The 71,422-nt window shown below is 53.3% G+C and overlaps 2 protein-coding genes and 1 long non-coding RNA gene across 3 annotated transcripts; 1 reads left to right on the plus strand and 2 right to left on the minus strand.

Moving 5' to 3' along the window:
* Positions 1-421: 421 nt before the first annotated feature.
* On the plus strand, positions 422-15,587 carry LOC119110472 (methionine-R-sulfoxide reductase B1). The gene is made up of 4 exons (XM_037234308.1): positions 422-610; positions 11,824-11,969; positions 14,289-14,461; positions 14,956-15,587. Exons 2-4 carry the CDS (start codon positions 11,827-11,829, stop codon positions 15,375-15,377), a joined length of 738 nt encoding a protein of 245 aa, XP_037090203.1. The 5' UTR covers positions 422-610; positions 11,824-11,826; the 3' UTR covers positions 15,378-15,587.
* A 14,406-nt stretch (positions 15,588-29,993) lies between these two features.
* LOC119110473 (uncharacterized) lies at positions 29,994-39,210 on the minus strand. The gene is made up of 4 exons (XR_005095496.1): positions 39,173-39,210; positions 31,462-31,582; positions 30,933-31,013; positions 29,994-30,088 (listed from the first exon to the last, which is right to left on the minus strand). It is a non-coding gene; the product is annotated as an uncharacterized LOC119110473 (long non-coding RNA).
* Positions 30,921-43,374, minus strand: LOC119109762 (polycomb complex protein BMI-1-A-like). Its single transcript, XM_037233513.1, has 6 exons — positions 43,263-43,374; positions 42,984-43,080; positions 39,977-40,080; positions 39,173-39,269; positions 31,462-31,582; positions 30,921-31,013 (listed from the first exon to the last, which is right to left on the minus strand). Exons 1-6 carry the CDS (start codon positions 43,372-43,374, stop codon positions 30,921-30,923), a joined length of 624 nt encoding a protein of 207 aa, XP_037089408.1.
* Positions 43,375-71,422: the final 28,048 nt, after the last annotated feature.

Here is a 71,422-nt window from a genome sequence, read left to right on the forward strand (position 1 = left end):
AATTGCTTTCACGCGACAGCCCCTCACATCACCCACCCATAACACTTCAACCCAGCAAACAGGACTGAGTGCTATCGGCCCAGACATATAACAAGCCGAACGCGCTCCTAGGTATGGCGAGAATTAACATTCTAGATATTGACCACGCCCAGAAAATTATCTCTGATTCTTCTTTGGCACGTAGAAGTATGTCTTGGTAGAGTGGCAAGGCACTCCGAAAAAGCCCCAGCATTCCGCATAAGTTTCCGAGGTTAGCTGCCGGCCGAACGCGCCCAGTATCGTTATGTGGGCTCGACTGTACATGGCGTCGGCAGTCTCCCACTGTAATGACGTCATGGTCGGCGGCGGCGCTAGCTTTCAGCCAGCTGATTCACGGCAGGACGGCGCCGCTCGAGAGGCGGCGCCCGGACGCGCTGCCGGCGTCGCCAGTCGCGGGGCCGTTCGCTCTGGGGTTGGCGGGGGTGGGTGCGCCGTGCCCGCGACTGCTCCAAGGCGTCCTAACGAGGTGGAAATCCTTGCTCGACACCGCGAGACATTCCCGCGGACTGACCAGCTTCTTGCCAGCGTCGGGACGGTGCACGCTGGCACGTGACGTTCCCACCCGGCCCCGGTGAGTGCAGTTCATGGAGGCGGATCGATCCGATCGGTCTGCACCGAGCCGAGCGCACAGCGGGATAGGCCAGACGCTCTGCTCCGGCCCAGTCCGGCAGGCGCCGCTCTGCTATCGGATCAACCGACGCGACTGGATTAGCTCTTATCTTTCGCAAACCCTATTCTCCGTCATCGTAATCAGCATGTTGGTCAGCCTGGGGTGCAGCAACACAAGGGGAAGGACAACGGCCCCACTTTCCGTGCAAGTTAAGCATGTCTGTCGTGATGGATGGAAAGCGCTGACTTGTAAATGGTTGGCCAAGGGGTGTAGTTTTGCAAAATAACTTAGGCGGTGAGAAGAAGGTGAGCCAGCAGAAATTGCTGAACCCACCCTCGGAATCTGGAATGATGTGTTTTTCCCCAGATTTGACACACTTTTTCTCAGAGTTGGAGTCTGACCAGGGGCGCAACTATGTACCTTCGGGTGGCCTGAGCTCGCCAATGCTGATTTGAGCCCCCCCCCCCCCCCCCCAATATCTTTTAAACCCCTTCAATGCATACGGGCGAGGAGGAAATACCGGGCCAAATGAATAGACCAGTTATCTTTACAATAGGTGTACTAGGTGGTAGGTACCTAAAAACATCGTTTAACCACGCTAGCTACTCCATATGTTAAGCCAGTCTGGAAACGTTTGACACGTTTTTTCAAATGATACCGCCTGGAATGGAACGCAGAACAATTTAATGCAATAAGCAGCAGCTTGTAACAGTACAGAGGGCTCAAATAAAATCAAAAACGCATGCTTTCTTATCAGTGGCAAGGGTATTTGATGAATAGTCGTGACTGTGGTGGTCATACAACACGATCCCCGACAGCGGTAGTCGCCAGTAATCCCTTAGTAAGCCATGCTCAGGTGCTGTTTTTTATTTACATCTTATTCTAAGCTTTTCACAAAAAGGCGGCTCACATTAACTTGAAATTGGAAGTCATTCCTCCACACGAAAACAGGTTTGAATCTACAAAATATTAAACTTTTTTACTTTGAAATCGAGGACGCAAATTCAAGTGGCCCAAATCTAGGAGAAATCAGGTTTTGGGGTAGACTTGCTCTTTCTTTTTGGATGAGGCTCCCAACAGGTTTTAAAAAGTGGTACCTCTGAGTCTGACCCCTCGCTCCAACAGAAAAGGAACCTACACCTTCCGGTGGCCTTTTTTAGACGTTCCGGCGCCTGCTGCGCCGCGCTCGCAGCTCAATCTCAGGGAGGCGGCATGTTACGCTTGTAGCCCAGTCTCAGGGAGACGGCATGTTACGCTCGCAGCTCAGTCTCAGGGAGGCGGCCTGTTACGCTCGCAGCTCAGTTTCAGGGAGGCGGCCTGTTACGCTCGCAGCTCAGTCTCAGGGAGGCGGCATGTTACGCCTTGTAGCCCAGTCTTCAGGAGACGGCATGGTTACGCTCGCAGCTTCAGTCCTCAGGGAGGCGGCAATGTTATCGCTTGTAGCCCAAGTCCTCATGGAGACGGCATGTTACGCTCGCAGCTCAGTCTCAGGGAGGCGGCATGTTACGCTTGTAGCCCAGTCTCAGGGAGGCGGCCTGTTACGCTCGCAGCTCAGTCTCAGGGAGGCGACCTATTACGCTTGTAGCTTAGTCTCAGGAGGTGCCTGCTTCGCTCGTAGCCCAGTCACAGGAGGCGGCCTGCTACGCTCGTAGCCCAGTCACAGAAGGCGGCCTGTTACGCTCGTGGTCCAGTCACAGGAGGCAGCCTGTTACGCTCGCAGCCCAGTAACAGGAGGCGGCCTGTTACGCTGGTGGCCCATTCTCCGGTCCAGCGTATGCGCTTGCTTGGTTGCGCGCACTTAATGGCTACGTTTAGATGGGTTGTGATGGCTTTCTAACATAATGGGACATATAGTTGTACTGGTCACCGTCGGCAGATCGCCAGCAGAACGCTATCTCCCCGTCAACGTCTGGGCCCTGTTGACAGCCGGGGCCCGGTTGTAGGCTGTCAGCGATAGTCAGGTGGTTACGGCTGCTCCCTGGCAACGCACAAGGCCCCCTTGGTGGGCCGGACCCGATGGTACGCGGTCAGCTTGGGTTAGGTGGTCACGGCTGCTCCCTGTCCACGCATGAGGCCCCCTTGGTGGGCCGGACCCGGCTGTACGCGGTCGCTCAGCGGCTGTGCGAGCGATGGTTAGGTGGTCTCGGCTGCATGGTCAGACGGCTCTATGTAGGTTGCAGGTTGCTGAACAGCTGTATGCAGCTGTTCGGTAGATCAGCCCTCCCAGCAGCAGAGCCCATCTCCCGGAGACCGTTGGCCGACATGTGCGCGTCCCGACCACCACGTGCGGGCATTTGTGCTGTTCCCAAACAAGGGTCTCCCTAGCTCGGCATCGTGACTGTTCATGCTCTATGCCCATCTCCCCTGCCTTCTCTTCTCCTTTCCTCCCTCCCTCCCCTCCCTCCTCCCTCCCTCCTGTACAGAGAGCGGATCTCTCCGCCGTAAGTAGCTGCCTGGCACTTGCCAGACGGTGCGCGCAATAGCCAACGCCGGTTCCGCGCGCAGCGACGCCGACATAATTACGAGCATCATTACGTCGAGCCATGCGGAAACAAGGCGCTGTGTGTCATCTGGCTCCAGGCAGCGGCAGGCCGACTTCAACACGGTGTGTTTGCACGTTCCTGGCTTCCCAAAACATTAATGAAGGGGTATTCCACTTTCCACTTTCACTGGATGATTTCCCATTTCATCCGAAACATTGACCGCATGTTACACATATTGACGTGGTTGGTTGTGCTACCTTCAGCTTGCGTGCCTGCCGTTCGCGATACCAAGAGAATGGGCTGTGGAGTGTCGAGGCTCGGCCCGTGCGCTTTCACAGCTGAGATGGTGCCAAAGAACGACCACGTGGCTTCGTTGAACGGTTACAGGTCGCGACATGATACACAATCCTTCTCCCCTGCTGTCTTGGTGACTTCAGTTTAAAAATACGACTTGGGCTTTGTCCCCCGCCCCTGCCCCTCTCCTTTCATCTCCTGTCTTCCATCCTCCCTTTTTGAAACATTCGTTATGGTGTGATTCACTGGCCTGTGCAGACCGGTCTGTGGGTGTGCAGCTGTCAGGTCTGTTGTGGCCTGACCCGCTCCCCGTCCGGTACAGCCAGCTCCCGTGAACCCAGCCGACGCCGCGCCTGGCCACGGCCCGGCTGCCGGGTGGTGAAAGCGGCAAGCGGGCGTCCGACGGGCTGGACCGCCTGCGCGCTGGCCGGCCCGGCTTTCAGGTCTTCGGTCTCAGTCGGGCCCACACGCCCTGAACGGCGCCGGCGGTGACGCCATTGCCGCTCACTAGCTCCCACAGGGTGAAAATTTACCCGCGTCACATCACGGGCTGGTCCTGCGTCGGTGATGCTGCTTCAACCGTGCTGATTGTACGGTATAGGGACGGAGGATACCCTTGGGCTCACTCGGAAATAGCATTTGGTAAAGGTTTTGCTGTCGTTTTGCGGCTGCATCGAGAAATTGCGAGAACCCGTAAAGCTCGGATTTCACCGCACCCCTTTTCGTTTAGCGATTTTTCGTTTTTTTTTTACATCACCGCGTCACGTTTGCTTGTGCGTTTGCTCTTTGAACTGTTGAGTCAAGATTGTGTTACTGTTTTTTATCGTCCCGTTGTTTATATGTCCTCGACGGCTTACAACAACACTAATCAATTCAGGGGCGGATACAGGATTTCATCAAGGCGGGGCCACGAAACACTATGGAGCCCCCTAGAGTTTGGGGCCCCGAACGACAGTGTGCACAGGCAGGTTAACAGATGGGCCTCTGACAAGAGCGTAGGGCCCTAAACGAGTGGCATGGAATTGGAAACACCCTAGACCGATGCAGAGGGCCCATGAGCACATCGCGAGTGTGTCGGTAGTTGAACGGAGACCAACGTAAAGGGTCCCGACCAACCGAGAATATCCCGACAGGCTAACATATGGGGCCCCGGTTGGGTCCCTTGGGTACTATGGGTCCCTTCGGAGCCTATAATCCCCTTCGTAGCCTAAGCGGGGGAGGGCATTGTCTCGTGCCCACCCACTTTGGATCCTCCCCTGAATCAATTGGCCATCGCAGCAATACCCAGCCTACCTGCAGATGCACACCATATGCATGCCACCGCCATGCATTTTAGCAGTGCCTCGTCTTGGATTCCTGCTCGCATGCTATTGATCTATTGTTGAAAATAAGGGAGAGTTCAGTAAAATTAGGGGGATAAGGAATTATTCCCTACAACATGGCCTGCGTTGCCCTTTCGCTGCGCGCGGCAGCATTTGCAACAACCGTGTCTGCGCTAAGAAACTAGATGTGTGACGTCAAACTCACCAATATTCAACTAGCTAAATTAGATACTAACTCACCTGCAAGTGCGCCCGCTTTTTACGCAAATGATGATAGGTAGCATACATACAATTGGGAGATGCGAGAGTCCCTGAATACCTGCACGTGTCTACCATAATTGCGCTGCGTGTCAAGCTTGCCTTAAACCTGGTCCTCTCTGAAGGCACACTCTTCGCCAGGCACTAGTTAATTACCCTCCATCTCGACTGAGCTGGCCCTCCGCTCTCCCTCAAAATCCACTCAAAAGCAGTGACAAGCCGCTCCATGTTCAAAGTGACGTCATTTACGCTATTGTGATGGAAAATTTAAATGCAGTTTATATGCGTAAATTGTATTGCAATTTACTGTTGTTTTACTTGTATTTTGTACTTCCACACTCCTGCCTTTTTATTTCGTGTTTACGATTTTTCCCAAATTTTGCGTTTTTTGATCACAGTGTTTTGCAGTGGGGCCAGGCCCGTGTTTGTATGGACCTTACATTACTCCAGTGACGGAAAAGTGCAAAACCGCGATAAAAATGGTAATCGCAACGAATAATTGGAATCACGTATAGTGGAGCTTGGGTGTAACGCCACCCGCAAACGCATGCAGCTCAAGCCTGGGGATACGACCTTTACTGTGTGCTCCGCATGTGCGGACACTGCTGCAGCGTACAAACCACGTCCAGCGCTGCGACGATCGTGATTTGCAAACCGTGCGCACCTCTACGCCATGTTTGGCTGCGTCGGGGACCCGCGGGACTGGTTTAGAGGCGGGTGTGGGCTGCGTAGTCCCTCCCCCCCCCCCCCCTCCCCTCGTTTCCGTGCAGCGGCTCGACTGATCAGATTCTGCCCGCCGAGACGCGTCTGGCGGGACTGGCCTCGTCTGCATATATCTGACGTGTCGGAGACTCGTGGTGCAGTTTCTCAAAATGAGTTGCGCTGCTGAACAATGTAAAAGCACGAAACCCGCTCTCAAATAACGCCAACAAACGGGTTTCTCACTGAATTTAGCCCACTCTCTTCCTCAAAGTTGGAGGGCTGTATGCCCTCACCCGCCTCCCCTCCCACGACCCCCCCCCCCCCCGCCCCCACACCTGACAAGAAATTTTAGATCTCGGCGGTTTCCTCTCCTCCCCGACCTCGGCTGTCTTTCTCTACTTAAGCTGGTTCCCGGGAGAAAAGTCGAATGGAAAAAGTCCAAAGGGAAAAAAGTTAATCGGAAGCAAGCAGGGTCGACAAGGACAAGAATCGGTTTGGAATACAATGAAATGGACACAAATTCGGCATGAATAAACGTCAGTGGCACTGAGCATGATCGTTGTAGAGGTAAACGCGAGAATGTTTTCTCGCAAAAGTGGTAAACGTCTTATATACATAACTCTGTTCTCCTTTTACCTTTGCACATGGCTGAGGTGAGACAGGCGACCGCCAAATGCTGGCCTGTTGTAGTTAAGTGCCAATTTAAAGATATGTCAAACGCTACGCGAAACGAAAACGCCACCAAATGATGCCGGAACGCAAACCTCAGCATAACTTTCCTGCAATGAAAAAGTACGAATAATTTTGGGGGGCTTTCAGTTGTAGACATAACATTTTTTAAACATTTCAACTTTTATCTGATTCCACGTTAATCCTTGTCGGATTTTTGTCCTTTTGACTTTTTCCCAGCTTGGCATTCATCTCTGTCAAGTTTTATCCCTTTTTACTTTTCGCGTTCCAACATTTTCCCGTTTTGCATTTTTCTCTGCCGACTTCTTCCTGTTTGACTTCTTGCCCTTTGACTGTTTTCCATTCGAATTTTAACCCTATCGATTTTTTGCCGCCCGACTTTTCGTCTGAACTTGTATGCTCGCCGTCTTCCACTCGACTTTTGTCTGGACGCCCATAAGCACTTTTATGAAAATAATGAATCGTGCCCAGAACAGGAAGAAGCTTTGTGGTTTACCCCGAACAAAGTCGGATTCGATTCTGGAATCGGTCAAATTTGCATTTAATCGTCGAGGCGAAATTGTCCCTTTCCAAAGCGTTGCTGAGATTGACTGTAGGATGGATTTACTGTATCGGCTGAAATCCGTGATGTGTGGCCACCAATATAGATGTAGGAAGCAAACAATATTCATCTTCTGACAGGCTTTCTAGGTGGAGGATACGGACCACAATCTTATGTGTAGTGTAGGCCTCATGTGTGGTCCTTCAAACCCGAGGCTAATGTTCACAAGTAAGTCCGGATTGTCCGAAATAATAAAGTGTAACTGCAATCATCGCTTTAAGGTAGTCGCATACCTTGATACCGGGGAGCCTTTTCGCCAATTTCGGGTCGTTTACTAAGCTCACGATACTTTTTGTTATTGATTTCAAAGATTTAGGATTGCAGTTGTGAACTTGCAGTAGGTCGTTGCTTCTCCTGCCATTCGGATTATTTCGTGTCAGTTCGGAGTCATAACATTTTGATAGAAGACAAAGGAAGTTGGAAAGCAGGAGAAGCAATGACCTCTCTGCCGAAGATGCGGAGCACCGTTGTGTGTGGTGCATATGTTCGTTGAGTGTCGGAGCCATGAGATTGAGCGAAGCTGTATCTTAAAGTGATTACAAGCCTCAGCCTGTCTGCCAGGCGACCCGCCGTGGATCGAGCCTCGAGCAGCATTACCTTTATAAGGGACATCGACTTGAGATTGCTATTATCGCCGACCAGCTCTGGAGGCGCATCCGACATTTCCTGATTATCGGTTTGGTTTTACTCACGCCGTAGGTACCGTTCTGGTATGTAGACGAAATATGTTCAAGAGAGAAAGAATGTGCTGCTTATTTGCCAATACTCTGAGTATTTGGCATGGTATTTTAAAATCTAGACACTGGTTCAAATAACCATTGCCGTTAATGCGCCCTGAAAATCTAATAACTAACTCTCGCCCAAATAAGAGGCGGTCGTATCCAACCCCCTGAGGCTTTTTGAGGATACCTTCCGGCATGTCGTGTGAACGCGCCCCAATTTTCACTGGCCAATCGGACGTTTATTGCGCGTGTTTTGGCACATACAGCGTGTCCCTACCATTCTAGTTTCGGAGCATTGGCGGTTTTTGAGGTGGCGGTCACTGCACGACGATCCACGGCCGGCATGACCGGTGGACAACGACCGAAGATGTCATGGAACGTGCGGTGGGATTATATTGCCATATTAGCGGACTCATGCACCATCAGTATATGGTCAATCACAAAACCATACGTTGTTGTAATCAGAATCAAAAGAGAAACACATCTGTTTTGGTTTAGTGTCACTACAAACCTCGGTGTCGTGTGTGTGAGGCTGTAAAGCTGAAAAGTTGTTATTTTCAGGAAACTTTTTCTTTTGACAGGGTATATTGGGATCGTTTTTGAATCTTCTAACATAAAACTCATTACTAATCGCAGGATCGTGTGGAGCCGATCCGCTGGTGTCTTCCACTAAGACTTGCGTTTCTTAGTTTGGAAACGGCAGGGGTCATATCTCACCCCCCCCCCCCCCCCTATCAGTCCACGCTATGAAAAACGGCGAGTCAGGGCGAGGGGTAACAGAAGAAACAAAACGTGTATGCTAGATTTAGCGTGTGATATTAGTTTAGAAATGCGTTTTTGACGAATTGTAGGAATGTGCATGCCTTTATCTTGGAAAGAATACAGGAAATGGTAATTTCGTTACATACGTCATGTTCAGAGCGTGATAGACACTCCTTGCCGAACCTATCCTTTTCACAACAATTTGCGAATCGAATTGCTCCGACTCCATTGCACTAAATACCAATGCCCGTCCGGCATGACCGCTGGAAATTCGATGAGCTAAATTCAAAGATAAGCATATATGAGAGGATCCGTATCAACTATTACTAGTTTACAGCGGTTTGAAGTTGCCATGGCACAGTTACGAACTATTTTACATCGGCAAATCAATGGCCGCTGCAAAACAAATTTTTGCCACAATGATTCGATTAGGGATGAAAGCGGCTTGAACCTGGGACGAGACACTCCGGAAATGATTGAACACAGTGTGAACAAGCTTTTTGCACACTCAAAGTTCGCAGTTTTGCAGTGACAACACTGTGACAACTCGCCCGTGTTGCAACTATATCCGGCCCACCCTGTACGACAATAAGGTTCCACTATGTTAGTCCGCTTTCTAGCATTTAGTATTTGTTATTGGCCTGAAACAGACTGCCCCGTGCCCAGTAGGACTCCATCGCCTACCACTGTTAAGCCAAACGATGATTTGGCCCCGCTGCATTAAGCCACCTCAAGGCACCGCGCCAGTCGAGCAGGATACTAAACCAGCTTTAACGGAGAACAAAAATCGTCCAGGCTCTCGGATCAAACGCACCCCAGTGGATATGTGTCATTGCGCGCTCCACGGCGATGGACAGTGATCTCACTTTGTGCCCTTGTGCGTGCCAAGGCGATGGACAATGATCTCACTTTGGAGATGACCACCTGTGGAGGTCATCACAAAAATTTCCTGCTGGAAACACGTTCTGACAGTTTTAATTCTACATTCATGGCAGTAGAAAGTGTACCTTGGTCTCGCAATGACAAGTCATAATCTCGCTAGCATCTCGTTTTTTAATCGATTTCAGGCACTCAAGCAATCGCAAGATTGAAAACAAGCATTTCAAGGTTGACAACAGCTGAAATGAGCGTTATTTGCCTTCAACTTTAGCGGCGCTCGGAAGTGTGCTGCCGATTAACCTGTCACTTCGAGTGATTCAACAAATTCGCTGTCAGCGTAGCGACGACACTTTGGCGCTATTTATGCACCGAGGCTTAAGATGCCAAGTTTCCGCTGGATTCAAAAAGTTTTAAACAGCACTTCTTATCAAAATGGAGTATGAACAGGCATAGAAGTATAAAATGAAGTTTAGCTCCCATTCGACCTATGAATACATTTGAGTAAGGATGTGTACTGACTGTGTACTGACATTTGAGTAAGGATGTGTAATGACGATGGTGAATGCATTTGAGTAAGGACGTGTACTGACCATGCGTTTAGACCGCAGTTGACTAAAACTGAAGTAAATCTTGAGGAACGTGTTTTTGACTGTTATGGCTGGTATAGCTTGTTGAAGAGAACATATTTTCACGGAAGTTAACACAGGGACCACTGGAAGAGCTCTCGTTCTAGGCAGGAATTATGTGCTACCTGAGGTAGAACTTGAAAAAACTGTCTTTGCAGTCCGAATCGGACACGCTGCATCTTTTTACACAGATGATGGTCCGTGTGTCACCTGTTTATTTTAAGTGATGTCCGGCCTCTCAAATTTGGCAAGTTGTTAAATCCGCGGGCTTCGTAATTGTGCTAGGCACGTCCCGCTAACTCTGATTTGGTATCGTGTGTGCACCAGGTGACAACTCCCACCGCTTACGTAGTTCTGCCGACGCATATCTCAGTATGATATTCCAGACGTATGTATATGCGTATGGAAAAATAGCCCAGCCCTCCAAGCCCATGTAAACAGCAGCGAAGTTGTGTTTACACGGCCTTGTGTGAGAGTATATGTCTTTGCGAAGTGGCAGCCGGTGTGCGCCGTGACCCTCCTCCCTTCGGATGGCCACCGCCGCAGTGAACGGAGACCTGTTGAGCTTAAGCCCAGCGGCACGACGAGGATCCGTGGCACAGCATGCCCCTGCACCGCAGAATTGTCTACGGTACGTTGTCTGTAAGGCCTTTGATTTCATTTGTCGGCGGCAAAACACGACGAAGAGCGTGGCAAAAATTGTTTGAATCACGCGTATGTGTTGTCCATTTCAACCTTTATCGCGCTGCATATTTGTGGAAAGTAGGCTTCTCTATTTAGAATGTCTGCTAGTTCCGTCCGGTCATGTACCGGTGTGTGTCTTTGTCACCGTAATGATGTCACCGACGACGTCATGTGCAGACGCCACGTCCTGCCGCCGCCTTTCCGCTGATAGACGCTGTTTTCCCTTTTCGTAACGGAAGTGAGCCTATGGACTGATTTAGAACTTATTGGGATCTACTGTCTGCTGTCTGCCTCGTGTTTAGCGTCGTATGGCCGAATCGTATGTTTTACGACCTTGCATTCTACGGTGAAAGGGATTAAAAGCTCAGGACAATCGCCACCGAGGCTGCTTTCGATCTGTAGTGGTGGTCGTCCGAAAAGCCGGGGCTGTCACGACGTGATGAAGGCCACACATGTGTAGGTTACTGAGGCTCAAACTAGCACTCGAGGGCGTAGGGTATTACCTCGTCCAGGTATACGTGGATTGAACACCAACGGCCTGGCGAACTCGACAATTTTATCTGAAATAATCACCAATATGACGTTATTGCGCCGTATGACGATACCGCGACTGGCAGTGTTTTGCACATGCGCCGTACTCCGCAGTGGCTGGGGCACGGGGCCAATGAGTAATGGCTCTATCCACGAATGAAACTATTGTTATGTTTTGCAAAGGAAATACAGCATGTTGCTTGTAATGAAAAGATGAGGCAGAGGCGTGGGGCTATGACACGGGAGGCTGGATAGCTGGTGGTGGTGGTTGTGGTGGTGGTGACGCGGAACAGGGCGTGGCACGGTGAGGTGTTGGACTAGCGGCACAACGGCACCGCAGCGATAGCTAGGCAGGGACAGTTTGTTGTCCCTCAAAGCGGACGCTCACCCGCATTGTGTGTGTGTTTTTTTTGTGTGCTTTGGATGCAACACCAAGCTGTTTCCGCCTCATGATCTGCGTCCTTTCCTGGAGTCATTCGACAACGCGGGGGCTGTGCCGACCCGTGTGGGCGCGGTGTGGGCGCCCCGTCCCGTCTGTTCTCGCGGTCGCCGCCGCCGCACGCACTGTCAGCGTCTCGTCGGCGTCTCGCAGCCCGGTAACGCTGACGTCCGCTCTCCAGGCGATGAAACGGACGCCGGGCAGGGCGGCCGGGGCAGGGCCCGAGCAGACGCCCATCCAGGGCACGGTCTGCTTCGACCAGGCTACGCTGAAGAAGAGGCTGACGCCCCTGCAGCACCAGATCACGCAGGATAAGGGGACCGAACGGTGAGACGGGGGACTGGGCGGCTTCAGATCACGCGGGATAAGGGGACCGAACGGTGAGACGGGGGACTGGACGGCTTCAGATCACGCGGGATAAGGGGACCGAACGGTGAGACAGGGGACGCGCGGCTTCAGATCACGCGGGATCAGGGCACGGCACTGTGAGACAGGAGAATGGACGCCTTGGAATCACGCAGATCAAATGGACGTTATGAGACAGGGGACTGGGCAGCCTTAGATCACGTGGGGCAGTGGCGCGGGGCTGTGAGACAGAAGACAGAAATCATCAGGTGGTGGTCACAGAAGACGCACTCGCCACCTGGAGGTGGTGATCGCGCGCCATGACCCGCGTGATCACCACCACCACAGCCGGTGGTGGTGATCACGCGGGACATGGCGCGTGACAGTCGGAGTTTGACTGGCGGTACAGATCGATGACTGTTGGAGGGGGCTTGGTCATGCCCAACGGTTCGGTGAGGGTGACAAGGCAGGTGCTGACGGTATGGTGGGGGATCAGGGTGGCAAAGGAGCTATCGAGATATCAAAACGAAACTTCGCACAAGCTTAGCAACCGAACCTTACCAACTAAACGAAGGCAGCTTGGTCGTGTACCCAGGCTGCCTCAGGCTTTTTACTGCCGTCGGCCGAAAATGTGCTGACGAGCTGAGAGTCTGTGGAGCGTGTGTTCCACAAGGTTGGCTGTGGTCGGCTGTTGGGGCTTGGCATCGGTACTGGGCCGACGTACGCAACAGCTGAGACAGGCTATATCGCGCCGCCTGCGTCTCACCTTGGTGAGGGCGGCACTGTGGGCATGGAATGTGGTGCTTAAACACGTAGTGAGACTACGGAGCTACTGGTACACTCATGCTGGCGTTGCATGCGGCTGAAAGCTTTATTTGCAGGTGACTATCGTAGTGGTGTGTCAATCTCTTCCACCCCCGCTGTAGCCAATCTGCCCCGCACGATATGGTATCGCTGTTCTAAATCCGGTATTTGCCACCTTTACAACGGCCAGGAAAGAATTTGGACAAGATGAATGGAAGACTGGGATCGTCTGCGTATGCTTTCGGTGCAGCGATAACTTGTGTTAAGGGCTCAGAACTGGTCTGCTCACTCGCCCACTATGCTCGCGTCCCGCCGCCTCGCTCTCACCAAAGCCACACTGGACCTGAGTGGTCTCAATGCTCCCTTCCCTCCCAGCTCATCTGGTAGATGCCTCGCACCCTACCTATTCGTAGCCTTCTTTAATTTGTCCTTTCAACCCAAAAACGAGGGCTGTATGATTGGTCAATGGAAGCCAGTCGCAAGAATGAACCCAAGGCGACAGTGCAATGGCGTTCAATGGCACATTAGAATAACCGGTCAAAAATTGTCATATCAGATGGAATTACTCCACATGGTTGGTAGCGTAAGGGTCTTCTCAGTAAGCCGTGTTGAGCAAAAACCCTGAACCAAAAAGCCATCCGCGCAGACAAATTGGTCAAATTGTTGACGCTAATGTCACTCAACCTGTGCTTCCGCGGTGGCCTTGGATCGTCACTCGACCTGTGCTTCCGCGGTGGCCTTGGATCGTCACTCGGCTGTGTTAGAGCCCGTTCCGCGGTGGCCTTGGATCGTCACTCGGCTGTGTTAGAGCCCGTTCCGCGGTGGCCTTGGATCGTCACTCGGCCGTGTTAGAGCCCGGCTCACAGTCACTATGTGTGCGGCTCATGATCAGTCACTCTTGTCACAGTCGGCCACCACCGGCTGCCGACACAGCACGTTGGCGGCTCATCATCAGTCACTCATGTCAGAGTCGGCCACCACCGGCTGCCGACACAGCACGTTGGCGGCTCATCATCAGTCACTTTTGTCACAGTCGGCCACCACCGGCTGCCGACACAGCACGTTGGCGGTTCATCATCAGTCACTATTGTCAGAGTCGGCCACCACCGGCTGCCGGCACAGCATGCCGACTTCCGTTAACGGACGACCTACTTGTTACGAAATGCTCTGGGCCTGACCTTACCCGTCAGCTGACCCCTTGGGATCAGCTCATCCGGCGTCGAGAACGATGGGTGTACCGCTGCGTGTTCTAGCTCAATCAGCGTCGAGAACGATGGGTGTACCGCTGCGTGTTCTAGGTCAATCAGCGTCGAGAAAGACGGCTGTATCGCTGCATGTTTCAGCTCAAGAAACGCCAAGAACAATGGGCATGCCGCTGCGTGTTTTAGCTCGACCAGTGCAGAGAGCGATGGGTGTACCGCTGCGTGTTCTAGCTCAACCAGCGCCGAGAACGATGGGTGTACCGCTGCGTGTTCTGAGTTCGTTCTGACCCCTCAGGGCGTTCTCGGGTCGGTTCAACAAGCACCGCGAGCCGGGCGTGTACCGCTGCATAGTCTGCAGGCAGGACCTCTTCTCCTCCACCACCAAGTACGACTCTGGCTCCGGCTGGCCCAGCTTTTATGACGTGCTGGACCGGCGCCGGATCACCCTGAAGGCCGACTTGTCTCATGGTCAGTGGGAGGTGTCGCCACCATGATGTTTACTGATTTGGCTGCCACAGTCTGTAGATTACGCACGTTTTTTTCAGGATGGCTCCATATTGTGCGTCACTAAAATCAGCAATGAATGGAAGTGAATGGGACGGTGAAATGCACATGAGATTCATGAAGATAGAGTGATTTAGCTATCTTGCTCGTTGTTTGTCGCGATATGTACCATCTTGTCGGTACCTGGTCTGATCGCTTTTCGCGTTGGTGTTAGGTCCGCAGTTCTTCATCCCGGGGACCTGCCTGGCGTCCTGACGTTCCACTGCCGACTTAATGATAACGATTTTCGCCATCCGTCTTCATTACCGATGTGGGTAGCGGTGATCACAGGCCCCGTGCGGCGTGCTCGGCCATGTCCGCTCCCGACCTCAGTGCTGTATCGTTCTGATCGCCTCTGAGGCCTGATCGCCATGTGACACGGCACCGCCGCCCATCTCACGTGCTCTGGCTGGCTCCAGTCGGCGGCAATCTCCTGCTGCTGGTGGCCAACCCGGACATGGAGCGGATGGAGGTGGGCTGCGCCCGCTGCGGCGCCCACCTGGGCCATCTCTTCAAGGACGGCCCCAAGCCCACCGGCAAGCGCTTCTGCGTCAACTCAGAGTCGCTCGACTTCCGACGCGACGACTCGATTGATGTCGTCGACGGCAAGGTGGAGTTCGCGCGGGGCGTGTGCGAACTGAGCGGGTCGTGCGGGGCAGCGCCACGGCCGGCCGGGGCGAGTGCTGCCATCTCGCGGGTAGTTGAGAAGTATAATTCGATGGACCGTGGCGCTAGTGTATCGGGGGATCCTCGGACCTCACAAGCTGAGAATGGTCACGTTGCTAGTGGAGATGAACCGTGCCGAGACGCATCGGGCTCAGTTGTCAATGGACGGTCATGAGAAGACCGTCAGTCATAAGTGTCACGCTATGCAGATGCAGCTGTAATTGAATCGATAAGCGATCCACTGGCGCTCCCTGTAAGGCGCAGCGGGATCCAGCTATGTTGTTATGCTCTTGTCCTCCGCGCTAGTTAGCTGTTGTGGAAATGTGTTGACAGTGGTCGAATCATTTCCGTGAATGATATGTCGAAAATATATGCTTGTGGGATATGTCCGTGATGAAATGCACATATTCAAGGATTGATTACGATCCCCTGAGGGATTAATTAGGTAGGTTTCATTGTGATGGATGAAGCAGATTGCACACCAGCGTGGACGTTGCCATCCATGCCTGCAGCTGCAGCCAAAATTTGGGAACTGCTCACAAGGCGTCAGGGGTGGACGCAGGATTTTCCAATGGGGAGGCACAACTCAAATTTTTACTGAAAACTGGGCCTAGCGCTCCACAGCTACGCGCAACTTCTGGAGTGTCGTAAAATGACATGTTTTCATTTTTTATTCACGTGTCTACCTGAGATGTTGGCTGTCAACACATGCTCATGTGCATATCGCTACGTGCCATAGATTTGGTAAGGAAAGGCCAGGTGCCTCCGAAGCTACTACGTGCGTACGCTCATGCCTGTCCACGGATGCAAGGAAAATGAGAGTAAAATTAAATGTTATCAGCGGAACATGCGTCCCCTTCTGAGTGCTATGGCTCCACGATGTCTGGCTGCTCCCCCCCCCCTCTCCCGCCCACCGATCCAGAGGTTAAATTTTAAAAAGGGGCGTAATTCTTAAGGCGGAGCCAGTCTTCACCTCCCCAGATTCTGCGCTGTTTGATGCTCGTGTGCTACTAAGAGGGGTCTGCGGTGTTTGATGCTCCTGTTCTACTAAGAGGGGTCTGCGCTGTTTGATGCTCCTGTCCTACTAAGAGGGGTCTGCGCTGTTTGATGCTCCTGTTCTACTAAGAGGGGTCTGCGCTGTTTGATGTTCCTGTTCCACTAAGAGCGGTCTGTCGCAATCAGGCTCCCGCCTAACTCTGAGCGGAGTCGGTATGAACTCAGAAATCATGATGCCGCAGGGAACCCGCGCCGGGCCTGCGCGGGTGCTCAGGTGGGGCCCCCAACCGGGTCGGCCATGAGGCCGGATCATGGCACTCCGGCTGCACCACGTTGCTTTGTTTTGGTTTGGATCAGACCCCGTACAACCAACAATGGCTATTTCAAGGTCATGGAATTACGGGGCGTGGCGGGCACTGCTGCGGCCGGCGGGAGGTCTGCACTACTGAGTCTGACCTCAAGCACACAGGGACCCCTCCTGGGTACGTGCGGAAGTCCAGGCGGGGCTCCCGCCAAAGCGGTCCTTAATCTGCCTGCGGCTGAAAGCCACAGGCAGACGGTCCAGTCCAGGGAGACAGGGCAAGCTGGATAACGTTGCCAGGATATAAGATGAAGCGGTGAGCGAGAAAAGTAGTGCGCTACTTTCCTTTGGATCGGACCTCTACACCTCCCCTCCCCCCCCCCCTCGCCGCCACTGCAGTGACGACGGAGGGACACGGAAGGGAAGATTGGTCGGGGGGAAAGATTGCGTACGAGAGGCTCATCATCATGGTCAAGGTTCTATGTCCGGCCTGCTGCCATATGTCTAAACGCTGACGACAAACGGCAGTAAGTCAAGCGTCAGAACACCGGCTTTGAAAACATGAGCTGTCGTGGTAAATGAGGCAACGAATATGTACGCGCCACACGTTTCAACTGAGATCACTCGGGCGAGAGAAAAGCACGCATCTACAAATATAAAGCAAATACGCGAACCAACACGGGTACGAAAAAATCACACCGGTCAGGGCCACAATGACGGCGTATGAAACTGAGCGTACTTTTTTAGAGGAGGACCCCTTTTCTTCTTGCTTCTCGCTTCTCTTTGGCCACTGGCTGTCGTCTCCTGTTGAGGTAACCCAGGCGGATAAATGTGCGAAGGCCCACAAACCGGCGGACCACTCTTGTGTCCAATGTGCGCTGCTTCTCGCACAGGGCGGCCACCAGTGGAGTCCAGCTATCTCGCTTCTGTAGACGTATTTATCATAATTAGCTCGGAGCATGCCTCAGTTTTTTTTTAATTTGGGATTTTTCATTAAGAACAGGTTTTAACCGAAGCATTGGCTTATTAACCAGTCACCATTATTGTGCCCAACAGGGGCGGAGCTACAGCTTTGGCAAGGGTAAGCGCATAATTGCCAAACGGCCTCCTGATAACGGAATCCCCCCCCCCCAAAGGACAAAAATTCGCCAGATTTTGCTCATTTGTTAATGAGGATATATTGTCTTTGCTATTTTGTTTTCACTTTCAGCTTGTATAACCGGAACAGAAGCCAGAAGCTACCACGAGAACAATTCTGTCTTAATTTCATCGTCAGTAAACTAAATAGATCGTGCATTGCGAGCTTTTATACGCCGATGGAGCTCAGAAGCTTTGCCAGAATTCTGAGCTGGGTTTTACAGAGATATTAACGACGCTGCGAATGTAGATTGTGGGTCGAAATGAGCTTGCAAATTGGTTTTAACATGGCCAAGCCATGCTTCTCGGGAAATGCTGAGCATTCACTCAGAATCGATAAGAAATGAAAGGCGCCCTCGCAAATCTAAGCAACAAAAGAACACGACGCCAGGTGTTGTAGTCTCCATAGGCCGTGCAGCGTCGGCCCACACGGCTAGCACCAAGTCGTGGTCGACGGGTAGACGAAAATGATGACGCGTTTGAAAAGTACCTTTGAACGCTAAGGACATCAAATGGCACATTAAAAAGGCAGTTCAGGTATTCATTTCACCCGTGCGATTCTTAAATTGATGATAACAGCGGATTGACCTTAACGGCATTGCAAACTGGTGCTGAGATCTGGTCGTAAAACTGGAAGACCGCGTGTAGAATCTAATTTTTGTGCTCCTAGGAGTGTTAACCTGTGCAGAGCACAGCCCCAAAGTTGCGAAAAAGATACGCCCAGTCTAACTTTTGCGGGGAACGAATTAATTTTGTAAGACTTTCGTAAGCATTATCTCGCGACAGGTCATTCCCGCGCGCTCGCCGCCTAGTGTTGCTTGCGGCGGTCAACGCCGTCTGGTTTTACGGAAACTGTAACCCCGGCCATCGCTGTCCTTGCCTCCAGAGACTGGGAGCGCGCAGGCTCAAATATTCTGATGTAATTTGTTTCACTAGTCGATTCTGAAAAAAACGGTTTGGGTAAACATGAGATGGTCACGATGAGATCAAAATCATTTTTGAAATAGTTTCTACTGCCTTTTTTCGGCATTAGTGAGACCCCTTAAAATCACCCGGCGAATGCCGTATGATTGCCGTCGGGCCTGTTTCCACAGTACCTGTCTGATCGTCATGGCGCCTCTTTCTGTGGCACCTGTCTGGTATCGGGTTGCTCAACCTACGGTACCTGCGTGATCGTCACCTTCATTCTGTCTACAGTACCTGTCTAATCATCATCGGGCCTCTTCCCATGTTCACTGCCGCGAGCACCAACTGTGTTTATTGTTGGTAGTAAAACTTGCTTTTCCGTCGCTCGAGGCTCTTGCATGCCCGGGGCTCTGAAACGATACTCGGATCACACGTCCGCGGGAGGTGGCCCGCGTAATTCGTAAGCCCTCCAGTGTGGCACCGCCTCTCCGTGGTTGAAGATTGCGTGCTCTAATGATCCTGCGGGCGCTTGGGAAAACTTGTAAAGCGCCCCCTCCGGCCAAACGGAGGGAGTCAAACTAAACGTGCCTTCCGTAAGGACCTGCCAGCACATGGCTTTTGGCCGAACTTGCGCGCCCGCGGGTGCCTCGTGAGCACTCTCAACACGAGTGCTCACATCCCACATCCCGCAAAGGCAACGACTCATGTGCCCCCAAGTGAGCTAGAGGTGCGTAACAAGGACCGGCGCACTGGCTGTCATGGGAGGAAGTCGTCGGTATCGGGCTGTGAAGTTTTAGAGTGTTGAAAAAGACCCACGCATGATTCTCTACCCCACCTGGGTGCAACGTTACGCTGCCCCCCCCCCCCTCCCTCTCCCCTGTTACATTTCCGTTGCGGTCCATCAAACCCCCTCTCCCTTCAGATATGGGCACTTAACCATTCGTTTATCGGTTTCACTCAACGCACTCCTCCACATAAGCCAGCCTGAGCGCGCCACCATTGTGAGCCGCTGGCTGGTGGTCGTCCGGTGCTGCCACCTGGTGGACGGTGAGGTAGGCTGGGGATGACTCAGCGCCGCTGCAGTGGGCAGCGGATGTGACGTGGACCGGACGGACCACGTGCCCCAGACGATGCGGACGGGCACGGACTGCCAGTGACGTCGGTCGCTTGACTGCGGCGTGCGAGCAGCAGAAATCTTGCTGCCACTTGAAAGCGATGCGGAGCATGCGGAAACAAAAAGCATCGGGGTCTTTTTCCTCTCGCAAGCATCTGCTCATGTTAAAGAGCAATAATTTCAGTCGCCTTATTCTGTTCGTCTCTTCTATGCGCTTTATCCTGCCTATATCATGCATTTGATCTTTGCTGAAAGGAAGCATTCCACATTTGTATGCTTTTTTACTGAAAAAGCCATCTTAAAGATCATTCCGTGCTGTTCACAGCCATGTCCTTAATACCTAAACCCCTCTAGTTTCTGAACTATACGCCGGCGAAGATAAACAGACAATCTCGTACAGCTTATTTCAAGGTCAAACAGGCAGCATGACGGTACAATAGCGTCATTCAAATATTTCCATGTTATTGGTCATGCGGTGATCAAGGCCAAGAAAAATATAATTGTCGAATCGTACATATCTGGCGTTTGCGAGAACTATTTCCAGATATAACGACCGTCAGTTGGTTCTCAATCAATTACGGGTGTCGATTTTTATTCTTTTGTGAGGGCCCTGCCCCTCCCAAATGTTGAGTTGGTTCCCCCAATGTTGACTTGCCCCCCCCCCCAATGTTTTTAGCTGGAATACTAAAAAAAACGTGAGTAAAAGGTGATCATAACACAAAGACTATCTTCTTTGATCTTTCTGCGTAGTGGCGTCTCGTACCACGATCATAACCAAAGTCACGGTTGCTCTCACCGCAGGATTACAATTGTAGCAACTGAGCGGATAAACGATGCGATGAGCTTGATATGCCTAGCGCCATCAGACAATGGTTTGTGAGGTTAAAGTAAAAAGCTCTGGAATATGTGGATGACCTTAGTCCTTCATGGCTTCCCGTTCCCGTCCCTTATAAACAAAATGTTTGCCGCATTCCATGGCTGTCATGGAAGAGTGTTATCGGAGCACTACGGTGGCCTCTAAACGGTGGCCTTCACGTGCCGATCAGAGGAGGCGCGTGCGTCCAGTGCCCATTCCCTGGATCCAACCCCGCATGACGTCTTTGCTGCTCAAATTATACTTTTATAAATTATACAAAGATCAAAAACATGATTGCGTTTAATCAAAATAAAGTGCGCTATATCCGATAAGAAAAAGTAGGGGGCCTAGGTTGTCGGGCCTTCGGTTTGACCCCCCCGCATAATTTACAAAAATTGACACCCCTGCAGTCAGTGCTGTGCAACGCACAATGACGCAAGCAAGTAGTGAGGTACTCAAGAGCATGTTTACTAAAAAGAGACATTGTGTTGTCTACAGCAGTCTTTTCAACTTAAGGCATACCGACGTTATCAGCAAGTTATCTGGCGTTTGCTTCATTGTCGTCAAATGTGGAACATGCCCTTCAATATGAGCAGTGCGGATCTGATAGTGTCCAGCGTTGGTACGCATGTACGTCAGACAGAGATGTGAAACATGAGAACAGCACGCATAAAGAGGTTCAACGAACTGTCGGTTTCGGAACCAATGATTGTACATGACAGAAAACCCCTAAAGAATTCGCTGAGGGGAAGATTTCCTAAGGGACTGGAGAACGTGTCTGTGCCGGGCTTTGAGCCGGCGGATGAATTTGCATTCGATTTCCGAGCGAAGGGGAATATGTAATGCACTCCAAGAGTTACGTCGATGCGCCTCGTAATGCATTCCAACGAGGGGGAACGCACACGGACGTATCGATGGCTGGGCACATACCGGCATCCAGATGAAGTCTGACACGGTGACACATGGATGTGATGCGCTTGCCGACGAGCCTTAGTCTTCAGAAAGGGGATCGAACAAAATGACGGACTCGTTGTTTTATTGGGGTTAGCAATCCCATGACTTTGGAAGTTGTGAAAAACACACAGGGTGTAGTATAAGGAACTTATATTACGCCCTGTATCAAAATGCATGCATATGCAAATAAGTCTAAAAACGTCTGCATGGTAACAGCCAAGAAAACATAGATGTACACTTCCATAGGTGTAAGCCAAGTTAGGTTGCCGTTGATCTGCATGTAGCGAGCCGAAGATGTAAACAAACGCAGTGCACTTAAGTCGCTCCGTTAAATTGGTCCGGAAAAGAGGTTGTTGTGTGGAGCAGAGCATTGTGTTTTACACTCTCATTTCCAACAGAAGAGAATCTTAATGACTAATCTATTTAAAGATTTAGTTGGCGATAGACCACTTAAGCCACCATTTCTGGATGCATTTAACATTGTGCATGAAAAAAAATGGGTATCCCAGACACAAATATGGCACTCGCTCTGAAGACATGTGCTTTATCTATTGATTTAAAACCATCAGATTTCACGCAGCAAGGAGAATACTCGGTATGTTTAGCCTAGCAAACTTCATGGCGACGAGACACCTTTCGTTGACTTCGGACTGTTTTACTATCAGCTCAAAATCTTCACCCAGACGGCTTGAACAACATGAATGCATGTGGACGCATCGTTCACGACGTCCGTGCACTGAGTGACAGGGACGTTAGGATATTCACCTTACTGCTGTTTTGACCTTAGCTGTGACCACAGGCATGGCCCGACCGGTGACCCCACTGATAGACTTCGAGGGACTGCAGGCTGGGGACATGGGCCGCCCGCTTCACGTCCAATCGGTGCCTGGTCCCGCGATCACCGAAGTGATTCTGGAGTCACTTCGATGACGCTTAGGAGCAATGATATGCGGTCTCGTCCTGTTAAAGTCCTGTTAAAGACGTTTCCGCAAGTTCCCCGAGACTGCTACGACTCGTTGGGTATTCATTGCTTCCACGCGGTTGTCATCTCCATCGTATCGGAATGGTTCGATAAAACCCTGCATGGAAATGGCCAACCGCGGAGAAGAGTTATTTGAGTGTAGGGGCCAAGCTGAAGTACGATATCGGGCAGGGACGCCGTATGTATGTATGTATGTATCATTTGTTTTGTGTAGTGGATAGTGGCAGTGCAGTGGAAAAGCTGCACGTCCGGTACACCAAAGGTATTGACTTCGTCTCCCCGCGCTGCCCGCCCTCGTTGCCTGGGTGAGGGACAGGAGACGCCTGAGCAGCTGTGTGCGCTGTAAAGCCCCAGCGATCGCGACACACCTGTGTGGTGTAGGTGTAGTTTCGATTTTTTTCGGAATGTTGACGATCCACTCCCGAACATCTCGAGCTCTTGGCAGCGACGGCAGTTGCCTGGTTCCACGCGACTCGTGCCACGCCGGCGGCAATTTTGGCGGGCAGCGACGCGGCGCGGTGTCTTCAATTCCCTCTGCAGCTGACACCCATGTTACCTCTGCATTGGTAAGGTTAATGCATACCATAAATTGGGTATGAAGCGCACGTACTCACACGGGCGATTTTGTGCGCATCCTCCTGGAGGTCAAAAATGTGTGCAGACAGTACAGTCTCTTTAAGCCTGAGAAAGGCCACTCACGAGAGCTGCGACAGCTCCAGCCGGTGTTGGTGCCGCGCGCGGGGGCGCGCCGGCAACTCCGCAAGAGTTCCAACAGACAGTTTTGCTCATGACGGAAAACCACCTATAAATTAAGCGCGTGCCCCACAATCACCCACGAGGCGTGGTGCATCGTGGTTTAGTGCTGCTTGGCAACTGGCTAGCTTGCTCAGGGAACGGAAAAATACAGCTCCACTATCTCGGCTCCCGCTGGTTACTGCACGCTTATGTGATACAGAAATGATGTCCACAACATGGAGATTACACTGATGGCACAGATGTTTTGCTATGTCTGGTGGTTAGCGAGCTAGAATTACCCCATCCCATGCGAACCGCGGCGCGTCGGCGCTCACGCACAGGGGGCGGAGCTTCCGTTATCCGGGACATCGCAGTGGGCGGAGACTATTCGGCGCAGGCAGGTGGCGCCGCGATGCGTCGGGCTAAGGAAACACAGCGAAGGTCAGTCGCGTGAACGGCCGGCTGGCCGGCGGGGGGGACGACCGACAACTGCTAATACGCGGGCCGCTGCTTTCAGGCATCCAGCTGTCTGCTTCTACAGCTACCTTCCCAGTCACACTGCGGAATGGCACGTTTGCGGTTTATCAAATACGGACACCCATGGGCCTTCTGCTTACGTGGGGAATACTGAGAGCACGTCTTTGGCAGTGTGTGAATCGTCAAGTGTTCACGTATTTTACGTCTTTTGCAACTTAAGTATTTTGTTGCGAAATTAACGCCACGCCTACCGCATTGCGCGGAAAGAAATACCTTGCAATGTGTCTTTTGTTTCGTCAATGTTTCACCAAAAACACACATACGTAACGTTACATCCGAAACACACGTGCAATGTTTCAACAAAAACACATATATGGAATGTTCCACCTGAAACACACACATGCAATGTCCCGCCTGAAATACCCTTGGTGAGCCCTTAACCTTTGAACCGTGGCTATGTCACTGCACAACGAATAAGCGTTTGGTGCAAACAGGATGAGTTTGGGTTATCCATTCCAGTACAATACAGCGACTTCCGCTTGCGCTACGCGATAGTGATGGTTGGTGCTCTCGGGTGCTTCCACTGCGCGGTCATATACCACCCAAGTTCGTTACGCAGGTGAATTGTAACTCACCGTTTGGACTAGACCGTTTAACGCTGCAACTTTAACGTTCCTCGTTACATTTGCAGCTGCAAGCTATGATGATGGGCTTGCGCCTAAGGGCTCACCGACACTGTGCTGGTCACATGGCGCCCGTATCTGCAAGCTAAGCTTCTTAGGGCTCGCCGACACTGTCCTGGCCACATGGTGCCCGCATCTGCAAGCTAAGCTACTCAGCTCACCGGCGCGTCTTACCTTCTCATTAGTCGTGGCCAATGAAAAAAGCATTCCAGGTCTGGTGGGCAGATGAAATGATATGCCAAAAGACTGATGGACTCCCTGCTCACTGCCTTCGTAAAGCGCAGTCGCTGGGACGGCAGATATCCCAATTCACTGAGTCCGGTTACAAACCAGGCGTTAGTTCATGCATGCTGTGGAGTGCTTTCTGTCGCACGCTCAGTCTGGCCGGCGGTGGTTTTCTGTCGCACGCTCAGTCTGGCCGGCGGTGGTTTTCTGCCGCACGCTCAGTCTGGCCGGCGGTGATTTTCTGTCGCACGCTCAGTCTGGCCGGCGGTGATTTTCTGTCGCACACTCAGTCTGGCCGGCGGTGGTTTTCTGTCGCACGCGCAGTCTGGCCGGCGGTGGTTTTCTGTCGCGCGGTGATTTTCTGTCGCACGCTCAGTCTGGCCGGCGGTGGTTTTCTGTCGCACGCTTGGTCTGGCCGGCGGTGGTTTTCTGTCGCACGCTCAGTCTGGCCGGCGATGGTCTTCTGTCGCACACTCAGTCTGGCCGGCGATGGTTTTATGTCGCACGCCTAGTCTGGCCGGCGGTGGTTTTCTGTCGCACGCCCAGTCTGGCCGGCGGTGGTTTTCTGTCGCACGCCCAGTCTGGCCGGCGGTGATTTTCTGTCGCGCGCTCAGTCTGGCCGGCGGTGGTTTTCTGTCGCACACTCAGTCTGGCCGGCGGTGGTTTTCTGTCGCGCGCTCAGTCTGGCCGGCGGTGGTTTTCTGTCGCACACTCAATCTATCCGGCGGTGGTTTTCTGTCGCACGCTCAGCCTGGCCGGCGGTGGTTTTTTGTCGCACGCTCAGTTTGACCGGCAGTGTTTCGCATTGCGAATGCACAGTCACTACCAGGATCATCCAACCGTCAACGACGACACGATCAGGATCATCCGACCGTCAGTGACATCGGGGCCAATTCGCCGTCAATGACGCCGCATCAGGATCATCCGATCGTCAATGACGTCACATCTGTCAACAAAGAGCCAGTCTCTCTTCGCCGCCCGTGTATTACAGCCACAAACACACAGCATATGCAACGCTCGCAATGTAACGTTACCGACCTGCTGTCCCTGCCGCCGTTCGTCGGGGACCGTTGGGCGGGGCAGGCCCGTACACGCGGCCAGCCACCGCGTCCAAACAGCTTACTATGGCTCCGGGTCACGCGCGGCGTAGTTCTGTGTGCACGAACACACCCTCCGAGCACGTGGACACACACGCTCCAGCGCTCAGAGCTGCCAGAGCTGCAGCCCAAGACAACAAATGTATTCAGCACGGAGGCACGCCGCCGGACTCCATTGGCTGAGCAGCCCGGCCAGTCAGCACGCCCAACACAGGTCTACGGTGATGATGAATAAATATGCGCACACAGATGTGGCGCAACTGTGCGCCAAGATAGTGTTCGGATGATTGTAATGGAAGCAGTTGATGTCATACAGAATCGCGTTCACACAAGGAAGCAAAAGCTTCTTCGCGGTGAAATGCATGGTTGGAAAAGGCGATGGTTGTGGGAGAATTGAGCTTAGTATGGTGCAATGATACATGTACACCATGGGAGTTTGGGCGAAGGCAGACGCCGTACGGTGGCAGATCACGAAAGAGCTGACGAGGGATCCCTACCAGCCCCTCACCGGGCAGCTGTCAACCCAGCTGCCATTGGTCAGGCAGCTTCCCGCCAGCTGTCAGGGGTCAGCTGCTCAGCTGCCGTCTACAGTACATGGAGCCAGATGGACAGGGCCTGTAATCCACACTGCAGTTGTGAGACGTCACGCACGCTGTTCCAGCTACCCCTCCAGTTACTCTGTATGCAACACTAGTCATCAACTGTCGGATACTTATGCTTCCAGCCGGCCGCAGCCGCGGCTACCTGCCCAGTGAGTTGGTGAGCCGCTCCATGCGAGCCAGCGAGGCGGAGGTGGCGGTGCCGGTGGTGCCAGCCGCGCCGCCCGCCGCCTGCGGCACACTCAGCACCGTCAGCCGACCCTGCGACTGGTGGTGCAGCAGCGCCGGGTTCGGGATCTTGCGCACGCTGGCACTGGCGGCCGGCCGGCCCCGCGGCGAGTCCGCCGCCACCTGCTGCTGCTGCTGCTGCTTGTGGAACTGCTGCGTCTGCGCCAGCGAGATGAGGTTGCCGAGCGCCGACGGCTGGACTGGCGAGGGTGACTTCTGGCCGCCGCCGGCGGTGGGTGCCGCCGCCTCGCCCTGCCGCTGACTCTGGATCTTGCGGAGGGCCAGGCTCTCGGCGATGGCCAGCAGCTTGGGAGAGTTGGGCGGCCGGGCGCCGGGCGGGCCGGCCGGTGGGGGCCGCTGCCGCGGCGCCGTCGGTGAGCGCACCTTCTCGATGGTGACGCTGCTGCCGGCGCGGTCGCCGCACACCGGCGGACTGTGAAGTGCAACGCGGGGCGCCGGGCTGCCGAGCAGCGACGCCGCAGCAGTGGCCGGAGCCGCTGGCTGGGAGGCGGGCGGCGCCGGCTCGGCCCGGGGCGAGGCCACCGACCGGCCGCCGGCCGAGCCGGGGCCCGCGCCAGCCGCCGCCCCCGGCGCACGCCACGACGATCGCGACGTGTTCGGGATCTTGGTAATGGTGATCTCGTTGGTGACCAGGTTCTGGATGACCCTGCGCGCTGTTCAGGCGGTGTTTTGACCGCCTTAGCCGGCGCCGGCTTCAGAGAGACCGGCTTGAGCCGCTTGGCCGCAGTGACCTGGGCCGGGCCCGGGGCCGACACGCGGGTCAGCAGAGACGACGTGTCGGCCGGCAGTCGCCACGAGCCGTTGGGCTGCGACACGGCTGACTGTGTGACCATCTGCAGGAAGCGGTCCAGCTGGCCCATCATCAGCGGGATGGCGCCGGCGCCGGCGCCGATCGGACGCAGGCCTGGCAGCGGCGCCAGGCTGCGGCGCGGTGCTGGCACGGCCGAGGACGCGCCGCTCGCCGCCGACGGCCGCGGCGCCGGGACCGAGCGCGGATTGCCAGCCGGCGGCCGCGGCCGCGGTGGCGCCCCGGCCATACCAGCCGGGCTTGACCGGGCGACGCTCGGGCTCGACGCGGACCACGGGTCGTCCGATGACGGCAGTGGCTTCGCTGACGCCTGAAGCCGTCCGGAGATCCCCCTCTTGGTCGCGCTGTCGTCACTGGCTGCTGGAGCGTTGCTTTGCAGCAACGGGCACAGCCTGGCTTTCTTCAGATCCGTCTTGCCCACCTTCTGCTGCGGCTTGAAAGGCGTGATCTTCAGGCGCACGGCCGTCTCCTCTTCGGCTTCAGCGTCGAAAGTATAGATATCCATCGCGCAGTCTGCACCATCTCTCCTGGCTTCGCCGTGTCCCAACATCTCACTGCGGGTGTGTTTGACGTCCTGCCCCAGTTTTCCCACCTCCTGCTTCACCTTCCTCCCAGGAGCAGACCCCGTAGTTGAGCCGGAGCTGGTAACAACCCCACTCCTCGCCTTGGACGTGCTTGGTGTGGACCCATCTGTCGCAGTCCGTGGACTGGGAACGATGGAATTGACAGGTGATGGAGCGCTTGAAACACCACCGTTGGACACAACGACGTCTCCATTGGTACCGGCCAAGACGTGGGGACTTCCTTCGCTCAACGAAACCGGTGGGTTCGAGGCGGCTGCCGCGAGCACTAAAGGAGAGCAGGCCGCCGCTCCACAGGAAGAGGCAGGTGCGCTTGGAGTACCTCCGTTCGAGGTCGCCAGAGGCCCCGAAGCACACTGGTTCGACGCAGCACTGGAGCTTACCGCGCATGTGGTGCTCAGCGTCCCATCCTGTCCCGCGCTTGGCTCCTTCGGCATTGGACTGCACTGCCCCGGCTCACCACTGCTGAACACGTGTCTGAATCTCTCGGCGAGACCGTCGGACGACGTTGTGGTCCGACTGCCATTGAGGACATCGCCAGACTTTGTGCCTTTTTGATTCACCGAAACACGGGATTGCTCGCCGGCGCCGTTTTTCCTCCTCCTGTTCTTCGCACCACCTAATTTGGTACCACCTCTTTTCATCAACGCATGGGCATTTTGGCCGCTGTTGTTCGTGCCGATCTCGGGTCTTCTTCCACCCTGCCTCACTCCACTCGTCTTCAGCAAAGCCCGGCGGTCCCAACCATTTGCTGCTCTCCCGCTGCCGGCCATGGCATCCCCCTGTGTAGTGACCTCTCCGTTAAACGGAATGTGGGGCTTCTCGCCATTGGCTGTCGCCTCGATCTCAGACTTTGCACCGCGCATCTTCATCACGTCATCGGCCTCCACGGGTGCCGCCTCAGACCTGCCTCTGGAGTCGGACGGACAGACTGGTGCCGCATCAGACCTGCCTCTGGAGTCGGACGGACAGACCGGTGCCGCCTCAGACCTGCCTCTGGAGTCGGACGGACAGACCGGTGCCGCCTCAGACCTGCCTCCGGAGTCGGACGGACAGACCGGTGCCGCCTCAGACCTGCCTCTGGAGTCGGACGGACAGACCGGTGCCGCCTCAGACCTGCCTCTGGAGTCGGACGGACAAACTGGTGCCGCCTCAGACCTGCCTCTGGAGTCGGACGGACAGATCGGTGCCGCCTCAGACCTGCCTCTGGAGTCGGATGGACAAACTGGTGCCGCCTCAGACCTGCCTCTGGAGTCGGACGGACAAACTGGTGCCGCCTCAGACCTGCCTCTGGAGTCGGACGGACAGACCGGTGCCGCCTCAGACCTGCCTCTGGGGTCGGACGGACAGATCGGTGCCGCCTCAGACCTGCCTCTGGAGTCGGACGGACTGACCGGTGACGCATCACCCCCCTCCAACACGTCACAGGACGTGGCCGCACCAGACGTCACACTAGGCAAGCGCAATGCGCGCTTCGTTACAGACACGGTATCATGCAAGTGCACGTCTGCACTGTTCCGGGAGCCTGCCGCCTGTTCATCGGAGGCGTCACAGTTAACAGCGTGCTTGCCAGTACCGCTCAGCGACACAGCCGGGGTCCTCGAAGCGCTGTCCCTCGGGCCCACACTGCGCCTGGCGATGAAGCTAAGCGACAGTCCTGTGATGTGGGGGATGCGGATGCCGGTGTCCGCGCAGCGCTCGTCGCCGCCCACATCTGGTCTAACGGAGAGGCTGATGCCGCCGTCTTCTGAGGCAGAGCCGCTCGCACCGTCACCATTCTGTCCAACAGCTGAACCTTTGCCGGCCCGTTCCAAGCTGTCTGCTGGCGTTGCAGCGGTCTCTGTGACTTCCGAGTCGCCAGCCTGCAGCGACAGAGGCGCCATGGCCGCCGCCGGGGCCGCAGACAGCCCCGTCAGACGGTCCGCCGCCGCTCTCGGCACCCGGCCGCCGCCGTCCGGCGCGGGCGCGTGCTCCGTGTCCCGCCGCGCCTCCGCCGGACCGGTCTGCGGCGCCCGCCCGCCGCCGCAGTCAGTGGGCCCCACCGCAGCCAACGAGGCCTGCTCCTCTGCCGCACGCCGCGCCGACGCTTCCGGCCGCCCGTTTTTCCGGCGCTTGGGCGGCGGCGGCGCAGCGGCCGGCGCGGCCCGCTTCCTCGTCCAGCGGTAGAAAAACGTCATCGGGCCCGTCTGAAAGTCAAACAAACAAGTCGGCATTCCAGGCCCGGCGGCCGGCGCGATCGGCCCAGCCGTGCCACTTATCAGCACCGGCTGCTGCATACCTCGGCCGCTCTCCGGCCAGCGAAGCGATGGGGAGCAGACGACACGGTCGAGGATGGGGAGCAGATTACACCGTCACGGAAGGGGAGGAAATAGCACGGCAAGGGATGGGGACGAGACGACAGGGCGGATGGATCGGAGGAGAGAAGACAGCGGAAAGATGGGTTGGAAGGACGCGAAGGGGACAGGATGGGCGCGCAAAGAAAGGAGACAACACAGTGGATGGAAGGAAGGAGAGAGACGGAGAAAAACATGGAGAGAGGATGGAGGGAGGGAGGGAGGGGGAAAAGGAGAGGGGAGGAAGAGAAAAAGGGAGGGAGGGAGGGAGGGAGATGGTGGGGAGCGATGACAGGGAAGGGAAAGAGGGAGGGAGGGGGACGAAGAGAGGGGGAGAGAAAGATGGAGAAAGGAGGGAGAGAGGGAGAGCGGGGATGAGGGAGAGAGGGCGTCAGAGAGAGACCCGAAAGTGGGAAATGCATAAACTAACCCAATTTAAATGTAGATCATGCTTAGAGGACAGAGAAAAATGCAACAGGGGAATAGGACAAACGGTAAGAGTCATTCTATCTCGTTCTGTGTCTCGAATTTGCGGTGTTTTACAAAGGCTCAGTCACTGTTGATCTGGCAGCTTGCCAGGCAAGACCTGACTGAGTTCTGATCTGGTGGGATTCTGAGCTGTTACGATTCCGACGGATTAGAATTCTGATCTGCGAGGATTCTGATCTGTACGCGGTATTCTGCGTCAGTGACTTACCCGTTCCCAGCTGTACATGCAGGCCACGTCCAGGATCATGAGTTCATCCCGTAGAACATCCCCGCCGTATAAGATGTCCAGCTGACGAAGCGTCGGTCAGTTGGTAAGGCGTCAAACGCACGGGACACATTGGTGAATCACGGACATCCTGTACGCTTTAAATGGGTATTCAAATGCAGCCGCACCACTTTTTGAGACACATTGTTAATCAGCCTATTTGCTGCACTAATCAAAATAATTGCAGTTGGAAAAGAGGTCAAGCGCGTAAACGCCCGTCTGGACCAGCACGATCTGACGAGGCCAAGACAGCCTTTCGGTCGGTGCGGTCGAGAGGACAGCGACGCCCTCTGGTCTGGTGTGGCCAGGGCGCGCCCAGTGACACCCCTCTGGGCTGGTGTGGCCAGCCCGTGCCCCGCACCAGGTCTCGGTGACACTCACCTGGGCTGGTGTGGCCAGGCCGCGTCCAGTGACACCCTTCTGGGCTGATGTGGCCAGGCCGTGCCCCGCACCAAGCCCCGGTGACACCCACCTGGGCTGATGTGGCCAGGCCGTGCTTCATGGTCAGCAGCTTCCGCAGGTGACCCACGCTGAGGCTGGCCGGCGCTTGGAAGAACCGTTTTGGAGGCAGTGCGGTCTCCTCGCCACCATGGCTGAAGTGGAGATAGAACGGTGGTTGGGTTGTTCCCAAAGACGTAGAGCATGTATCACAAATGGTCCAGGTCACGTGAGTTGATAGCACAACAGAAATTCGGATCGCGGACTTGCACATCCACATGCATGAATGAAAGTGTTTCACATTGGTGTAGTTTGTGATTTCGTTGCGGTTCCATAGCTTGTATGAGCGCTGTATGACCCAGAATCCGGTACGTTTTAAAGCCCAAGTTGCAAAAGGCATTATCACCACAGGCTGTAAAAGTGATACTGAACCTGACAGGTGAACTACTGTATGCCGAACGCCACCCTTATTATTCAAGCAAGCAAACCGGTTGCGGAAAGCCGCGCGCATGGACGAAAGACGGCACTGCTGATCCTGAGATCCCTGGCGAGTACGGTTATACCGCTGCGGTTACCAGCACCTCGGCATCACCACTTCGGAAATTCCCACTTTGGCTTCCGGGTTCCGAGGTGATGCCTGTGGCCGTAACCATGCAATCTCCACCACTGTACTTATCCAAACGTCATTATGATTACGCTCGCCGTTCTCCCCTGCAAGACTGCAATTATCTGATCAATAAAGGCACGACAACTGATCAATCACCGCGCCCAATTACGTTTGCAACGCTACCCGCCCGTGATGAGCGGCGCCTCCCCGCAACGGGAGGTGACGCCAGCCGACTGGCACGTGCCGTAAGCAGCCGCGGCCACCTTCGCTGCAGGAGAAACTGTGCCAGACCGCTCGCCTGCATGTTGATAATGGAGTCGGCACGACATCACGCGGCTCCGGGGCGCCGCCGTCAGCTGTCGGCGGCACTGCCGGCTGCCGCAGCCGCGCCGCCGCGCGGGCGCTGACGCCGGCGCGCCGCACGACCTGCAGCGCCACTGACTCGGCAAAATAATCCGTATTAATATGGGCATGCATTTGCCGGGCATTGATTTACGGCTGGTCGGCGACGGCGCCTGCAAAAACATCTCTGTTGTGGCGCTGGCCAGACGACGCCTCTTTGTTGCAAAGCCGCCTTGTTCGCCGCCGCCCCACCGTTTACGAGCGAGGCGCCCCCGACCGGACAGCGCGGCCGGCGCCGCCGACGTCTCGCCCCAGGCCCGGCCGTTATCGACGCCGGTCAGCGGGACTGATGGCCTCGACGGGCTCCCCGGAGGCGGACGAGCCCCGGCGTATGGCGCAGCGCTCCACTGGGCAACAGACGGACCATTGGGCAGGCCAAAGGTGGATGGGCGGACACGAGCTTTGGCTGGAGCTGACCTTTTCCATCGATTGGGCGTCAAAGCCACGAAACTTAATTGATGAGGGTTGATTAATGGTGGGCAGGGTTCCGGCAAGCTGCATGGGTGCAGTTTCAGGTGGGGGTCCATTTTTCTCTCAACTAGGAGAAAAATAGGCCACATTGGGGAAGAAGCCTACCCTTTGGCGTACTTTGGGGCTGGGTTTCGCTATTCCTCCCTGTTCTCCTCCCCCCACGCATCTTCCTGACTCCGTTCTGGCGTGTCATGGCCGGGACAGTTCTCAGCCGCGGTGCCTCGCAGTCGCGTGATGCCAGGGACGGGTCGCCAGGAGCGGGCCAGGGCACGCTCCCCTCAGTAACCAGCTATACTTAACTCCGATAACTTAAGCGGAATCGTCCCTCAGCCTGCCACACGGAGGTGTACTTCAGCGCACGCGACGAACAAGAGGTGGGATCCAGAAAAAACTGCATAGGTAACTAGTTTTGTTGGTTGGGCACTGACCTACCCGGGCTTCACATATGCGAACGAATGCGGAAAGGAGTGCGCGCTTTGAGCTCGACGTTCGTTTCTTCTTAAAGTATCATCATCTGATCACAACAGGGTTACAGTTGATGACTAATTTCACCTCAAAATGGCCGCTCCCACAAGCTGGATATGCAATCATCCGTCCGAAGGTCCGGAGCAAATGGTCGATGCTCATTTAACGTGTAGCTGCTGTTGTTCAGGCCTCGGCTAATCCTGGCCTAGACAGCCGCATATGTGCATCTTGCATATGTGAATCCTGCATATGTGCAACACACAGGCGAAGTGGGCCGGCGCAAAGCACACTTCATGCAAAATGGATGACGCTCGAGCTCGATTCATGAACAGTCCCGACGATCGCAACCAGCACATTTGAAGAATGTGTACAGTCCAGGACTTACGTTCCGGACTAACGGGCGGAACGAATCGGGATCAGGGAACAATCTAATCAACATCGTGCTCTTGAACCGAATGTTTCACATTTGAAAGTATAGAAGAACGCAGCAGATATGATGAAACAAGCTCACCTGTAACTATTGATATGCTTTTAAGTGGAAAAGTCTGCTCCTGACAGTACAATTTTCCGTTTAGCAAATATGCTACTAGATGCGTCATGGTTTGATGACGTCCTCGCGCCTTCCATAACATTGATTGAGAGCCAGTTGACGGCCGTTATGTCAGGGAATTGCGCTCATGAATGCCAGATATGAACGCCTCGACAATTATAACTGTATTGGCCTAGATCAGCGCATAGCTTATGGAATGACAGCATTTGAATGGCGTAGCTATGACGTCATGAATGCCAAGGTAACTTTTTTTCTTTTTTTCATTCAACTTTTTTCAAATCGACTCGTTTATGCTGCATTCGCTGTGGGTTTGGAGCATTCCCAGATGCGAACATACGCATCATAACAGAGGATTGAGCGGCGAATGCTGCCATGCGCGTTGCAATTCTCTGCTTATACCATTTTGCCGTGCCTCCACTTTTAAGGCTTTGCACTAACCAGTGGCTCATATACAGCTTGCATACGTGGTTTAGAACACACCACAAACGCAACACGAAAACGAAAAAGGGTAAAGAAGGCTTGAATATTTGGTGTACTTGAAGCAAAAGCAAAATGTTTAAGTCCGCCCTAAGTGTAGCGCTCCTGATCGCTTTACCGGTGTTTTTGACAACATTGTCTTCAAAAGATATCTAGCCTGCCGTCTTTTGTTTGTGACATCACTCTTTAAAGTCTGTTTGATGGATCCCAGACTTTCGTGGGAAATCAGTCTCATCTCATGCATTTCAGGCGAAATCCTCCGCATCAAAATGTGGTTCACAAAAATGTTTCTAGTTCCTAGCATATGAGGAATTTTTATTAAAATTGTAAGCATAGCAAAAAAAAACTGCACAGTAGCCTCTTTTGAAATGAGCCTCTATCCCCAACAGCCCAGAACGTAGCCCGACTTGGGCCAAATTCTGGATCCATCACTGACTGTGCGCCGCTGCGCTACAGACAGGATGCTTATGAATTACATGCTGGCAGAGCATGACCCCCTCCTTCCCCGCCCCAATCGTTTGGGAACAAGAGTGAGTACGCTCACCACGGAAACTGCTGTGGGGGGAGCGAAAGAGTACGTTCTCCTTAGCAGACCGCGGGTTGGCAACAAGGGCCAGTCTTATGTGGCACGGGCACATGAGCCAAATCCGACAGGCGGGAACTGGAGCCCTGGCACGACAATAGGGGGAGGGGGAGCAGGGTCCCGAGACAACGACAGGCGGGGAGCTGACGCCTCGACACCAGCGGCAGGCGGGGAGCAGGGTCCCGATGTCATGACAGGCAGGGAGTCGGCGCTCCGACACCGTGACAGGCGGGGAGCCGGCGCCCCGATACCGTGACAGACGGAAAGCAGGAGCCCCGACAACGTGACAGGCAGGGAGCCGGTGCCACGATATCGTGACAGGCTGGGGCTGGCCCTCCGACACGGTGACAGGCAGGGGGCTGGTGCTCTGGCACTGTGTCAGGCAGGGAGCCGGCACTCCAACACTGTAACAGGCAGGGAGCCGGCGCTCCAAAACCGTGACAGGCGGGAAGCTGGCGCTTCGACACAGTGACGGGAGGGGATCTGGCGTTCCGACACCGCGACAGGCGGGGAGCTGGCGCCCCGACACGCCTGATCTGGCGGTCGCTCGGTGGCGCTGGCCGGGCCCCTCCGCGCGCGCGCGCCCCATCGGCAGACGGGGCCGCGCTGCTCGGTCGCGCCGGCGACCGCGCCGGCCCCCCAGCGCGGGCCGGCGGAGGCGGGAAGGTGCGGCAGCTGCACCGGTAAACGTGCCGGCCGCCGCCCGGCCGGCACCGGAAGATTAGGATAATGGCCGACTGCGGCCGGGCTGGCGCACCAGGGCTGGGCCCGGGGGAGGCCGGCGGCGCCAGCGGTGAAGCTGCCGGGGCGGGCCGCTGCCGGGCCCAGCCGCCCGCCAACGGCACGAGAGCTCCGCCAGGGCTCAGCTGGCCGGTTACACAATATGGGGTTCCAGTGGTCATCTGGTGCGTGCCCTGACATCCGGCAAGGAAAGGTCGCGGGGTAACGCGATTATATCGCTTTGCTGTTTTTCTTTGAAACGCATTCATTTATGCGCCGAAGTCGACAAAAAGCATTTGGACACCACTAAAGCAAAGTGCTGTTTGCAACCGAAGGACAACTCAGCACCTATTGCAACTGCCCAACATGAAACGCGGTTTGATCACTTGGAATGTATTCATCGAACCTGCCAATTAGTTCAGATTAGCGACGCTTCTTATCACATGCGCAAACCAGGCTGATCTAAGTCGGGACACATGGCTTTTCAAAGGAGATTTTCATCCAATGACCTCAAAGTGGTGTTTATCGCAATGCACGACTTCTCGCCCCAACCAAACTCAGCATCAAGACGCATCATGAGGTACCGACCGATGCGTGTGGGGTTGGCGTCGTCGCCTTTGCGTGCCGGCGTCCCCACCGTCACCCTCTTCTCCTTTTACGAGCCATTGCTAACATGCTGTTTATGGCATACTAGCCGAGGTTCGCCAAACAACCCGACCAACCGGGACTTCCCAGAGTACACATCGGCGCGAAAATTGCCCGCGCAAACAAGGTCGCTGGCCCCCCCCCCCCTCTCTCTCTCCCTCCCACAACTCTTTCTCTCTTTCGGATCTGGGCTCCGAGTGCAAACAAGAGAGGCTGCAGGCAAAAGAACGTTTAATTGAACTGGGGAATGTTATGGCTCGTACGACAGCTATTCGCAGGACAAAACTTCCTTAGGTTCGTTACGATAAGGTACGTAGAATATCAATTTTGTAACAAAAAGTTATTAAGGTTAAAAAGCTCGCAAAGAATAATGCTCGCAGGGTAAATTGTTCGTCGGCAATGGTTCGAAACGAGTGTGATCATATGCACAAAAGTTCGTGCAGAAAAAAATTCGTACGCAAATGTGTGTACGCAAATATTCGTCGTGGATAAAGTCTGTATGACAAAAGCACGCAAGCCAATATTCGTTTCCAGATGTAGAGTGTAAGTTTCCAATTGTTCCCATGGATGAAGCTCGTTTGACAAAAAACGCACATCAAATATCCCATGTACATGTGCACTGCAGGTTCGAAGGCAGATTCCCATTATTGGTGCCGGGAGTCGGAGTGTCACTGCGGGGCAGCAATGCACAATGGCCTTGAGCTGGAAGGAACGGGTAAAAAACCTCATCCTATCGACGACTCCACCCGACCCCTTCTGAGCGCGCCACTGACGTCAGCTGGCGGCTGTGGCCAGAGGCAGCTGTTCTTCCCTATCACCCCACCCTCACCCTTAGACGACTCCACCCGACCCCTCCTGAGTGCGCCACTGACGTCAGCTGGCGGCTGTGGCCAGAGGCAGCTCGACTGCAGAACACCATGGGCGGAGACGCAAGTAACACCCGGTACACGATTGCCTGTATCAAGTAACCCAAAGCCCACAGAGAAAGATGCCCACGCTGCCTCCGCTTCTGTTCACCCGCTTTCACCGGGACCTTGTACCGACCCAGCACTGCCCGAGGTTATCACTATCAAACTGTATGCTGGATAGCGCTAGAAATTACACCATCGAGCGCACGCCCAAGATCATACCACGCGGAACAACTTTCAGCAAAATCTGAGCGCTGGCGGTGTGTCATTTGGTAATCCAAACATTCTGAACATTCCTCATGGGAGTTATTGTCGGTACAAAGCTGTTGTTATGTGATCAATGCTTATGAGCTTTTGCGAACGTACTTTTGTGGGGCAAGCTGTATTCGTCAAGTTTGCCTAGCTTGCCCAGCTAGCCTACGTACAATTGCTTCCAAACATTCCAGTACGTACTTCATTCATGCGAACTTCTCCATACAAACTTCTGTCAATACGAATATTTTTAAAACGTTATTTGTACCGTACGGAGACTTGCTTATAACCCGTGGCACACGGACTTTTGGGTACGTACTTCTGCCACACGAACTCGATATACTACCAGCGTTTGCTTACGATAATTGCTCACGTACTTAAGCATACGCAATATTTCCAAACGACCGTTTGGCCAGTGATGATGATTGGGGTTTCAGGGCAAGCCGACTTCTGAGGTCATTTTGCGCCCACCGTTTGTTTTTAAACCAGGCAAAAACATGGGTAGTGCTAAATTAGCTGAGTTCGTAACAAATGTCGCCCGCACAGAAGCGCCGTCGACGCCGTCACGTGACCAGATCCGGTCACAGCTGCGCGGGGCACGAGCGTACCTCGGACCACGTGGGGGAGGGGGCAGGTGCGCACTCCTCATTAGAGGCACGACGGGCAGGAGATTAAACGAACATTATCACTTTATTCAAAATAAAAAAACGGTCTGAGTGTAGGCAGCCTGCTAGCCATCCAAAGCGACATCGCTTAATGCCTCACACTTGCCAGCACGTGTCCAACTTGCGCAGAGTACCACGCGCTGGATCAGACTCGCTTCCCACTGAAGGAGAGCTGAGGACGCTACGTGTTATACAAACTCCTACAGCCGGCTCCAAACAGCTGACAAACGTTCAAAACTACAGCCGACATCGCCGAGCATACAGCTGGTCGACTGTTCCGGAGTGGCACGTGATCCCTGGCCGGGCGGCTTACACGCAGTCAGTGCGCCGACCGAAATACACCCCGGCGACCACCCAGGGATTGAGCGCGCCTCTCCCGGTGCCTAATGAACGCGTCATGTTGTCGTCATCACGATAATTAGCTGGCGCGGCCGTGCACGGGTCGGTTCGGTCTGTCGGCGGCGGACCGAGACAGGGGTGCGTGCCCCAGCCGGCCGAGACAGCGGTACCAGCTGGTGACCGACTCCCGCACCCGGTCCATACCTGCGTCCACACCGCCGGCGCCCGATCCATACCGCCGACGGTGCGGTCCGCACCGCCGACGGTGCGGTCCACACCGCCGACGTCCCGGCGGACGATCGGGCAACTCCGGGGGAGGGGAAGGGGAAGCGATGGAGGAGCTACGCTTATCACAACCCGGTCGTGCCTCCCTCGTACCCAAAGGGCCGTAGGGAACGAAGCCTGGCTCCTGACACCTGGATCCTGACCCCCTGGCTCCTGACACACAGCTCCTGACGCCTGGCTCCTGACGCCTGGCTCCTGACGTCTGGCTCCTGACGCTTGAGCGACGGCTGACGAGTAATTTCGTGGTCGGGGAGTTAGACGCAATTTGTGAGCGGAGCCATTCACCGGAAATACAGGGGACCGAGGGAAGACGTAGCTATGGGCAAGGAGGCGTGCGGCAAGAAGGTTGGGAGATGACGCTCTGGTGTGGACGCACCTGTAGTACTCGAGGCTGAAGCTGATGGGGTCGGCGAGCGTGCACACAAACTGCTGGGAACTGACGTCACCACGCCTCTCCGGCGACAGGCTGCGATCTGCCGAAACGTCAAAACAAAACGTCACTTGCACGAGTCAGTTTCAAGACGTTTCACTGATAGTAAAGAAGTGACGTTTTTTGAGAACATCCTGCATAAAGCACTCCGCTCACGGGCAATTCACTTTACACAAAAACGATTATTTGGGCTTTTCTGTTGAGGCTCAACTACTGAGGTCACGACAAGAAAATTCTGCAGTTTATTTTGGAAATAAAGTGATCAACATTAGCCTACCATAAAACCCTGACCAAAATAGCATTAACCAACGACAAATTCGTTAACACCAACTGTGCCCGTGCAGCTTGGACACACGCACATACCAGGCGACATGACAATCGTGATGCCCTGTGAGACTTGACGTCACTTGCAAGAGAGTGAGCTTACATGGTCTACAGCCTGCGCCGAAAGCACTGCAATCCGTCCCGCTGCCGCCGTTGAGAAACCCGACACTGTCGATTATTTCTGATAGGCTGTCCCGCTGCCCGAAGGGGAAGACTGTCATGTCACCAGTAAGGAAATGCAAGAGCCTTCCATTCACGCCTTCCCCCGGGCCGCAGCCGAATCCCGACCGCATTATCTATGGCGGATAATTTGGCGGCCAGCATTGTACCGACAGTCGGGCGTCGAAGCCTGGGGTTTGCCCGGATATCCGGTGGCGCGGCGCCTTTTGTGCGCGCGGCCGCGGGAGCGGACCGGCCATGACGCACCTCTCCGCGGGTGGCGCCCGTAGAACTCTCTCCGCCGCTGCATCTCGGCGTTGAAGAGACGCGGCACCAGTTTGTACACCACAGACTGCAGGGTCTGGTCAGGCCTGTGGACGGCACAGTTACAGATACTCAGATAGGAGAACACGGAGAGACGGAAGCGGGGGTCAGGCCAGGGCCGGGACAGAGACAGACACTCAGGTAGGAGGTCACGGAGAGAGGTAGGCAGGGGTCAGACCTGCGGACGGAACAGAGACAGACACTCAGATAGGAGGTCACGGAGAGAGGGCAGCCGGGGTCAAGCCAGAGCCGGGACAGAGGCAGACACTCAGGTAGGAGGTCACAGAGAGCGAGGGGAGCGGGGTCAAGCCAAAGTTGCGGCGCCACACGAGCAAACAGCCAAGCCCCGGTCCATCCTCGAGCATATAACAAATATTTCAGAAAAAGATGCGCCAGCAGTACCTTACGATTTTCGTCAAGACTGGGGGCGTTTACATTTGTATTACCTCACAACGCTTTCGTATGATTTGGTTCCGTATGGTCTCTGGGATGTCTTGTCTCACTGGGGAGAGCCAAGACATCCCAGAGATGCGAAACTCCACCCATTTTAACAGGGTTATTTGCCCCGGGTGCGCCGTCATTGGACGCACAATGGAGGCGATTCCAATCTGTAGCAAGTCAACGCTGCGGCACTGCTCGAGCACTGCCAGGCGACCCATTCGCGCGGCATTCCATTAGGAGCCTCCACTCGACGCATACAAAAGTGGAGCACTCAATACATCCCTTCATCAGTGGGGAGAGAGAATCAATGGAACGAATAACGCTGTGTGAATGCAATGAATTGGAACTAATGGTACGTGGTGCGTCTATGCAGATGTGAACAATTCAGGGCCACCTGATGAACGGGGCAGACTGGACCGTCACTGCACGGGCGCTCCCAGTCAGCACGGACATGCTCGCTGCAATAAGAACTGATACAGATTGCCCACAGCTGTATGGCGTATACATGCACAACCTGCTACATATAACGTTTCACTTTCCATTCATAATGCCCTGAGGTCGTCACTGCCGTCAGCACGAAGCGTTTATGTACCACGCAGTAAGTAAATTACCGACAACCAGCTCCGGAGCGTTTCAGCAGGTCCCCAGGAGCAGATGGAGGACACGTTTTAACGTTGTTCTCTTCACGAATGTGACGGGGAGCTCAATTTAGGCACGTCGCGAAATTGGTGCTCAGTCCGTCCCTAGCTCTTGCACCTACGCATCCCCAACTATATCAAACCTCGCTGCTCATCACCTACGGGACAGCGACACCTCATCCGTCCGGACCGTCATCCTCTGCACGAGGTGGCTCCACCAGCGATCGATGCCTCATTCTCCGGACGGCCCTGTTGAATGGCATTCCTCCGTTGACGGGATTTGTAACATCGGGCTGGCATGATCCCCGGCTGTGCTTGCGAGACCGTGAAACGTACGGGGCGGCACTCGGGACTCGGTGGTCACGGCACGCCGCAGCAGCCAATGGCCGCCCCTGACCGGGCCCGCTCCGCCGCCGCCCGGCGTCAGCGGCGCCGCCAGCTGACGCTGGGCGGCGGACAGGGAAGGGGCTGGCTCCGCTGGGGGCGCTGACACGGGGCGGCCGCGGTCGTAGCCGGTTCACGCTATCACCCGCCAGATCCGCCAAAAGCCGGTGAGCCTGCCGGTCGCAGACGGCAGGGCCAGGTCTGCATGCGCGGCGTCCCGGCTGCAGCCGCGCGCCCACCACGCGCCGCTGATGACGCGTGGCGGGCAAAAAAATCAGCTTGTTGATCGCACCCGGCGCGGTCCATCCGGTCTCTGCAGCCTCAGCTAGCAATGGCGTGTCACAGGCAGCTACGCAGAGGCACGACAGCACTTCACTGTACATTATGGGCGATCAGCTGCGGAGGACTACAGACTACCTGTTTGCATGGTAGTGTCGCGGAAGACATGACGGAGTCGCGGAAGACATGACGGAGTCGCGGAAGACGTGACGGAGTCGCGGAAGACGTGACAAAGTCGCGGCAGACATGACGGAGTCGCGGAAGACGTGACGGAGTCGTGGAAGACATGACGGAGTCGCGGAAGACGTCACAGGGTCACGGTAAATTATGTTACGCTTTTTTGTAATTTTCAACCCTGCCTCTCTCCGTCCATAGTTTCGCACTTATTACACTGGATAAAACTCACTACCCCTGTTACACAGCGGTAAGCGCAACGCCCTTAAAAACAGCGTGCACTTGGTCCCTAACTGAGCTGAAGATGTTAAACAAATAAAGGGCGAGTTCCGGTCATTAGGGGAAGCCAACGACATCCGACTTTGAGGTCTTAAGTTACATTTTAAGACATCAGCATGGTTTGCATGTTCAGCGCATCGGATACCTCCGGCCTAGGCAACTCAAACGGCGCATCAACACAGCCCGCAGTCATCATAGTCGCGAGGTTCGCCTCATGCGGCTTATTCATCGCCGACGGGGCGCGCTCGGTCGGACGGCGCACGATCACCGCCCGACAGGCCGTCAGAAGCGGGGCTGCCGGCCCCGGTTAAGTTCGCTGATGAAATGCACGAGCGATATGGTGCCGGGTGGCGCGGCACGGGGTGGGAACCCCACTGTCTTCACGATCAGTGATGTCATGGGACATCTGAGGCGACGCTGATGACTGGGGACGTCCTTGATTTAGAGCGTGTGGGCGGCGATGTTCATTGTGACACGCGTGCCGGGGTTGTCAGCTGGTGCGCGATCGCAGGCGCATGTTAGATGCCCGAGGGCGACGGCTGGCGCGGTCAAACGCACTGAAAACACGAGATGTCACTGGCTCGCTTCCAATCTGGGATCAGCAAAGGACTTAATGGAATGCCCAACGAAGGAACTTGCCGGATATGGTGCAATGGCTCCGAGCCTAAATGTTTCAGGTGAACAAATGTTTGGTTCAAGCCGTTCTCGCGTTCGCACAGCCAGGTCTGAGCAGAAGTCGCAGATCCCGTACCAACCTTAATGCCGCCGTCAGACGAGCCTGGTTTATCTGCGTCTCGCATCTTGGACAGGAACATTTTTTTCTCACGTGCTTTATGATACAGGACTTGCAAACTGTGGACGAGAAACAATGGAATAAAAAGCCAACCGTTCAACGACCGCCCATGGTGATGTCAAGACAGTTGCTAAAGCTCCGAGAAGATCCGAGGCGTCGCCTTCGCTCAAACCATCTTAAAAAGCTCACCTTACGGCTACCAACTACGTCAAAGTGCCGTGACAGCCTTATCGTGACTTACACGAGTGGAGGCACTCCACCACGGTGAAGGCGTCCACGAAGTAGCCGTTGCAGAGGTAGCAGGTGAGCTCCGCGCCGAGTTCCCTGATCTTGAGCCCGCGGGCCCACTCCATTGGACTGGCCTCAGCTGCAAAACGGCCTAAAAACCCAGACCTGAAATAAAGTCATGGTAGGACGTCACGACTCGCTGCAGAATGTATGCCATGCTGCTTTATCCACCTGCCACACAGCTTGGCCAACACCAAACGTAGCACTGATCAAAAACATCATGGCTCATTAAAAAACTACATACACCGAAATGCTTTACAGCCTGTCATCACTCAGAGTCCTCTGTTGAAAAAGTAATTGCTCTGAATGGTTCCTTTTAAATAACATCTTCAAGGTTTGTTCTGCAAAACCTCAGCCGATGCACCAAAGGTTCTGGAAGTCGCGTTTTTTTTAGCTTTTAGTTCGGCAGAAATCTGCGTTGTACGGGAATTCTCAATTAAGTAAAACTTACCGGCCGCATCTTGCCATTTTCTGAACCATAGTCAAAATGCTCCCAAGATTCGCGTTGCCTTCAAGTATGTACATATTTTCCAGACGTCGAAGGGGCTAAAACAGATGCTTCACTGCTTCCTAGCTTTCGAACTCAATGGGAGCAACGCCGAAATCTTCATTTTGCCCCATTTTGCCCCAAATTGCGAATGGAAAGGGAACATTGCATTTCTCAAGCTTCCGGATGAAGCAGAGAGAAGAGACCCGACCGCTTCATGCCCAGATCACAAAGCGGCCCGGGTGTACATCCTCGGCCCGGTTTCAAGCTGCCAAAGACGACGAGGCCATGGAGATGCCGCATCATTCACTACCTCTTGCAGCGTCGCGGACAGCTTGCTGGCGCACCCACCGGCGGCTGAGCGGGCGGGCATGGCAGCTGTCAGGTCCGCCAGGTCTGGCCGGGCCTGCAGCCCTGCACGCTCCGCAGACGGCGCTGACTGACGGACTCCAGTCCGCTGACGCATTGCAGCGACTGTGCAGCTCACCCAGCGCTGGAAGCGCCGCTGGTGCTTATGTAGGCCGCCTAATAGTGCAATCATGACCGCTTGCCTCATTCATCTTTAAATTGCATATCGATCATCATACTTCGCTCTTGCATGATAGCAAAGCGTCTTGCTTCGACATGTATGCTGCTCGTGTGCATTTTACTTATTTGCGAACTTCTTAGTCTTTTACGTTTTCTTTCATAAAGAGCGTCTTTTGCTGCTACTATGAAAGCACCATGACCTGTAAGACCTGTACCCAGCGCGAAGCCACCGCGAGAAGTATTGTTGCCGCTAAAACATTCGAGTTTTTGTTGTGGAAGAGCTTGGTCAGTGCTAGTTCGAACGCGGCGCACATAGGATGTGTGTTTGTGTGTGCTTTTCGTTGTCTAGATAGTGTGTAAACGTTGAAATTCGGCAGCCCTGCTCCTACAAAATGGGAACTTGGCATGGAAGAATAGTTTAGTAAAATATCTCTTGAACTGGTTGGTTTTGTTTCGGTCGTAAATCTCGAAACCACAAAATCGATTCGAAGCATTCAAGACTCAAACCAAATATGCGCCAAATAACGACGAAACAAACACCAGCCTCGCCCTCTTAGCTCAGTGCTGGTCTGCACTTACACCACACGAGGAGTTTCAAGAGCGGGCCGCTGAAGCTACAAGCGGCATGGCCTACACGTGACCCCGTGCAAAAACGTCAACAAACACATAATGTTCATGTGTGCTACTGAGATATGAATTAAATATCTATGGCACATCTGGCTCATTCCCTAATCCATCCGCCGGTGACATCAGTGAGTCCAGAACGCGTCTTTTGGGATTCCGAAGAGTGAGCGGGACATTAGTATGGACTGGATGACCGAAGATATCAGCTCTCACTTCATTCACAGAAGATGAAAAGGTGACTCAACCAGTCAAATTTTGCCTTTGAGAACATCGTCTTGACCCAAATACACCTTTTGCACCATAACCATCGCGACTTCTCTCAACTCGTCCCCCTTCCCCTCCCCCTCCGCCCGCACATCTTCATCCACTAGAGCGTAAATGTTGGCACCATGCCAGGAACGGCACCACAGACGATTTCTGATACAGGGAAGCAGATCTGTGACATCTTGAGCGGAGCAGGATCCTCCTATCCCAAACCCAATCCACCCCTTCCTTGCATTTTGAGCAGTTTTCTTCAACATAATCTTTTAGCTACGCGATGCGCATTATTATCAAAACCTCCTCTAACCCCGTTGGGGCCTCCTTTTGGGTTGATGGGTCTTCCTGTGTGTTTAAGGGCCTCCCCTGCGTCTGATGCGTTTTGCTTTGGATCATTCGGGACTTACCGTTCATCCACAGTGCCCGATTTTAGCCATACGGGGCCTCCTACGGGATATGTATGTCTTGTCTTCTAAGCGCCGAATAACCCTTTTCCGGATGGTTAACCCCATTCCCGGCGATGGGACGGGTCCCCCCTCCCCAGATCTCGGGAACTATTGGGCTGTTCTGAATATCACACGGCGCTTGAATTCTCCCGACAATCTGCATTTCTCAAAAAGAAACTGTCGGTAGCTCATGTCAACAGCAAGGCAAAACCAACAAATTTGAAGGCAACTTTGACCGTACACAATTGTCACGTTTTACACCGATTTCGACGCAGCATATGCCTGATCGATGGTTACTATTTCCAGATTGATGTATTATGGCGATTGACACATCCTAGAGCGACATATTACGGCGATATTCTGAAATTCATGAGCACGTGTGGGAGGTGTGAAACGGGATACTGGCGGAAATAAATAGAACACGGCTTTTATCGAGTGTTATCAAAGCAGATGAGATACCGCGTTGCTTTCCTTAAAAAAACGAATATAAGTTAATAGTTTACATGGGCGGAGCCAGGGTACTTATTGAGGGGGTGAAAGGAGGGCGGTGAGTACTGGAAAGAAAAGACCAGTGTCGGCCACGATGCTGCTATGCGCTGCAAATGAGTTATGGTCCTTACATAGCACATATGGACATTCCATGGTAAAGCACGTGTTGGTGGTGCCCACGGCAACTGCGTCCTGCAGTCCCCCCCCCCCCTCCCCTCCCCCATGCGTCGTTCCTGGACTCGCCTCTGAAGTAGTAAGCCTTTTAGACGCAGTTTGCCACACATAATTGAGGGATGAACTGCAGCGAACCATTTGAGGCCTTCGTGTTCCAGACAATATAAGCCCCATTATTAAAACCCTCGGAGGCGTCTTTGCACAAAACAAAACAAGTCCATTTCACCAGCTTCAAGTGTGCATGGGTTTTTTTCTACAGTTTTCACTCATAGTATCGAAGTGCTGGCAAACGTTTGAGGCCGTGTCACTCTGCATTTTTTCGCAAAGCTTGAACACATTCTTGTTAACATGTACACCAATTGTTTCTGTAAATATCGGTTAAAGTGCAGACAAGCGCTGTTAAAGTGCGGACTTGTATCTAAACACCTGGGAGTATTCTCTTTAAGAATACAGTGGTGATCTGTAATGCAGTTAACGCAAGTCGGAAACGACCCATTTAAATCGCTGGAACCGTGTCTGCCATGCCATTTTTGTTATATTGTAATAACCGCTCTCTTCATGCAACTGCCTTATTCATCGGAGGTATCAGTTACCTCTGTGTGCAAAACAGTGCGTAAGATCCCGCAGACAACATCATTTTTGAATGCTTGTCAAATTTACTGGGGGTCCCTCCCAATATCGGGCCCTGGCAAGGGCAAATCCAGAGGGGGGGAGGGGACATGAGGCCTAAGGCCCCTCCTGAATCACACAACGGTGTAGTGTCCCTTTGGTACACCAAAATCTCATAGTTAAGGGGCACCGGAGCCTTCATTTTGGAGCACCATACCTTTTTAAATCACCAAATTTTAAGGGACCACAAAGAACCCAAAAACCTTCATTACCGAGAGACACGAAGCTCCAGGGCACTGCAATGCCCTTGCCTCCCACTTGACGAAATCCAGGATCGGCTCATTGGGCGAAGGGGTACCAAAACCTTCATTTTGGGGCGCCGCAGCATTCATTTCCAAGGGGCACCAAATGCAAGTGAGCCACTTAAACAGCTTCAAAACACTGATTTATCCATCCTCACCCTCATAGGGGGGGGGGGGGGGGGTAATGTGGCCCCAACCCCTAAGGCTTTCTGAGAACATCTCCCCGGCACGTCATGTAATCGCGTCCAAGCCCTCGGCAACTTACGGAGCATTCACTGCGCACGCTATCACATCAAAAACGCGTCTCTAGCCTCTCTGGTTTCCGGCAAGCGGAGGTTCTTTCCAGGAACACTAAACGGTGGTCCACGGCCGGCGCGGGCGCAACCGACGAACCAGCCGATCGCGTGCGGCAGACCGGTACCTTCACGTGAACGGGACTCTACGTAATGGGTATGAAGTGTACAGCTCAGAACACACCAAACTATGCGTCAATGTGCTCAGAAGTAAGCAAGAAACACTTCCGTGTAAGCTTCATGCTGTCATTTGACAAGGTGTCGCACACATTGGCATGTTGAGCTGCGATAGTGCGATGTTCCAGAAAAGCTGACCTTTGGCCTGACATGACGAGATCAACTATTGCACTAGCAACATGGCACTTATTACCAATCGCGAAATTTCGTCGAGACCAATCCAATGTTATTGCGAAATCTCATCGAGACCATTCCACTGAAGGCATCCATCGCATTCAGCTGGCCAGCCGCGCGCATGAAATCTGGCGCGCGCTCGCACCAGGAATCTGGCAACGAATAGAAGGCACTGGTGCCCTCCCTGCCCCCATCCTCACCACAGCACTATTATCTCCAGTGTTACCAAAAGGTCGGTCAGTGGCCAATGGTCTGTCTACAGTACGTTTCACACAAACGCCATTTTTGAAGATCGCGCTACCACCCCGCAGTCCATGCCTGTATATATGTACTGTGTTAGACGGGTGGAAGGCGTACAGCGGGCGGAGAAGCTTCGTTTTTGTTTAGGAAGGATCGCTTTCCCCCCAGCTAGGAAAAGATCGTGGGCCAAATACGAGGAGTGACCAGCTCTTGACGCATTTTGGAACAGGTCTGGTTCTTATTCTGCGAAGCCACCCAACTTGTTTTGCGAATCTACGCTCCATGTACATGTCTTCAGTCTACCTCCCCTTCAATCCGTTAGTGGCTCGCCTACATCCCTTCAAGCATATTCAAGACCAGGCCGATGCACCCAACCTGGCTGAGCATCCCCTGAATTTGAGCTGTCGTCGGCCGCCAGCCGCCCGCGCGACGCGCGCTTCGCGGGAGACGCTCGGCCGCCCCACGCCGCCGGCCGGCTGTTTTGATCCGAGGCGTGGTGACGTCACGCTGGCGCCGATCAGCTGATTGCAGAGCGTGAGGCCGCGTGGCTGCGGCTCATGGCAACCGGACGGCCGCGGTCGGCGGCGGCCGGGCCTCAGCCGGTCAGACACGAGCGCGCCCGTGACCGGCGCCGCCACCGATACCGACAGGAAACGAGGCCGCACATGTCAACAGGCTGCACTGCGCATGCGCAGCGCAGCCGGTCGACAGACGAAACTCGGCTGACGGTGCGACCGGGAACGGTGCCAGGCGGGCAGCGGATGTGACCCGGCGAGCGGGGCGGCATAGACGCGCAGACGCACACGCAGACTATCACCTTACCTGTCAACGGCTCATCTCCGGCGTGGTGCCGCTGCGCATGCGCACTTCTGCCACTCTGCACACCACGCGCGCACACACACACATAGGGGCGATAGCGGTGGGGACTGGACGGACGGGAGACGGCCGCGCTCACCGCCGCGTCCGCGCCAAGCCCGCGGCGGTCACGTGGTCACAAGGTCCCGGATGCTGCGCGTCCCCCACTGGAGGGCCATTTACACCCGACGTGGGGGAAGGGCAGGGCCGGGTGAGCAGCCACACAGGGACGGCGGCGGTCGCGCCGGACGGCCGAAAGAGAGAGAGAGAGAGAGAGGGAGAGAGCGGGAGCGGCCCGTTGCGCGCCGGCTGGGAGAGAGGAGCCGGGCGCGCGTCTCGAAGCGGGCCAGCGAGGCGGGGGACGTAAGGGAGAATGGTAGGCCCGCCCCCTGCCCACAGCACCCGGCGCGATTCATCATGGCTCACGCTCTGTTGGTGTCCGCCAAACATGTGTGCGATGAGACAGTGCCAAAAACGATGACCGAAAATCATGGCTGTCATCGATTGTGCCTCGATTCGCATGAGATGAGCGATTGCAGTACCGCCGGGTCGACTTTCGAATCTCGTACATCGAGCATTTTATCGATCAGATCGCGACAACCTGTTTGGAGTCTGCGAGGTACGACGCTAGCAATCGCGATATGAGCCCTTTCTTTTTGAGTGTGCGCGTGGAAACCACGATCCAGGTGTGCAGTTTTCGGTTCTCCGATGTAAACTACTTAACACCATATCGTTTCGTACAGCAGTTTACTAATGACTGTGGGGAGCGGCTTAATCTTTATGCTAAATGTTTATAACCCATTTTTAATGCAAACGGTCAGAAGTGCGGCGTGACTTTCATGCATACCAATTCCACGTTCTTCTGGACCGCTCCTGTTCTCTTCCCAACCCCTTTGAAAAGTTGTGAGCGTGGCTGCGCGTTGGCTCGCAGTCTAGCCCTTGTTCGTTATGGATGAATGTCCCGCGCAAGCGTGATTACCACAGCTTATTCAGACACAATGCAGCCTAGTCTACAGGGAACGGAAGGAGATAATCTGATTAGAGCCAATGTATGGATTTGGTGCATCGCCGGGAGCGCCGCAGATATGCTGACGCTTTACTATACCACAACACAGCGAGTGTGAACGGCACGCCGCGAGCGAGTCGCACCGATTTTATGCTAGACCGGTTTACACCTCTGGAACTGAAAAGTGTGTATGGCTACCTTGTTTTATTATCAGAACGTAAAAACAGCACACCGTATTGATTTCGGAAATTTTCAGAGAAAACACATATAAACAGCGTCAAACACCGCTAGTCGTGTTACTGATTTTATCAAAATAGTCCTCCATGGATATGATAAAAACTGTCAGCATCGTGTTGCCTGACCAATGTCCATCCAAGGTCGGGTGGCCTGGGCGAGCATCACCAGGTGTCCTGACAGACAACGGCACGTCCTCAGAGGAGGCCATACCGCTAGACAACCCTGCACCGCCGAGGTAGGTCGTTCCGCCGGACAACGGCGCGACCCCACAGGGGGCCACACCGCCAGACAACGCTGCACCGCCGGGGGAGGTCTCGCCGCCAGACAACGGCGCGACCCCAGAGGAGGCCACACCGCCAGACAACGCTGCACCGCCGGGGGAGGTCGCTCCGCCAGACAATGCCGTGTCCCCAGAGGAGGCCACACTGCCAGACAACACTGAACGGCCGAGACATGCCGTCACGTGACGCTCACACTGTCAGACGGGACATGCCGTCACGTGACGCTCACACCGTCAGACGAGACATGTCGTCACGTGATGTTCACACCGTCAGACGGGACATGTCGTCACGTGATGTTCACACCGTCAGACGGGACATGTCGTCACGTGACGCTCACACCGTCAGACGGAACATGCCGTCACGTGACGCTTACACCGTCAGACGGGACATGTCGTCACGTGACACTTACACCGTCAGACGGGACATGCCGTCACGTGACGCTCACACCGTCAGACGGAACATGCCGTCACGTGACGCTCACACCGTCAGACGGGACATGTCGTCACGTGATGTTCACACCGTCAGACGGAACATGCCGTCACGTGACGCTCACACCGTCAGACGGGACATGTCGTCACGTGATGTTCACACCGTCAGACGAGACATGTCGTCACGTGACGCTTACACCGCCAGACGAGACATGTCGTCACGTGATGTTCACACCGTCAGACGGGACATGCCGTCACGTGACGCTCACACTGTCAGACGGGACATGTCGTCACGTGACGTTTACACCGTCAGACGAGACATGTCGTCGCGTGATGTTCACACCGTCAGACGGGACATGCCGTCACGTGACGCTTACACCGTCAGACGGGACATGCCGTCACGTGACGCTTACACCGTCAGACGAGACATGCCGTCACGTGACGTTCACACCGTCAGACGGGACATGTCGTCACGTGACGCTTACACCGTCAGACGAGACATGTCGTCACGTGATGTTCACACCGTCAGACGGGACACGCTGTCACGTGACGCTCACACCGTCAGACGGGACATGTCGTCACGTGACGCTTACACCGTCAGACGAGACATGTCGTCACGTGACGCTCACACCGTCAGACGGGACATGCCGTCACGTGATGTTCACACCGTCAGACGAGACATGTCGTCACGTGATGTTCACACCGTCAGACGGGACATGCCGTCACGTGACGCTTACACCGTCAGACGAGACATGTCGTCACGTGACGCTCACACCGTCAGACGGGACATGCCGTCACGTGATGTTCACACCGTCAGACGGGACACGCCGTCACGCGACGCTTATACCGTCAGACGAGACATGCCGTCACCGCTGCCATGTGAAAGCACCTCCCCGCTGTGTGAGGCGAGGCGCCGCTGTGCCCTTTACGTCATCAGATCCCTCCCTGCCCCCTATGCGGATCTCCAATAGACATTTTCTCGCATGTTCAGCAAGGCCCCGGCGCCCCGTGGCATGGCTGGGAGCCCGGTGCGCAGCGGGCTCACAGACGACGCTGACCTGATCGCGGTCACCGCGGACCGCACCCTCGCCGCTGGCACCAGGGCCCGCGCGGGTGACCCCCTCACCAGACGACGAGAACGCCGAGGATGGCGTGACTCATCCGTCCCACAGCCAGGCTGCTCACGGTTCTGTAACCGAGATGTGGTTCCAGGTGATGGTGAGCCGGCCCCACAGCCAGCAGTCGCTCGTTGTCGGCTTAGAAAGGAGGTGACGATGCGTTTCTCCCCTGCTGTCCAGCACTTATCACTCACCATGATCACATGGGCAGCTGTGATTCGAATGGAACCGGGACCCGTCCTTGATCCGAACTATCCGGCCCACGTATACACTCACGCGCCGTTCCGCTTATTCGAATCGTGCGCCTGCGGAAATCCTTTCCCGTGAGAGGATCATCCGTTCAGGAAGGGATTTCGTTCGAATTATCGGTCGTCAGCTGTCTAAACAAAACAAAAAACCTGGCGCATGCAGTTCTGTTCAAGGCTATTTCAGTTTTGTTTGGTGCTGTCGCCTTTCCATGGGTTTTTAGCTATTGCTCAAGACGATCCAAGTCCAAGATGAAAAAGAAACAGGGAAAGAAGGTGAAGTTGACACCATGCTGCTAAAAGCACTCTAATTATTGAGGGCCTCAAGTGGCTAACAGCACAGAAATGCTCACGTAATTTAACCTTGCTAGGCGCTTGATCTATGCAGACAGCAGGCGTCAGCAGTGTTTGGTGTTATCTTTCCGTCTTGAGGTAGATTAATTTACATCTGGGGCAGGCTCCATGCTCCCAAAAAGCATATGGAGATAAGATGGTCATTTTATATAGCTTTGACTTGCTCTCACTTTAACTTTTGGATTGCTCTCGAAATTCTTGCAGAGAATGCCTCCAAGTTTCTTTCCTTAAGTGAATACCTAAAGGCCTCAGGATTGTTTTTGCAGACGCTTCTCCAATTGGGATGTTGGTTGCTTGTCAGTTTAATTTGTGTGAGAATGGTAACTTAAAAATCCCTGCATAAGGCAAAGGATCAACAAATATCGATCATTGCAGTCAGCTCGGAATGTGAACCATTTTCATGATAGGACTAAAATTGCCCAATGATGGTGTCAAAACATCAAGAAAGCAAATGTGAACACTGGATGAAAAAAGTTGTCATCAGTCCTCTGCTAAATCCAGGTTTGTGTATTCCATGTGGAGGAAAGCAGTGCATAAATTAAGTAATACTTAACACAATGGCACATGCTGCACGGAGAACATGTCTGTGGTGCACATCATCATCTGTTTTTGTACTCATGATCAAATACGTTGCCTTGGTGCTTTTTTGTGATGGGTGCCTTTGCAAGCCATGAGGTAGGTAATTCAACTGTTCAACAATTCTTGCAGAGAATACAAATAGGTTTTTTTCATTAAATGAACACATAAAGGCCCCAGGATTGATTCTGCAGACGTTTCTCCCATTACTTTAACATTTGGTTGACCACCCATTGGCTGGAGGGATGTGCTCAATATTGGTGACTGGCTCAAGGAAATATGAAGTTACATCACACTGGTAGACCAACTGGCAGGAAAGCAGGGGCTGAAATATTTGTTTTTGATGCAAGTAGGCTGTTGGTTGCTTGTCAGATTAATGTACGTGAGATAGGCAACTCAGTAATTCCTACATGATACGAGGCATTAACAAATATAGATAATAAATAATTGCAGTCAGCTCAGAATGTGAACTATTTTTAATGATAGGACCAAAACTGCCCAATGATGGTTTCAAAACATCAAGAAAGCAAATGTGAACACTGGATGAAAATAGCAGTCGTCAGTACTCCGCTAAATCCAGATTTGTCTATTTCGTGTGGAAGAAAGCAGTGCATGAATTAAGTAACACCTAACCTAATGGCACATGCTGCACGGAGAACATGTCTGTGGTGCATATTATTACCCGTTTTTGTACTGGTGAGTAAATATGTTTCCTTGGTGCCCTGTTGTGATGGGTACCTTTGCAAGCCATGAGGTAGGTAATTCAACTGTTGTTATAATGAATAATTTGTTATGAATTTTGAGCCAAGATTGCTTTCGTCATGACACAGCTCTCGGGCTGGTTCACATGTTATGACCTTTGGACTGCGCAAACACAGCTGTTTGTGTGACCTAGCCGTCAGTCCATATCAGCCCAATGCCGTTGACTGCAAGGATATCAAAGCAGTATTTTAACCCTGGTATGTCAAGAAAGCAAGTAACTGCATTCTGACCTGCCAGTCCATGCCAAGTCTAAATGGCAATGCTGCCCTCAGGTACGGATGCTGCATTGATAGGGAAAGACAACATAATTGCACAATTTTTGCCACTAACTATGTAGCATTCATGAGTCATTTCTGTAGCTTAGCTCACTGTTGCAAGCTGCTCATAAATGCTCATAAAAAAGGTGTGGGAGTAGGTTATGTGTTTCTTGGGCTGCGCAAAGTAGATGACACGATGCTGGGTGGCCCATCTGACCAGAGTGTGGTCAGTTTGTAAGTGCCATTGGTCAATACAAGAAAATGCTGATTTCCTGCTAGCCATTGCATGGCAGCAAAAATTCAGGTGTCACGGGCTCCAGGTGCATCTTAAATGTCATCCTAAATGATGTCAGTCAGAACAGCAAGCGATGATGCACATTGCACAATACGGAGCAGTAGCCTTGCTTGCACTTTTTTTTGCTTAGAGTCCATCTTCCTCCTCGCCCTGAAAACCGTCCCACGCCCACCATGGCTCGTGACATTCGCCATCCATACGCAGAGTACAGGCATTTTTTTTTCAGTTCACCTCAAAAGCGTAGTTTTCGCCCATAATCCGTTCCTTGATTCGAACTAGGCGGGATCGAACTATCGGCCGTTAATCCGACGTAAAGCCGGTTTCGCCATGTAAACGCACCTCGGCGAGAGGTTGAACGTCGCATGATCCGTTCCGATCTGAATTCGAATTACCCTCGGCTGCCCATGTAAACCGGGTAATTATTATAAGTGACCGTATTGGAGGGGAGGTGCTGTGTGCGCGCGTGACGCGTGTGACCCTGATCACCGGGCACCCGAGATGTGTATGAAGGTGCGTCCCTTACAGGGCGCCGGTCACTTCAGCAGTTCAGTCGCGTCAGGACTGTGCTGGTGACAGCAGCGTTTGCGAGTACACCGCGCTTTGGTGCCGCAGACAGTAAAAAAGGAATTACACCACAGTCAAATATATTTTACTGTCACCAACGCAACCGTCAACCAGTAATCTTCGCCCGAACCGATACTAGAGTCATGTGTTTTAGCTTAAATACACCGTATAAATACACTTAAATACACCGTATAGTTTTGCTTGTCTGTATTTACCAAAAAGTGGACCATCAGTGGTTCGAAAAGTGGGGCGGGGAACTTTCCATCCAGCTAGAACGCCGCGGACATCCCTCTCCCACCTTTCGATCACAAGGATAGCCCAAGCCCAAACCATCCTGCGATTTAGAGAGCACCTGGGTCAGGCCCCAGCCGTCGTGATTTGTAGTGGAAATCGGGTGTACTTAAGTTTCCAAAGTATTAAAAGGTTGGGGGCAGGAGAACTTTTCAGTCATCTGTTTTACGGTGGAGTTGCACAGGGCTATGCACAGCCCTGCTTTCTTAAGATCTAAGCCCCCCCCCTCCCCTAGTTTCTGGGCTACACGCCCGCGAAAATGGGAAGACCATTTCGGGAAGAGTATTTCAGACTTACCTTGGCATTCATGACGTCATAATAACGTCATTCAAGTCATGCCATCTCATAAGCCATGTGGCGATCAAGACCAATAAAAATGTAATTGTCGAGGCGCGCGTATCTGATGTTCGCGAGCAGGATTTCCAGATATAAGGGCAGTCAAATGGACTCTCAGTCAATGTTGTGTAACGTACGATGACAATCAAACTATGACACGTTGAGGAGCAGATTTACTTAGCAGAGAATTGTGCTGTCTTGAGTAGTCTTTTCCACTACCAAGCATGCCATTAGTTCTAAAAGAACTTGCTTCATCATATCTGATGGTTGCTTCGAAATATTCAAATGTGAAGCGTTTCCTTTAAAGCGAATGCTCCACATCTCACCACGCTGAGAAAACAGGTATGATGGAAAAGTTCACTTGTAGCCATTTGTATATTTTCAAGTGCTACAAGTGGTTTTAGATTACAAAGTTTCATTGGTTAGTTACTGCACTCCTCAAAACGACATCGTTTTATTACGTCATGAGACGCTTTTGTGACGTCATAGTCGCCGTCGGGGTTAGATTGATCGTGTCAGTTTCCCCTGTAGCGGATGGGCTGACTCACTCGCAACACTTGACGGGCCGTAGGTGGTTTGTTAATTGACGTGCGAATGGTAAATCCGACCAAAGTTATTCGATTCCCAGCCTCATTCCCCTCATATCTATTAGGAATGACGAAATGCCTGTACTAGGCATCACAAAAGGCATCTGCGATTGAGACCTGCATTGAACGCGTTCAGCTGGCTGAAAACCACCTGCTGTCTGTTGATACGGCGATTCGTGCTAATGTGCTCTAGACACGAATAAGTCGACGGTCATATGTTGCTTCACCTGGAGCACAGTATGGCCATTCAGGAGGCCAAGCTCGTCTGACGTCTCTACGACCTCATACATCTCTGGGGGACTTTAAAACAAGGCGGCACGAAATAGCCTGCACAAGCTCACGTGCATCTAGCTCAGAAACGAGAAAAGCTGAAGTCTCAAACAGGGCATAAGTTTGAACTGCAGGAAATCGTCTTGAACACAGCTCCCGCAGTTTAAGACCCTGCATAAACGTGTTACAGCTCCTTCAATGCTAAGCTGCCCAAAACGTGTGGATGTTTCCCGCTACTTTTTAAAATTGTCTATTGCTGTATTGCCAGTGTAGCCGCCGTACCACACTCAGAATTATCGGCCGAAGCACGCACCAGGAACGCCTCGTTACAAAAGTTTGTTTTAATGATGGTAGCGCGTCACTCATCAAGCAGGTCAGGTGCTAACAAGTGCAGGTTGTGGTTGGAGGGAAACAAACTACGCGACGAATGAAACTAGTGGGCGTTTGTTGGAGTTTTCCCTTTGACTTTCCCAGGAAGTGATTAAACGGTGGTCCAACACGCACACAGGTGACTCTCTGTTCCCCTTTGACCGCTGACCGATGTAGATGTATCTAGAGTTCCGGCAGAGGTTATGTTTTGCGAGCGAGAAGCCAGAGTTACAGGTTTTAATTGCCTGCTGTGCCTTTCTCCCACAGTGAAAGGAGAGAGACGCCATAATTATAGTCTCAGCACAACGATCCCATACCTCTGTCGTCCAGTTTGAGGTGATTTATTATTGTTGATACTCAGTGTTCCACACATATTTTTTACTACAGTATTAGGATTCCACAAGGTGCGATGAGAAACTGTCGGCAGAAAGATACAGATCGGTGAAAACGGTCTTCATCATCCTTGCACTTCCCGAAATTGCTTTCACAGATGGGCGGAGTTGGCTCGCAGTGGTGGAAAATATGCTGCACTGCGGTGGACTGAGTCTTGGCAAACAATAAAGCCCAGGGGCAAGGTAACAGGGAAGAGAGGGGGACAAGAGGGGCTGAGGCCCTTGTCTTTCGGAAAATTCAGCAGCTTGGAAAGAAATTACCAAAAATTGCTATCGGTCACACGTTGCAAATATTTCTGTTGCCAAAGTACCCTTCACGTAACACCCCATACAAATGTTTGATTTTAATATAACGAATTAACCTCACATATAAAACCCCATTTTTCATCGAATTTCGAAATGAAACACGTGTTATCAGCTAAGAAGAGCCAATTAGATACTTTTGCTCATGCTAAATCTGCAATAGCGCCATTTTTGAGTGCCGTTAAGTTGGCTGCCAAAAGTTGGATGTCCGCAACGTAAAGTCGGATGTCCGCAACGTAAAGTTGGATGTCCGCAACGTAAAATTGGGCGTCCGTGGCGTAAAGTTGGGTGTCCGTGGCGCCGGGATCGAGCCTCTCTGAAAGCGGCCTGTTCGGTCCGATCATTACATCGAGAACAGCTGGCCAGAGAGGATTATCCTGATGCGCGGTGGTCTTGAGCACTGCACGCATTCGCGGGTCAATCCTGGGCCGGCCGGTGGAGAGACGAATGGGTGCGTAGCGCACGTCGAGGTCCCTAAAATATCGGCGGTCGCGCGACGGAATCGATGAACTAAAATGCATCGTGTTGAAATCGGAACAAGTCTGTCAAGTGCATGGCAAGGGAATGTTTAAAAGTTGGCAGAGGCAGATGCGTTTTTCAAAACAACGATATCTGTTTCCTTCCAGCTGATCACCCTACTATCGCAGCAAACTCCTGGCCGCGTCCCCCACACCGGAAAGCAAGCTATCGCGTTACCAAACACGACCACCTGCCGGCCCCGCGCGCCCCGCCTGGCACGCGCTGGTCAAGCGTGTAGCCCCCGTCCGTCCGGCGCGGCGGCTGCCGGCGCAGGAGGCCACGCGGCGCGCAGTGGCCGCGCGCGCCGCGACTACGTTCACAGAGCAGCTCGCAATAACACAGGGAATGTTGGCCGACAGGCCGGGAGGCCGCTGTTTAACTCAGATAGATTTCACTGAGTTTTCCGGCTGGGCTATTTTGCATATCGAACATGGTGGAATGGAGTGGAGAATGAAGTGAACCGTGTCAGTAGCGTTCAATTCTCTCGACGGCATTGCGCCTAGATTTTGAGCGGCGGCCATCGTTATTCGTGGACAAATGCATCAGACCTCACAGCAAATTTCTGGACTAGTAATAACAACTGAGAGACATTTGAGGAAGTGATACAAATTTGTCATTGGCGTTTTAATCATTGAACAACCGAGGCATGAACACGAATAATTTCACCGCACGCATGCAACGCCGGACTCTACGGCTCCCGGTAGCAGACGATTTGGTAATGCGAACAGCAAAAAAGACGTTCTCAGAATAGGTGAGAAGGGCATTGATCAGTTCTCAGTAGCACATATGGGACGCAATGGTGCGTCACAGGCATAATTCATTATTTATTATAGACGATATTAGTGTCGTGACATTATGATAAATATGATGTTTTGGTGCCTGCTGCTACTGCACAACCTCTGCTAAAGCAGTGGTTGCGTAGGTATAAGGTTAAGTAGCGGTATCGGGCACTCGACGTTACGGTTTCACATTGTTCATGCTATTGAACGATTTTTGTTAAACAGTCTGATACCAGGCTAGGTTGTACACTGCAATTCTTGAACACATGTCGTTATACCTGCAATATGATTGATTAAGCACTGCAAATCTTTGGGGTGTCGACCTTGAGCTCACAATCGGGCTTCTTTTTTGTGACGGAGAAATGAGGATTTTAAGACCTTTTGTTAGGAAACATCTAACAAGCGCTCTGTTATTTTGCACTACTGCAGTGGAACGACTGGCGCCCCACAGCCACAATGCTACATTCCCAGCGGCTAGCTGGGACACAGCGACAGCGGCAGGCCTTGAACAGCGGGACGGGACCTCAGCAGCGAGCGGCTGATTGTGGCGCCTCTGGACATTTCTGGGCGCCCACCGCCAGCCCAAGTTGGCTGTGGACCCACGTGGCCTCGTGTCGTACTTCCCTTCCCTCATGCCTCACTTGCGGCGCGTGGGACCGTTACCCCCCAGCAGTTTGTCCGCCGGCGGGGCTTTGGCCGCGGTGGGCACACCGGGTGGTGGGCGACGAGCGCAGGCGGTCCGGCCGGGCCGGGCGGTCTGCAGCTGGCCGGTCGCCTGCTCGGCTCGAGCAGCCTCTGCGACGGTGAGCTCCGCAGCTGCCTGACCTCGGTATGCTGGCAAGGTATGGTTAAAGGGAATGTTTCACATTTGAAGATATTGAAACCTGTTTTTGCTTCGAAACCTTCATCGAAACAAAAGCAGAAAAAATTCTGCTATTTTTTCGATGAAGGCATGTTGCCGAAATATCAACCTAGCTATATCTCCATTCTCCTGTTTTTTTTTAGGAATGAGGCTAATTCTACTGCCTTTTCTATGTGAATAATGTTTCTCGCTAACGCAGTGAACAACTTACGCTTCTTTGTTTAGTAAATATGCTCCCCATTGCGTCACAGTTTGGTTATGTCATTGTACCTTGCACAACATTGATTGAGAGCCAATTGACGGCCGTTATATTTAGAAATTGTGCTCACGAACGCCAGGTATGAACGCCTCAACAATTAAATTTCTTTTGGTCTGGATGGCCGCATGGCTTATGGAGAGGCAGGATTGATTGGCGTTATTACGATGCCATGAATGCCAAGGTGACTTTGAAATATCTTCTCGGAAAAACCCTTTTCATTTTGGCGATTGTGTAGCTCAGAAGCGAGAGATGCTTGGGTCTTAAGAAGAGCAGGATTGTGGACAGCACCGAAGGGTCTTCAAGATGGTTATTTCAGTTCAAAACCCCATAAAAATGCGGAACACTCCCTTTAACGCCTATCACAGTTTTGCACTACGTCAACAAAGATGTCCCCAGCCAAGACATGCTGATATGAATGAGACACACACATAGTTTTTAATTAGTTTTTACGCTAGTTTTTAGTTAGTTTTTAGTTAGTCAACGAGTTAGTCACGCTTGGTTTTATCCATCTTAAGCTGCTGACTTGCTCATTAGAAGGCCCTGCCAAACAACTCGCGCGGCGATTCAGAGGTCGGCCTGGCGGAGACGTGGGCCGAGTCAGGAGAACACAACCCGACACGGCAGAGGGCGTAGCCGCGGAGGCTGGCCGACCCAGCACAGCAGAGAGTGTAGGTGAAGATGCTGGCCGACCGGGCACATCAGAGGGTGTAGCCGTGGAGGCTGGCCGACCCGGCACAGCAGAGGTTGTAGCTCCAGATGCTGGCCGACCTGACACATCAGAGGGTGTAGCCGCAGATGCTGGCCGCGCGAGGCACCTGGCCATCTTCGGACGCAGGGTCAGATACAGAAAAAGCTGAATTGGCGACGAGCTCTTATTCCCAGGCTTTATTAGGCCCAATGCACATAAAAAACCGCCAAATTGATGACACATAATGGCTTTACAAAGATAACTTGAAAAAGCGGAAACAGGAAAGTGGAGAGGGTTCTCATCTACGGTGATAACACTTTCTTTATTATATACAATTGCACTGAGGCAAAAAGAAGGCAGGATAAGGGCTTCAGCATTTAAGTGGATCACTCATTCCGGAACTAGATGAAAACCATGAAAACTCCCCCGTTTCCACATTAAGGTCAATTTCTCCTCGGATTTAATAAACTTATCTTTCGAAGTTCGAGAGGGGGGGGACTGAAAGTAAAGCTGGGGGGTAGAGGTCTTAAGCCCCTCGAAATGAGTACGCACTGTACATCTCTTTATCACTTTGAGTGGTCGGTTGACGTTGCATGTACTTTGCACTGCACAAGCTTCTAGAAGAAATAATTTCAGTAAAGAAATCTAGGATGTTTATATAAACTAATGCATAGCTAACACTCACCATCATTGCATTAAAGCTATCATTGTATTGACATTTTGTCTTGCATAGCCTGACTTCGAGAACATAAATCATCGGCCAGCTGCCCAGTCAGATAGGAGGGCCATGCAGGCCCAACATCCCTCGCTCAATCACAGCGTCTGCGCAAGAGGCGCGTCCAGGCTGATTCGTTCCCGCGACCCGTCAGGCACGTCAGCGTTTCCGTGCTGGTGTAAACCTACTCACGGGAGTGAAACGCCCTATCCATGCCTATAGAATCCGCCAATGGTCCTGCAGGGTCAATACCTGCGCTCCGAAGCTTGCAGGGAGTGTTTCACTACTGTACTGGGTATTGAACTGAAATAGCCATTTTGAATATAATTTGGCGCAGTTCACAGCCCTGTCGTCCTTAAGACTCAAAACCCTCTAGTTCCTTAGCTACACGCCCGTGAAGATGTGCGGACTATTTCAAGATCATTCAGGCGTATATGATTTCATGGCAACGTCCTTCAAATCCTACCACCCCACAGGCCATGCGGCGTTCAAAGCCAGGCAGAATACTTTCGTCGAGCCGTTCAGATCCGGCGTCCGTGGACACGATTCAAGAAGTAAAGTGGACGTCAAATAGCTCCCAATCAATGCTAAGCAAACCGTGCAATTTTCAACCACGGCCGTTTATTCGGCTATTTGGATAAGAGCCCTTTCGACCAGCATTGATCATTCCAAGGCTATGGGATGAAGGAGACTGGATCAGGGTGGGCAGGACTGCATGCCCCTGGGGACCAACCGCCGGGTCTTAGCCCGCGCAGGGACCCTGTGCGGAGAATGCGCTGGGCGCCCGGTCGGGGTCCCCTTCCAGGGGCTCTTGGCTGACTCATGGCTCACGCATGCAGCCTGCCCCGGACAAGTGGGGCGTCGCGAGGACGCAGGATGAAGCGAGAAGGAGGATAAGATGGTCGGATGATAATCATGAATCACGTTTTGCGCTATGTAATATAAGAGGCTGGAAAAGCTACTCGTTATTATGGAAAAAAACGTATAGTCGAATATAGTCGAATTTAGTCGTTAAGTCGAATAACTTAACAAAAACGCCATACCAGAGCATATGAATGCTGAAACTTACGCCCTGAAACACAGTAATTCTGAAGCTCACTGATAAATACGCAAGAACACCACGAGAAACGGCCAAAACATGAGCATGTAACGATTTTGGCTCAGCGAACTCTTCTAGTACCGCACTGTCGTCTTTCAGCAAACTTGGAGCGTTACAAGTGAGTGCAAGGGTGGGAATTTCGCACGGCTGGCTTGACAGCGCCTGAACGTCATACAGGCGTTCTATGACGCGATCAAACCAATATTGAGCAGTATAGTTACTAAAAATAAAGAAATTGTGTTGTCTAGAGCAGTCTTTTCCATTTAAAAGTACACCAATAGTTATAAGTGGGCCTGTTTCATTGCATCTCATGCTTGCTTCAATATTTTCAAATGTGGAACATTCCCTTAAAGATTAATAGACAAAGTGACAAAAACACATGGCGTACCTAATGCGAGCGTCCAATGACAATGCAGAGGAAGCTAACAATAAAAGAGGAACTGCTGCGAGAAAGTTCACGGTTGATCTCAACAGATCCCAGCGCAAACCTTTGGCAAATTCCAAGTCTTAAATCACGGTGCAGGCCTTGCTATCGCGTAAAACGTTAACTTTATTGCATGCTGAGGTCATTTTTACGGAAATGGATGGCTCATCGCGAACCCCAGCGTATTTAGTTGCGACAGAAACAAAGAATGACGACTGCCCTCCGCTCAATTAGCGCCCTTCAAAATGGAGCGCGCCTGTCGGCCATTGCTCCCCGGGCGGCGGGCGGCGGGCGGCTGCCCGGCTCCAGCCGGCCGGACCGGGCGGACGGGCTGCCGGCTCCCCGCTGCAGCCAGCGGCGCTCCAGAGCAGGCCGAGGGCACGGGACGGGACAGGCGGTGGGCAGGGGCGCACCAAGGACTAGCGCGGCGGAGACTGGCGGCGAACTCGGTCCATCAAAAACGTCGTCGTTGAATCGATGCATGTTGAACGGCGGCTGGCCTGGTGACCTGCCAGGACGGTCATATCATGTACAAAATGGTCTCACTTAAAGCTGGCCTGCTCTCGGGGCACCTTTTGCTGAGCTTTGTTTCACCTTGTGAAATGCTTTTCCCGAAGGGCAGAACATTAGCCTTCATTTTTTTTTTTTAACATTGGCCAGACGATCCCGTTTGACGTATTTTTTCCAGGCACTACCAACTTCCAGCAGCTGTTGAACTGCACCCATGTCTGGAGCGGACTGTGCTCCGCTTCCCCTCCCCTCCTTCTGTCCCACCGCTCCCTTTTCTCGTCTTCGCCCCCCCCCCCCCCCAGCCTTCACACAGGTGGCCACGTATGACGAGTTTTGGAGAACTTAATAATCGTGCTGCCTTTGTGCAAATATACGCTCCCGATCCCGAGCTAACTGACTGAGGAAAATCCACGCAGTTTGAAGGCAAATGGTTACCTTCTTAATGCTTTTGAATTAATGCAAAAGTACGTATTTTGAGCTGAAAACGTCAATTACGACTTTGGTTTGGACGAAGAGAAGACATTCGCGGAGAAATGAACAATCCAAAACCAGTCCAAAGACAGCCTTCACATCGCTAACAAAACTTTCCATCGGAATGTATGACATCAAGTTTGGAAGCGAGACATGGTAGCCAATCTTTGATACAGTGCTGACGGATATGTGACATGCAATGCACTAAATTCTCAAGGATGAGGGTGAACAGCCTGGGGACCCTATGTTTCATAGGCTAACAGTTGTGGAGGTTGTTGCAACCATTAGATGTGCCTACAGACCACTGAGTGTTTGCATGTGACCGGGCCATTGAGTGTTTGCATGTGACCAGGCCACTGAGTGTTTGCATGTGACCTGTGTTCTTTGTGACCTGTGATCTATTTTACAAACGGTGTGGGAAATATAGGAGTGTAGCTTTTCAAACTAACTACATTTACATCCTGGAGGTGGGCTAAGCAGGGATAAAGGGCTTCATTTATCAAGAAGTTGGGACTGGAGCTGGAGTCCACTAACTGGATAGGGAACTACACCCATAGCAGAATCTACCTCTATTGTGGGATTATTACAGAATGGTTCTTGCTCTTGTCTTGTGATTTCATCATCTCAGAATGCATAGTTATGTAATCGTATCTGAGTGTAGGTTTGACAGCTGTTAATCCATGGTAGTCCATTCGTGAATCTTCAGCATGTCATGGATATGCTCATAAAATGGTATGTATTGTATAGCTGGAAAACTTGACATCAAATATGACTTCCCTAGTTTAACATTTGTGTCCAAACAAACACATTATTTCCATTGTTATTTATGATTAGCATTGGTTAGTTTACTGTGAATGACTTTGTGAAAAGGAAAACGCGGGTGGGATGATTTTAGATGTAGAATATCTGCCAATACCCGCAATGTGGTCAGCAACACCCGCTAAATGCCCTGCGGGCTTTTTAAGATCGCGCTTTGAGGACCTGCGGGCCCAAAAGTGGCAGTCCTAGAGCAGGTGCTAAAACAATGGCTGATCCATAACAGGAAGACTTTTTAAAAATCATCACTTATCTTTGTATTGTCAGTCAAAAGTTACCGTTTTATCCCGATTGCCTGGTGCCGAAAGTACTACATCTGATGGGCGGAGCAAGCCCTCACACCGGGCACTTGCGCTCTTCAGGCTGACTTTACTTCTTCGACACACGTCACTGCAGATGTGTAGAACAACGCGTAATGGAATAACCGAACATAGTTGGTGTACAGATAAAGGCGTGCTATGCATGATTTTTCCAGCTAGTTCTAAGAAATGGATTTTTTTGGTACTGGTGTACGTGCGTCACATGATGGGCAGCCACGGTGATACAGGTACAAGGTTCCAATGAGATCCCATTACGTTGCTCGATAATGCTGCTGAACCGTTGTTCCATTGGATCAGCTGCCTACACAAATATAAATAAAAAAACTCTTGTTCGTGACCGGTGAATGGCAGTTACATTCTTAATCTTAAAGAGCCATCAGCCACCTCGTTAGACCATATGCAACCCAACCATTACAATGTAGCAGCAAAAACATTGGCTTGAGAGCTCCGACAAATATCAGTTTCTCGGCTTCTCCTAACTCTGATGCTGTAATGTGGAAGTAAACCCATTTTCAGAATGGTCCCATTGCCACAGTGGGAGGCATGCGCGATATATGGCTAACCAAGCATACGCGCATCGAACGCATCTCATTCATCGAAGATTGATGAATGAGATGCGTTCCCACCACATCCAATAAGACGATTCAGCAAGACAAATCAAATCAAGACAAATCAAGACAAGGCCAGACGTTGCCCTCCGCCGTTATCGGCGTTCCTGCCTCTGGCCGCTGTCAGCGGGAGCCCGCGACCCCTTCCGCCCTTGTCCATTAACCGTGGTCACAGCGACCTGAAAAGCGTCCCCCTCCCGTTTTTGGTAACTGATAATTTGATAAATTTGTATAAAGCCTAGCATTTGCATCATGAAGTGACGTGGTCAGGGTCTCACGCAGAATGGGCTAAATCAAGTTACAGGGACCGTTATTATTCACTATTTGGACCCTGCTTATTACTTCGGTGAATTTTTAGGCTCGCAACCTTGTTGAGATACCTCGGGGGCCAGTTTTCATCTTTGGAGACTTTTGGTCCCAGGGAACCCGTCCTCTCCAAGGGGAGTGGTGAGGGGGGAGCCCAAAACTAGGTGTGTCGTGTCGTGTGTCGTGTGCCCCCAAAATTGAGGTGTCGATTGGATTCCAAATTACTGGAATTCCAAAAATATCCAGTCTTGTTGGGAACTTGGACGGGAAAGGGCGAGAATCTTTGGGATTTTATGCACAGCCGATACCCTTCTATCTATCGTGTCGTAAATTGATATGCATTTCAACTTACCTACCGCTCGTTTTCAAAACAGTTTGATGTATCATTCGTATCTTATAAACCACATATCATTCATCATTAGATTTGATAATCACATCACCGTAGCATTATCGACATGTTTGACGCCATAAAAATGGGTTAGAGCATGGAGTATTTAACTGCTTACTTATTGTCTCCTATTCCTTCCTGTTTTCAGGCCCCACTAATCATCCTGCTCGTCTGGTGTCCTACCCAAATACAAGTATTTCCTAATTCCAACTTTCCTCACCACCTACTGTCTACTGAAAACTATTTGTTCATATTTTGATAGTTATTTCGGATCGCTAGCAATGTTTGTCCCATTTTAATCGGTAGAAAATACATCTCAGGTGTCAAGCGACTTTTCGGAACTCCTCTAAGCCTAGGTGTAAAGAGGACATCATACACTGACGAAACCACGTTGCCACGATCTCAACTCAGCAAACGCTAAAGACGACAATTTTTACATCGTAGAATGGACTTCAAGGGAACTGGGCTGGCCAGCAAGTTTTTAATTGAAGATAAGCAGAATGAGCAAGACGTATCCAATGGGCGCTTCTCAACCCCCACCCACCAGAAACAAAACGTCACCTCATGGCATATGTCGACTTTAGCGCATCATCTTTTCCAAAACACGTCCACAACAGATGCACCACAATGCGGCACCCATCCGTCATCAGGCCCGTGTTGCGACCAAAGCTACCGGGTTACTGTTTCTCAGCAAGCTCAGCAAACGGGAGGTATCACATGAATCGGAAACGGGCCAAAACCTCCCGTGCCATTACAGTGTCAATTATTTTTGGAAGTCTATCCCTACAACGACTAAGCAGCGAAGTAGAAGCACTACGCGAACCATCAATGTCAGAAGGTTTTTGTCGGAGGCCAGCAGTCTATATCAATATCTGGTCTGGTACAGAGTGTTGGGGTGAATGCGCTACCGTTTTCAGATTTATCCGCCATTGCCTGGCAGATGGCGATACGCTTCGGGCAGAACTCAAAACCAAATAGTAAGTCTCGCCCTGATTTACCGCTTTAATAACACAGACTAAATGGAGGGTGGGCGCGATGTGCCGTGCCGTTCCCAGACTAAAAAATGACGGAGCCTCGCAACAAAGCTTCAGTAGATTGTTCTTTACAAGATCTCACGATTGGTTATACGTTGTGTGTTGCTAAGTTAGAATTCGGCCCAATCAGGCCAGGCCAAGAGGCTAGAAATGCTAGGGACACGTTTTTGGTGATGAAACACGTGCAATAGATGCCCGAGAGGTATCGAAACTTTCGGCGTGATTACACAACATACCAAAAAATTACCTAACAAAAACTTTAGGGGGTCTGCCCCCCTTGTAAGGGCGAGGGATTATGCACTCAAGCATTAAAACCCACTAAAACCGTTAGGCGATAGCCAAATATTTCCGACATGCATGGACATGATTCTTCAGACAGCTGTGTGATGAACCCCTTGCGGTGATCGTGGGGGTGACTTCTGGGGGAGGGGGGGGGAGGAGGAAGAGTGCATCAAAGGTGCTGCTCCACTTGCTACAAAGAAGCCTGAATCAAGCTAAAGGCCTGTACAATGAATAGAAAGAATGACTTGGCAATTCTGCCACCAAGATAACCGAAATGACCATCGGGTTTGCATGCACAGTTTGGATTGCGGATAGTATCATGTGATGTGTTTTTAATTAGCCTGGGTTCATGTCGTTAGAAGAGGGCATGTTAGCATCCATTGTGGTCGCCCATTTTTGGCCCTATTGTCCCATACAGGGCAGGTAAAGCTACAGATTGAGAACTACACCTAGCACCATGAGTGTAAACACTTGAAGGATATGTCTCCGAATTTCACGAAATGGGATTTGCTTGCGTGGGGAACGCACGTACTTTGTAGCTGTTTTGTCCGCTGACATTGCTATTTTGTGTGTAGCTGTACCCTCTCAGACTCCGGTCGACCTCACCAACCCGATTCCACATCCTTCCCTCCCCTCCACACCGTAGAGACGTGGTTACGTTCATGCCTAAGACCACACAACATATATCAAAACATTACCCATGGTCACAGCGGTTATCAAACATCTGCTGAAGCGCTATCTTTAGTTTGGCATAAAGATGCGTATAGGGAAAATTCAGCTATGGCATTATAAACTTTTCAAGTTTTCGCCACAGGCTACCAATTTTGCGACCACACAGATGACGATCGTGGCGAAGAACACAGCATTGGGCAACTGTCCAGGCGCGCCAATACTAGCAGTAGGTTTGAAGCGCGCCGACAGCGGGTTTGCACCAGCCGCGCCACATCCGCACCGCCTGTGACGGCTTACTGTCTTGAGTAACGTTATCACCTCTGCGAAGCGCACCGACAGCAGGTTTGAACCAGCCACCCACACCCACCCTGCCGACGGATGGACGAGGTGTTTGGAATGGGGTGAAACCATGCGGTGGCGCTTCGACAATTAACGCTTTATTCTCATGCTTGCACCTGAGGGCATGGCTAATTTATTTCATGGTGTGGATACCAGTGTGTTTTCGTGGTACCATTTGCCCCTCCTGATTTGCCCCTTGCCCCTTTGCCCCTCCTCCTGAATGAAGTGCACGCGTGTCTATTACTGAATGCACTAGAGTATGTAAATGCGGCAGGTACACCCAATATGCGTCTGTTGGCCGTCGTGCTTGGCGCCGGACATCAGCTCGATGTAGAGCTGCCGAGCTCACGGCGCTCCAGCCGCCCGGGAGGGTGCTGACCGGCCGCCGGTCTCAGACTGTGATTGGCTGCGGCGCCGCGCGTGGCCCGCCGACCAGGTCACTCACCCGTCCCGCTGATTGGCGGCGGGCAGGGCCCTAACGCTGACAAATGACGCCCGGTCTGGGCTGACGCCAGGCGCACCACACCGGCCGACAAATGACGCCCGGTCTGGACTGACGCCAGGCGCACCACACCGGCCGACAAATGACGCCCGGTCTGGACTGACGCCAGGCGCACCACACCGGCCGACAAATGACGCCCGGTCTGGACTGATGCCAGGCGCACCACACCGGCCGACAAATGACGCCCGGTCTGGGCTGACGCCAGGCGCACCACACCGGCCGACAAATGACGCCCGGTCTGGGCTGGTGCCAGGCGCACCACACCGGCCGACAAATGACGCCCGGTCTGGACTGACGCCAGGCGCACCACACCGGCCGACAAATGACGCCCGGTCTGGACTGACGCCAGGCGCACCACACCGGCCGACAAATGACGCCCGGTCTGGACTGACGCCAGGCGCACCACACCGGCCGACAAATGACGCCCGGTCTGGACTGACGCCAGGCGCACCACACCGGCCGACAAATGACGCCCGGTCTGGACTGACGCCAGGCGCACCACACCGGCCGACAAATGACGCCCGGTCTGGACTGACGCCAGGCGCACCACACCGGCCGACAAATGACGCCCGGTCTGGACTGACGCCAGGCGCACCACACCGGCCGACAAATGACGCCCGGTCTGGGCTGGTGCCAGGCGCACCACACCGGCCGACAAATGACGCCCGGTCTGGACTGACGCCAGGCGCACCACACCGGCCGACAAATGACGCCCGGTCTGGGCTGACGCCAGGCGCACCACACCGGCCGACAAATGACGCCCGGTCTGGGCTGATGCCAGGCGCACCACACCGGCCGACAAATGACGCCCGGTCTGGACTGACGCCAGGCGCACCACACCGGCCGACAAATGACGCCCGGTCTGGGCTGACGCCAGGCGCACCACACCGGCCGACAAATGACGCCCGGTCTGGACTGACGCCAGGCGCACCACACCGGCCGACAAATGACGCCCGGTCTGGACTGACGCCAGGCGCACCACACCGGCCGACAAATGACGCCCGGTCTGGACTGATGCCAGGCGCACCACACCGGCCGACAAATGACGCCCGGTCTGGGCTGACGCCAGGCGCACCACACTGGCCGACAAATGACGCCCGGTCTGGACTGATGCCAGGCGCACCACACCGGCCGACAAATGACGCCCGGTCTGGGCTGATGCCAGGCGCACCACACCGGCCGAGCCGCTGGGCCGCTGTGCCCGGGCCGCTGGTCCGCTGTGACTGAGCCGCTGGGCCGCTGTGACCGGGCCGCTGGTCCGCTGTGACTGAGCCGCTGGGTCGCTGTGACCGAGCCGCTGGGCCGCTGTGACCGAGCCGTTGGGCCGCTGTGACCGAATCGCGGGGACGCTGTGACCGAGTCGCTGGGACGCTGTGACCGAGCCGCTGGGACGCTGTGACCGAGTCGCTGGGACGCTGTGACCGAGCCGCTGGGACGCTGTGACCGAGTCGCTGGGACGCTGTGACCGAGTCGCTGGGACGCTGTGACCGAGTCGCTGGGACGCTGTGACCGAGTCGCTGGTCCGCTGTGACCGAGTCGCTGGGACGCTGTGACCGAGTCGCTGGGACGCTGTGACCGAGCCGCTGGGACGCTGTGACCGAGTCGCTGGGCCGCTGTGACCGAGTCGCTGGTCCGCTGTGACCGAGTCGCTGGGACGCTGTGACCGAGCCGCTGGGACGCTGTGACCGAGTCGCTGGGCCGCTGTGACCGAGCCGCTGGGTCGCCGTGACCGAGCTCGCCCGTCGCCAGCTGAGCTCGCCCGCCTCCGCTGCTTCCACGGCGGTCGACATTGCAGGAGACACATTGATGTTATGCGTTGCGACCTTATAGTACAGCTGAGATGAGCAGCGTCATCAAGCCCTGACTGGCGCGTGTGTCAGTGCTTACTGCAATCAGGGTCTGACTGGCTCGCATGTCAGTGCTCACTGTAATCATTGCCTGACTGGCTCGTGTGTCAATGCTCACTGTAATCAGTGCCTGACTGGCTTGTGTGTCAGTGCTCACTGTAATCAGTGCCTGACTGGCTCGCGTGTCAGTGCTAACTGTAATCAGTGCCTGACTGGCTCGCGTGTCAGTGCTAACTGTAATCAGTGCCTGACTGGCTCGCGTGTCAGTGCTAACTGTAATCAGTGCCTGACTGGCTCGCGTGTCAGCGCTCACTGTAATCAGTGCCTGACTGGCTCGTGTGTCAGT

This window comes from Pollicipes pollicipes, unplaced genomic scaffold (assembly GCF_011947565.3).
Source record: "Pollicipes pollicipes isolate AB1234 unplaced genomic scaffold, Ppol_2.1 Scaffold_7231;HRSCAF=8579_pilon_pilon_pilon, whole genome shotgun sequence".
NCBI classification, from domain to species: domain Eukaryota; kingdom Metazoa; phylum Arthropoda; class Thecostraca; order Pollicipedomorpha; family Pollicipedidae; genus Pollicipes; species Pollicipes pollicipes.

Coding starts and splice junctions, on each gene's coding strand:
- LOC119110472 (XM_037234308.1), top strand. CDS start 11,827: ATGAAACGGACGCCGGGCAGGGCGGCCGGGGCAGGGCCCGAGCAGACG. Junction 11,970..14,288: donor CAGGATAAGGGGACCGAACG/GTGAGACGGGGG, acceptor CTGACCCCTCAG/GGCGTTCTCGGGTCGGTTCA. Junction 14,462..14,955: donor GAAGGCCGACTTGTCTCATG/GTCAGTGGGAGG, acceptor GGCTGGCTCCAG/TCGGCGGCAATCTCCTGCTG.
- LOC119109762 (XM_037233513.1), bottom strand. CDS start 43,374: ATGGAGTGGGCCCGCGGGCTCAAGATCAGGGAACTCGGCGCGGAGCTC. Junction 43,081..43,262: donor GGTGGAGTGCCTCCACTCGT/GTAAGTCACGAT, acceptor TCTCGTCCACAG/TTTGCAAGTCCTGTATCATA. Junction 31,014..31,461: donor GCCTGGCCACATCAGCCCAG/GTGGGTGTCACC, acceptor ACGCTTCGTCAG/CTGGACATCTTATACGGCGG.